The sequence below is a fragment of the Aulonocara sp. 'chitande type north' Nkhata Bay genome, linkage group LG16 (assembly GCF_057382095.1).
Source record: "Aulonocara sp. 'chitande type north' Nkhata Bay isolate Kocher_YH1m ecotype deep benthic linkage group LG16, A_spYH_male_GT1.1, whole genome shotgun sequence".
In the NCBI taxonomy this organism is placed as follows: domain Eukaryota; kingdom Metazoa; phylum Chordata; class Actinopteri; order Cichliformes; family Cichlidae; genus Aulonocara; species Aulonocara sp. 'chitande type north' Nkhata Bay.
In genome coordinates this window covers 30,324,435-30,396,523 of record NC_141359.1, presented here as the reverse complement: position 1 = coordinate 30,396,523, position 72,089 = coordinate 30,324,435, and the positions used below count along the sequence as shown (strand labels likewise).

At 39.5% G+C, this 72,089-nt stretch overlaps 1 protein-coding gene across 3 annotated transcripts; it reads left to right on the top strand.

The window, feature by feature from the left end:
- Positions 1 to 19,166: 19,166 nt before the first annotated feature.
- On the top strand, positions 19,167 to 52,622 carry LOC147311809 (alsin-like). Of its 3 annotated transcripts, none has more exons than XM_086265609.1 (41): positions 19,167 to 19,377; positions 21,207 to 21,383; positions 23,617 to 23,777; positions 23,861 to 24,085; positions 24,537 to 24,727; positions 25,039 to 25,071; positions 25,156 to 25,356; positions 26,471 to 26,571; positions 26,663 to 26,856; positions 27,028 to 27,115; positions 27,256 to 27,437; positions 30,425 to 30,593; positions 30,837 to 30,933; positions 31,307 to 31,384; positions 31,552 to 31,773; positions 31,950 to 32,121; positions 32,212 to 32,407; positions 33,060 to 33,125; positions 33,311 to 33,470; positions 33,696 to 33,827; positions 34,576 to 34,704; positions 34,972 to 34,995; positions 37,770 to 37,840; positions 38,510 to 38,576; positions 38,703 to 38,872; positions 39,939 to 40,004; positions 40,214 to 40,312; positions 40,598 to 40,762; positions 40,985 to 41,096; positions 42,911 to 42,988; positions 43,148 to 43,284; positions 43,449 to 43,601; positions 44,335 to 44,449; positions 45,459 to 45,616; positions 46,241 to 46,339; positions 46,472 to 46,654; positions 46,760 to 46,805; positions 46,923 to 46,984; positions 47,870 to 48,019; positions 48,668 to 48,764; positions 49,095 to 52,622. In XM_086265609.1, exons 2-41 carry the CDS (start codon positions 21,364 to 21,366, stop codon positions 49,131 to 49,133), a joined length of 4,908 nt encoding a protein of 1,635 aa, XP_086121735.1. In that variant the 5' UTR covers positions 19,167 to 19,377; positions 21,207 to 21,363; the 3' UTR covers positions 49,134 to 52,622. The 3 variants fall into 3 exon arrangements, with proteins under 3 accessions (XP_086121735.1, XP_086121734.1, XP_086121736.1); XM_086265608.1 differs by having other exon boundaries at positions 43,446 to 43,601; XM_086265610.1 differs by lacking the exon at positions 34,972 to 34,995 and having other exon boundaries at positions 43,446 to 43,601.
- Positions 52,623 to 72,089: the final 19,467 nt, after the last annotated feature.

Here is a 72,089-nt window from a genome sequence, read left to right as displayed (position 1 = left end):
CAGTAATTACATTACACCAGAGATTTTAACAAATATTACCCAATTAATCATTTTTTTCTGTATCATACCATTTCGCCAATAATTGTGTGTTTGTAACACTTGGAATTAATGGTCCAAGTTTGGGTTTAGTTCTGAAAAACAAAACAAGTATGTAGGTTAATCCTAAACATAAGAAATACCTCATATTCTCTTTTTGTAGATACACACACATACGTATTGTTTCTTTACTGGGCTGTAAAGCAGAATAAGAAAAATGAGATATGCATTTTTATTTGTCCCAAAAAAGTTGTAAAATTACTTTGTTTCAGCAGCCATAACTTTAAGCACATCAATAAAAAAGGTTAAAGAATTTAGATCAGCACAGTAAAATAAATGCATTAGCTCAATGCCGTAAAAAGGCAGGAGCACAAAAGTGAAGCAAAATACAAATGATTTGTATTAATAAAAATCTAGATATAATACAATAAGCAAAAATCTAAACAAAATAAACAGAAATGAAGTCCAGTTGCCCACTTTTGTGTATGACAACTCTTCAGCTCTAATTGTGTACTAAAGGACTTGATTTTTCTTTTTCATGTTTTATCAAACACACCTTTTAATGCAGTTTTCTCTGTTCAGTGTGCAGCTTTAAAACTGAGTTCTCCCCATCGCCCCACACAGTCGCTACACACAGCCACTCAATGTGTGCAGGACATGTAAACACTCTGCAGCACAGTGAGCAAACCATGAAAAAAAGAGAAAAAATTCACGAAAAAAACTAGTCTTAACCACTCAACCACAGAAAGTACCTGTTGCTGTTTAAGGGTTTTATGGCAAGCACTCAGATGCAGCTCTTGAGCTGATATTCAGTATTGTATGGAGGAACAACAGCCAAAGGAAGAGTAATTTGGACTGGCAGCATGATCGATCTGCTCAAAGGCAGTGTGGGAGGTGCAGGCGGTTCCTGGGGGCCTTGCTGCATTTGGTGTCTTTCTACCCTGAGTGGGATAAAAGAGGGTGGGGGTAGGCTTGCAGTGGGGGAAGGGACAGGAAGAAGAGAGAAGGTCGAAGAGGGCAGGGGGAGAAGGAAAAGGAGACAGAGAAGGAAGAGAAGCTGAACCAAAAGGAAAAGGTTTAGAGCTCTGTGCTGTAATCTGCAAAGAAAACTCAGTATAGATTTCTGACTGACCACACAGAGATTCAGCACCAAGTTCTCAAGCGTGCTTGTGCTTCATGTGATACAGTTGACCATAATACTACAAAAAAGACTGAAAAAGTGTTTTAGTCCTCAAGGGAAGGAGATACTTTTTCACATTTACCAACCAAGTTCTTTCCCAAAGGCTCAGCTCATTGCTTGCTAGACAGTTGTAATCTCCCCAAACAGTCATCCTCAGTTCGTCCAGAGCGCTACAGCTATTGTCATAACAAAGACGAAGAAAAATGAACCAGGTGGATGAGACCAGGTTCAGTCTTATGTGTTTTTGTTTTTAGTTTGTGCTGAATTCTCAGTTTTATCTACTTCTTTAAAGTTCTTTTATAACCCTTTCTATTTTTCACATGTTGTGCATTTTCAGTTGCCTTCTGTGCATGCATGTGCTGCAACCGTTACTCTGCATTTAACAATCAAAGCTGCCCACTGGCATGCCAAGGCAAGTTTATTTTTGCCTGAATCGTTATCTGTCTACCTAAAAGGCCCGTGATCAGGGTGTAGCCCACCTCTCTGGGACAGAATATATTTGGCTGGATTACACATTCCTTACAACGGGAAGTGAGAAAATGATTTACTCTTGAGTGTCCATATTTTTATTTTCACCACTGTCTACAGATTAAATCTGGCTGGTGATACGTCCCCACATGTCACCACCTTATGTTTCTGCATGTCGTTCCCATTTGCGTATTTGATTAAGTTACAAATAAAGGACAGCTCAAACAAAAACAACAAAAAAGCAATAAAATTCAGCAGCAGAACCTATTCAATCCTTCCCCAAAGTGGATTCAGTAACATCTTTAAAAAAAGTTGTAAAAGGCAGAGGAATGTTATGGTTTTGTTGATAAAAATCAGTTTAAAACCTTGTTGATAATGTGCTGCCTTTGTTTCTGATCTAATCAATACACACTGACCCTAATGTTATCTTACCAGGCAATACACTGATTACTGAAAAAGCAGGTTTTATTGATGGTACAAGAGGAGGAGGGGGAAAAACTAAACTGCAAAATTTACCAGGATACTCAAAAAAAGACATTAATATGATTTGGCAAGGGTCACTCATTGTTTGCATAATGTTAGAAATAAGCAATTAGATTAAAGTGTGAGATATTTAGGCTAATAGGGTTATTAAAGGACAGCCCAATCAGTGTTTCCAGCAGGAAAGCTAGTTTCACTAATGCAGAGGTGTAATAATCAAAAACTCCAGCTATTAAAGCTATTGATTTTGAAAGTAAACTTTGATTTCTCAGGAGTGTAGTTTGTCAGACAGCATCTGATTAGTGTTACAGACACGGTGATGTTATACACTAGAGTGAATGAATAAATGGACTGAAGCAATAAATCAATCCATCACGATCACACAATGGTCATCGGGGCATCTGGACTCTAATGAAATATAACAAAAACCATTTAACTACCAGTAGTTTAATCTGGCATATGTATATAATTCAAATTAAAACACACGTGAAAAAGTAACATAAAAGGCTTTTCCATTGCAAAAATTGTAATTTCAAATTCAATTACAATTATGAAAGAAAAAAGATCATGGAGATAAAACAATTAATTTGCTGCATTCCTTTTCGCTGCGGTGCTCTTGTTTTGTCTTTCCTTTACATCAGTGCACTTTCACCTCTCTCTGAAACTCCAACCTCACTCCCTGACATGTGAGAGGTTTAGTCCAGCTTGAGGCAAAATGATAGAAAGACAGACTTTAGTCAACAAAAACAGCAAAACCAATTCAGCTGAATCACTTTGGTTCCAAAGAGTCAAATGGGAAACACCAGTTAAAAAGATAATTGATAAACAAAGACACATTAAACAATGACCTTTTTTGACAAAGAAAGTCGAGTTCTTACATTAAATAACGGTGACTAAATTTGACATTGATGGGCAGCAGCATCTTAAAATGCAATTTATTTATGAAAGTGTCTCTTTCACATTTTTCCTTTGCATTTGAGTAAAGTAAACAAACGTAACTGGAACACCCCCACATATAAATCCCTGACAACAGTATCTTCCTCCCAGCTGGCAATGTGCCACACCACAAAAACTATCCAGGTGTACTCAAGGAAAACAAAAAAATACAAGGTTTTGACCCAGGCTCTAAACTGATCCCACTCTGATCTAGGCCTTGTGGGATCCATCAGTAGACACTTAATCCATGTAGGCCCTCCTACACAGCAAACCATAGGACACAAAGCATCTTCTCCCAATGTCCAAGTGCTAGACTCTACAGGATGCTCCCAGAGTTGCACATATGCGATATTAGTGGAAAAAAACAAAAAAACAGAAAACAAAATGTTATTAGTGGCAGGTCTGTGAGTATTAATGTCAGTGTGGTACTCCAAGAACATTACCTAACGCCAACATTGCAATTGGTCATAATTTTTACAAAGTTGTACCATGAACATCAACCATCAACTCTGTGGTCAAAAAAAATTAAAATAAAATTTATAGAACTACATGATAAATAAATAAGTCAAACCACCGAAGGCCATCATATTCATCATATTCACTGGAAAAAACAAAAAAGATAATGTTGACCATTTCCATAACCATGCTTTTAAACTGATTTATATTTGTACATTTTTTACAAATCCCCATCCATAATATTTTGCAGATTCACTCCACATACTAATATGTACATTCTCCTCATTCTTCTCATTATTTTATTTATTTATTTATTTATTTAGTTATTTTGATTTAGCTCAAAATGTATTTTTTGTAATGTAGCTATGGTGTTGCATTCTTATCAAATGTATCAACATTTTTATAGTTTAAATGTAATAATTACAATGTTGTTTTGTAATGTTGCTGGTCTTTACATTTATTTATACTACCAAGTATTGCATAAGGGAATAATATAGGATATTACTACACTGCCCTATCCAAGCTCTTTTTTTAAACACAAGGGGAGAAAAATCAAAAGGATAGCTGACTTTATTCAGGAATCTGATCATTTTGATTGACTTAAGACAGGCTTAAAGGACACAGATAACTTGCTTTAATTTAATGATAACAGCTCTTAGACTATACAGGCCATAGAACGTCTAAAATGCCATTCAAGTCTGCAGACAGATATAAACATGTAAAAACATAAGCTTTATATAAATTTGTACCCAGTAAGATGATAGTTGTATTTTAAATGAGTTCTTCCTGCCCCTCCCTCACACAGTGGCTCTGTCTGAGGTGTAAAACACAGCAGTTAGTAGCCACACCACACACTTCATAATGTCTAACTGTAGCTGTTTGTGTGTGTGCGTATGTTTGTGGATAGTGTCTGCAGTGGTCAAACAGATGTGGGCAGTCCAGCGGGTTTCCAGACAGCCAGTCACTGTTTAGACAGCGGTCTGCTGCAGCTGGACATTTCCTGGAGAAGAAAAAAAGAAGAAGAAAAAGAGAGAAGGGAGAAAAGCAAAACAGTGGTAGAAAAGTGGGCTAGACAAACAAAAAGTACATTTACAGTAGAGTAAGGTGAGAGTTAATGATCCAAAAATGATTTGGATGGTTTGCGCTGTGTTTGCTCCGTTCTAGTGGCTGTAATGCAAAGTATTTGTGCCACCACGTGAAACCCAACACTGAGCTACTATTTAGATGTTCAGCTGAGGTGCACAAACACAGTTAGGTTTGGTTTGAGGAGGTTTTCTAATCTGAGGACAACTTAAATGAAATGTTGGCTGACCAAATTGGTCTAACCAGCATGTTAAGTGTTTCTGAGGAGTCCATATATTAGACCATGGGCAATTACCGTGTGAGTCATTGTGAAATAGTTGTAAAAGTTGTATATTTAAGTGTTTTTTAAATTGTAGGTACACTCATTATAGTTGCCAAAAATCTTGAAATTATTCATTCCCATTCATGTTTTCTTTCAAACATTTACTGAAAGAATAAAAGAGGTCACACGTGGATGAACACGGTCAAAAAGTTTGATTTGCTCAGTTTTATTTCTATGTTTTCGTATGCAGTAACATATACAGAGAGAGAGAACAGAAAAGTTTTTGTTTGCTGATCCTACCATGTTTATGTCACCATGAAACTGCTAAGACTTAGCCTGCTTACTTTGACCGTTTTTCTTAACCTCTTGATAATGTGATTAAAATTAAAGTAATTATCATTAAAACTGCAATTAAAATTTAATTATAAGTGATTGCAACTACTTTTATGTGAAACGTGTTGCTCGCAATTATAAATGGAAAATTCTCATCTGACGGCAATTCAGCTTTTGCTTCTTGTTTTAATTTCACCAGTTTAACTTCATCTTTTTGATTCACGTTGTCTTTACTTGTAGTAGTTAGCTCTATTCGGTGAAACCCATGCGCTGAACAACAGTCGGTCAAAGTTCAGAGTATCCAGCTTGTGAACATAGTGAAGCATTTAGCAACCACAACCCAATACTTCCCTTAGGAATTAGTAGAGAGCAAGACAGAGCTAACAGGACAGCGTATGTTGGATTCACAGTCATCTGGTGGACAGAAACACAACTCCAAATGAATAATGACACTACTACATGACTGCTGGATGTGTAAATAGGCATCCATCTGTTGACAAATTTTCCCTCTTAACTTAAAGGGTGATAATGTATTAATGTGTTTACAGCTCTTGCAGTTTCCACAACACTAAAGAGGGGAAAAAATCTGTTAGTGAGGTTTTAACCTCAAAATAAACACACACACACAACCCCCAAGTAGAGTCTATACCAATGTTAACAACAACAGAGCAAAGCAGAATTAAACCAAACAAGTGAAGGCAAGTTTCTAAAGACATAGTGGAAAAAGATCTGATTGGCTGAGAAGGTGGAGCTATTGTACCTCAAACTCGAGAGATGAGGACGAGTTTAGAAAGCAGCTCTTAAGGTGTAAAAAGGAACAAATTATGTTCTGCTCTAGACGATTTATTTTACTTTTATCGTCCGAGGTGTCTCTTGCCTCGTTTCTATGTTATGGCTGAGTATATATAGCATGACAGAAGTATGTGTGGAGACTCATCTGAGCGGGGGGAGGGGAGATCAACCATAAGAAGTCAGCAGAGAGAGAGAGAGCGAGGGTGGGGGGCAGAGAGGAATGCGGGCAGCTGGTTTGTGTCTGTCAATGCAACACAGAGGGCCTACAGTACTGGACTACACACACGCACATACACACACATACACACACACTGTGATGAAAGAACGATTTATTTGGACCAACAGAGTGTGTGCTCGGACCGTGGTAGGCAGCAGGAAGCTCACTGGCTGACATCTCAACTACTACTCGGACAAAAACTACAGATTATGTGGCCATAAAAATCTGAGCCATTCACATGTATAGAAATAAGAGTGAAATTCGGTCAAATGAAATACAGTCAGTGCGAGAATGGTTCGGTGTAAAAATGTACTATAAGTTATAAACCCTGGGCAGGTCTTGTTTATATAGCGTCACTCTTGCCATTACTCTAAACGGCTGGGAACACAAACATACTGTACAGCGCAGTTAAAAAGCATTAAGACAGTGACAGCTTTCTTCTTCAGTGTTTGGGTTTGGAAATCTGAACTCTGATTTGAATGAAAACAATGGGGTTCGGCTTCAAATGTTTATTGTTCAACTTTAAACCATTATTAGTCACCTTTTTTTGTCCTATAAATCACAATGACACTCTCATTTACCAACTTGTAAATATGTGTCTTTATTTAAATATGCTGGGGACGTCATTAGTTTTGTAGGTATTTGGTGATACATTTAAATACTGGACAAACTACAGGGCGGGGTCACCAAAGTTATTCTTATTCATGTTGCAGGGGCTTAAATGTGTGTACAAAAATTCACGGTAATCCATCCAACAGTTGTTGAGACTTGGCTCTTAAAGCCACAAATGTCAGCTTCATGATGGTGCCAGAGGAAAATGTGGAGCTCCCCACAGTCAGCAGGATTCTTCATCTGTCAGTTAAGACTGTTTGTAAAATATTCACTCGTAATCCTTCTACTGCATGTTGGGATATTTTAGACTGGACCATAGTAATGGACCACCACACTAAACACATGTTGAAAACAAATCTGATGATTAAACATATAAGAGCACATTTAATCATCAATATTATGAATGATTTGGCTGATGAAGTCACAGGGGCACTTCAGTAATCAATGCCAGATGAGTCTAAGTGACCCAGTGCAAGTCTTCATGGAGCCTGGAGATAGGAAACTGTCACTGAGCCTGCAGGTTTGAGATATGACACTGACACCATCTGCCAGATGGCAGAGGGGTAAACAGTTTGTTCATTGGGTGGCATAGATCATCATATGGGCCTTCCACTCTGACAACGAATGTGGTGTCAAAAATGACAGGGTGCTCTCTGCCAGTGGTTTGCTCTACTGTTCTGGAGAGTCTTGTGGTTGTGAGCACAGTGTTGCCAAATCAGGAGTTAAAAGATTTTGGAGCATAGCTGGGTACATGCAACACTTTGTCTTTAAAAGAAGCATTTTAACCATGGCTGCGTGAACAGTCCCGTCAGGACACCAAAGATAGTCAGACTTCTAACCCTCCCAGCAGGGATGTGGTGTCTCCTGCAGCTTCCTGTAGTCCACTATCATCTCTTTGGTCTTGTTGATGTTGAGTTGGGGGGTTTTGTTGTCATTACACCTACTCACTGGCCCTTGGAAAACAGTCTTAAGTCCACATCACTCACTGTCAGTGGTGAGGAGGTGGGGTTGGGTTTTTTTCTCAGCACTCAAGCCCTTTTTCCTTCAGGAAGTCAAAGATCCAGGTGCACGGCGAGGTGCAAAGCCCGAAGCCTGTGACTTCAGAGCTGTTTTCACAAATGCACTAACGCCCTGAGCTTCCAATACAAAGACATGCATGTTAGGTTAACTGGTGATTTTAAGCTGGATGTAGGTGTGGACAGACAGATAAAGAGCTTAAAATGAATACAATAAAGTACTGTATGAATGTCTGTGAGGAAAAGCAAAACAAAAATAGACTCCTTACTTCATTGTTCAGTTTCAGTTTAGTTAGGTTTCGTTAACAAAGCTATGTGATTAGAAAGACCCACCGTTTAGCTTATAAAAGAAAGTCAAAATAGTTAACAGTGTAAAGGGTCGCGTTTAAACCCAAAGTCATATATTTTTCCTGAAGACAACAAAATAATTTTAATGATTAAACCTGGCAAGATGGTGACAGAAGAATAAATTAAAAATATATATATAATTTGCAAATCTTCACCCCATATTTTATTAACGGCAAAAATATATCAAATGTTTAAACTAAGAGATTTTACCAAAAACATTTATACTAGCTTATTTTGAATTTGATGACACAGAGACAACAAAAGCCTGGAAAAGAAAGTAGTACTAAAGAAAAACAGCTGGAGGAACATTTTGCAACTAATTAGATTAACTGGCTGCTGGTCAGTAACATGACTGACCAGCGAAAAAAGACCATCCTAGAGACAGATTTCCTGAGAAGTAAAAATGGGGAGAGGTTCACCAGTCTGCAAAATACAAATTTTGAAACTATTTCAGAATAATGTTCCTCAACATTAAATTGTGAAGACTTTAAATATCTTGTCATCTGCAGTACAAAAGCAGCGAGAATCCTCTATCAGACAAGAATGGGACAACATTCCTCTGCCAAAAGTCCAGCAGCTGATCTCATCAGCTCACAGACATTTATGGAGCGTTGTTAAAAGAAGGGACGCTACACAGGTGTTTTTTTTTCTTAAATTGGTGCATTTTCTCATTTTAACCAGATGTTAAGTTTTTGAATGTTGTAATCATTAAAATATGGATTTATGAGATTTGCAAATCATTGCATTCTGTTTGTATTTAGATTGTTGTTGGTGTTGAACATCCACCTACCAAAATAAGCATTCAGCTAGCCAACCTTACAGCTAAGCTGAGAGAGTATGCCATTAAGTTTTAAAACCTGTCACGCTGTCACTAAAATAATCCTCTCACCAGCGGTCATCATTTTTGGAAAGGATAATTCTGCAGAGTATTTCAAATGTACCACTCAAAACCACTACATTTGGGGTGAGCTTCCTCTTCCCCTGCTGTCTCTTTACAACGTCTGTGTGATGTCACATTGCACTCCTGCAGATAGGAGCATGTGCGATGAATTCACCCTGAGCCAGAATGCGTGCAGTGTGAGGCCTCCCGCTTACTCCGCTTAGACAGCACTCGTGTCTAAATCAAATATAGTATTTTCAGTGGTGTCTGAAGTGGGCTATTTCCTACTGTGTGCTAGATGTGAGAAAGAGCAGCTGTGGAAAATTATCCTTACTTTACTATCCTCACATTGTCTAGGGATCAGATGTGAACACAGCCCAAAACTGCATAAATCAGTTCATTGCAGTTAGCTGGGGATTCTACCCTAGAATAGAATCACTTTTACATTTTGCCATCACAAGATCTGACAAATCTGTCAATCTGTATGTCAAAACAGTGGCATCTGATAGTATGATCACTCCACCGACAGACATTTGAACTGGTTTAACTAGTTTGAACTGCAAAAATGGAGACACAATCAGCCCTTCAAAAGGCACAGTGGGAGAAACTTGCATAGCAGTGGTCCAGTGTGTGTTCACCTTGAATAGGTATGTTAAATACTGGCCCCGTTGAATTTGAAAGCTGCCTCAGCATGTGCATTCCCAAAGCACTGATACCATCACAGTCCATTATGTTAGCTCTTTCTGCTCGTGGTTGAATGTAAACTACAACAGAGCTGCACTTTAAGCAAGTGAAGTAAAGTAAAGCCTTGAGAACTTAGGATAAGAACCACGTCATGAGTTAAGCATGTAGCAGAGTTCTGTCGAAGCAGTCTAGGTGCAAAAACACCAGTTGAGCAAATCCAGGTTATGCAATGCTGCACTCACTTTTTCTAACTTGTTGTCAGTGCACTTAATACTGATCGCATTGTCGACAAAATACCACAAAGGTCAATAAATCCACACAAAAGCCATGAAACAACACTGAGAAAATATACCCAGACTACAGACAGATTTAAGTGAAGCATACATGGAAACAGACAGCAACATTAAATTAAGCGTCACAGCAACAGTACATGTCTCCCTGACAGCTGTTGTTATACTGGGTTGAGATTAAATTAAGTAGCCTGTTAGATCTCTGTTATTTAAGTGAGTATACACAATTGTCCTGGCTCTTTACTTACCCTCCCCCACAGAACACACACACACGCGCACACACACGCGCACACAAAAGTCTTGGAGGTGACGTGCTAATTGATGCAAAGTAATGGAGGAGGTGAATCACAATGGTTGCCCCACTAAGCTTCACACAGAGCTCTTTTCCAGCTTGTGTGGCTTGTATTACTGAAGTTCTCTGCTCTAAAAGTGTGTTTTTGGCTGATGAAGAGAAATAAACCAAAATGAGAGGAAAAGGGGGAAATTATAGGAGCTGAAAGAGGGAGACGGGTACTTGGTAGAGTAACAGGATTAAGACGGGGGAGGCCTCCTGTGGGTTTGAGGTCCTGACACCCAGCTGTGTTCATCACCTTGCTCTGCGAGGAACGCACACACACATGCACACACTGCTGCGGTCATCACTCAGTGGGAGTTTGACCTGAGCCAGATGGTCACCGCTCTCTCTTTTTATTGCTCTCTTTTTCTGTCATGTCCACACTAAACCAACGTTTTTCACACCAAAAAAAATGGGAGTGTTGTCAATACACGTTCCAGAGTGGAGGCTTTTTATACCACTAGTCTTGCATTATAGTGTGAAACAATTAAACAAGGCCAAATTAAGGATCTATAAATAACATGCTCATTGTGAAACCTAGGGATTTAACAGCCAGAGAATGCAAACTCTAACTGCAAGTAACAATATTATGTCTGGGTTCTGAAACAAAGTAAAATATTTTATTTTAGCATTTTGCTCAAAATTTCATAATTATACCATTTAATTTAATTATAATTATAAGTAATTGTATCGCAGTTTGGGGGCTTTTTTCACTCATGCACTCAAATATTTTCCACCATTGTGCTGCCAGTTGGAGCCAGTTTGGTGTCTTTTGAGAAGCAGCAGGTTTGAGAACTGATACTACGTAATGTTACGAGCAAAACTTCTTCTTCTATAGAAAGAAAAGTTATCTGCCAGGTGTCTATGACTTTCATGCATTAACCCTTTGGCAATTTTAACGTGACATGCTGATGACAGGTTTTTGGCCTTGGCATCAGTTTTTGTTTGGCTGGGCTCACACTGTGTCGGTCCATGCAGATGTATCCAGCGGCGAAAGAGTGCATGACAGATTAAAGGCATTCAAATTAATTCATATTATTATTTTTGTTGGCAACAAACACACTGAGGGATAATTAAATCTATTTACTTAAATTTGCTCAGCTTTAAAATTACATAATATATTTTTTACTGTGAAACTTTAAAAACTGATTCTTCAAATGCTTTTTCAAAACATTCTTTGTATAAAGCCTGTGATCACTGCAGTGGTTCATTTACTTTATTTTATGTTGTTTCTAAAAATGATTGTGTAAAATTTTAGCTCATGAGCTCTGATTATCACTTAATCTGACATCTCTTCAGGGTGAGATTGTATAGATCTGTATGGTGTTTGACGCTGTCTCCCTCTGCTGTCTCCTCGTTCCTCCCACTGACCTTACAGCTCTGGCTGCAAGAAAAAATGTTTCCATTCATATTTTCAAATCAAGTCAAACAATCATCATTTTGCATTTTTTATAAATAATTTTGTGTCCTTTATCCAAGGATTTTCAGTCAGACAGTAGGCAAAATGCATATTAATGGTGGATGCATAGGCTCCAGACTATTTTGGACAATTGCTTTACATTTTTAAGTCTAAGAGACTGCATAATCAACTCTCAATTGTAATGGAAATTGTAAAATCTGACATTTCGGCAGTTTCCTTCAATTAAATTTACAGTTTTATTTATCCAGCATCAAATCACAACAACAGTCAACTCAAGGTGCTTTATATTGTAAGGTAGACCCTATAATAATCCATACAGACAAAAAACCCAACAATCATATGACCTCCTATGAGCAAGCATTGTGGCAAAAGCGGGAAGGAAAAACTCCCTTTTAACAGGAAGTTCTAAAATCACATGTTAAGCCATCTGACAGATAAAGCTTGGTCATGCAACAGAACAATGATTCAAAAGCAGTATATCTACAACACGTGGCTGAAAAAGAAAGGAATCAAAGTGCTGACCCACTCAAAGTTCAGATCAACCACACTGCAATGGTGTGACCCTAAGAGAGCTGTGTGTATAAGAAGATCTGCAAACTCAATGAACCTAAATGACACTGCAAAGAAGAGTGGGCCAAAATTCTTCCACAATGATGTAAGAGACTTTTAAAGTCGTAGAGAAAATGATTACTCCAAGTTAATGCTGATAGAGGCGGCTCTATGAGCTACAGCTACTGAATCATGGTGTGTGCTTAGTTTTTCAAAGGACATTCACAAGGTGTAGCATTCAGATTACTCTAGGAATCAACTGATATTGATCTAAGGTAAACAAAGTACTCATCAAAACAGTTAATGTTACTATATTCTCACATTTTGATGCTTTTAGTACTCCAAATTAAGACAGAGAGGGAAACGGCTATATTATCTTCTTTTTAGATGTGTGAAGGTCTTTGTTTAGTTTTTATTTTCTTAATCATAAAGTTCACCAGGTTCCCACAGTTACAGTTAACATGAAGTCACAGTAACAGGTCTGTATTTTTCTATATGAGAACATGTTTAAATTGATCTAGTGCATGTTATACTGAAGATCTTCACAGCGTATCTGATGAAGATATTTTATATGTTATTTTTCATGAGGTCAAACTTCTTCCATCCAAGCCAGCCCGTCGGTAAACTTGTATGTGTGTGTGTGTGTGTGTGTGTGTGTGTGTGTGTGTGTGTGTGTGTGTGTGTGCGTGTGCACAGATCATGCCAAATTACCCACTGCCTAAAATATTCTTTATCAAGCTCCAGACATGTGTTTTCAATGTTCTTTAAATATACTGCCTACAAACACACACACGCACAGCACTTCCAGTGCCAGATAGTTAAAACGAAACCCCTCCCATGTTGTCTCGGAAACAAAGTTCAATTTATCCTTGAAAAAAACATTTACACAACTTAACTTTAGGAGATTCACCTGTTGAGGAAACACCAGAGCAGCAGTCAAATCATTTCAACCTAAAATCTGCATTTTAATACTAGATGTCAACTAGATTTACATTTTACTTTCTGAAAAAGATCCTCTAAAAAACAAACTACAGTGTTAAGATCATTTCAACCCGGGAGTTCCAAATGAAAAAATATTAGAAGAGCTATTTGATAATGATATTAATTTATCAAAGTATCAAAGAGAGAATAAACAGACAATAAATGTGAAAGAACGCTTTTTATAATGTTTAAAATTTACATTAAACATGACCGGTGTTACCTGATTTTCCCTAAGACTGCTGTGTGTGTGTGTGTGTGTGTGTGTGTGTGTGTGTGTGTGTGTGTGTGTGTGTGTGTGTGTGTATGTTACTTACTCCTCACGACATTGCGGTCAGTAAAACCCGCCTTTCTTGCTGTGTTTCTGTGGCCTGGCTGCAACCCTGCATGGTTCTACCCACATACACACACACACACGTGCACAAACACATACAAACACACACACATACAGCTTCTGCAGTCTTGTAAACCCAGGTTGTGTTGTTTCCAGCAGCAGTAATATTTTATGAGGGTTTGGTGAGGGAATTACAGGCTGCTCGGGTCACGAAATCAGGTTACCGACTGTTTGTCAGTGATGTGAACAGATTTTGTGTTTGAAATTACAGGTTACATAGATTTACATGAACTACAACCAGACATTTTATTAGGTACACCTTGCTAGGATGTGGGTGTAACCACTCTTCCCTTCACAACTGCCTTTATTCTTGATGGCACAGGTTCAAAAAGGTGCTGGAACCATTCCTCACAGATTTTGATCCATATTGACATGGCAGCATAAATAAGTTGTTAAGGTGGTTGTGTGCAAAGAAACCAGTGATACAAGCCAGGATGAATCCACGCTTTCATGTTTTTTACAACAAATTTTGAACCTACCATCTGAATGTTGTAGCAGAAGTTGAGGCTCATCAGATCAAGTAACATTTTCACAAACTTTTGCCCAATTCTGGTGAGCCTGTGCAAATTGAAGCCACAGTTTCCTGTTCTTAGCTGACAGGAGTGGCACCCAGTGTGGTCTTCTGCTGCTGTAGCCCATTAGCTTCAAGGTTCAGCATATTATGTGGTTTCTCTCAGGGAACTGCCGCTCAGTGGATACTTTCTCTTTTTCAGACCATTCTATGGTCACCCTGGAGATGGTTGTGTGGGTGAAACCCAGCAGATCAGCAGTTTCTGTAATAATAAGATCCAGCCTGCCTGGCATCAACGACCATGCCACATTCAAAGTGACTTAAATCTTCATTCTTACCAATTCGTCACCATGTCTGTGTTCCTAAATCTACTAAGCTGCTACCATTTGGTTGGCTGATTGCATATTTATGTCTGGTGACTGTACTTGCAAGCACCTTTGCCGTCCTCAGTATTTTCTTGTGTGATAAGTGCAGCCTCCATTTATACTAAAAGTACTGCATCCTTGCTTTCACGAGTTAGCTTGCCACGTTTCCCTTTTCTTCTGATCAACCAGAGATTCTTCTACTTTGTTCAGAGTTTGAGAATTACAACAATGTAAACTTGTTCAGGAAAAGATTGCAGTAATTTTGTCACACCGTTTTAGATTAACATTGGAAAAGACATTGATTTTAAAAGTTTGATGTCATGAAAAACAGCGATTTCCAAACAGAAGCCATTTTAATTTAACAAGATTTAAGATTTACCTTAATGGTAAGAGGCTCATTCATTAACTTTAAAGATGAATGTTAGCAAATTGTGTCCTTAAAGCACTTTTTTGCCATTTATTAAGCACTTAGCTTAGCTATGTGAAATCCAGACTTTTAAAAAATTATTTTTAGGCAAATATTGATGAGAAAAAGAGCTATACTATTATTCGGCTACGCATGAACTTGAAGTAATCCGGTCCCATGGTGATGACTTGACGAGCATATGAAATCATGAGAACAGCAGCGACTTGAGCAACGTGTCTCCTTAGATGAGCTAGATTTCACAGCAGTGAGACGTTTGTGTGATGGAAACTGAAAATTAGACTGCCAACAAAAAGCGCACATCAGAAGCTACTGCCAGCAGCTGTGATCCTTTAATGTCTCATGTTCAGCTCCAAGAAGGCAAAATATTAGATTTTCTCCCTCTGAATTCACTGCCCTTTCTTCCCCCTGTTTTATGAGAGGCTGTAAAAGTCTGAGCCAAAACCTGCTGGATGCTTTTATATAGAAAACACTAAAAAGGCAAACGAGAGCTGATCACGAACATGGCTGAAAGGAAAGGAAAGGAAGGAAGGAAAGGAAAGGGTGTTATGCTACTTAAATTGTTTATAAAAAAAAAAGTGTCTACAGCTAAAAATGATTGAGCACTGTTTTGAGTATTCGTGACAGACTTCTTATGACTCATCATGCTAGGATTTTAAAAAAAAACGTAGCTGTGAAGATCCCCGTGGAAAGGAAAGGAAAGCAAAGCAAAGGAAATGAAAGGAAGGAAAGGGAAGGGAAAAGCCACAATTAAGCGATTAGGTCACTCGTATGCGTCACAGTGTTTTAAAGTAACACGCTGGCAACACTGTTGCCTGTGAGTGTAAGTGAGAAAGGGAGGCATGCTGTTACATAGCCTACAAGTTGAAAGTTTTAAAATACAAACACAAAACACCACAGTTAAGTTAAGGATTTGTTACAGAATGACTCGTGAGGAACCACAGTTGTGAAGCAACATATTTGTCATAAATACTGTATGAGGGGTTTTAAATGAACTGAAGGAAAGGCTCAAAAAAAGCCTCCTCTGGAGGGCACTGCATCAAACAGGATTGAGGTACAATACAAACAGATACTGTGTAACAAATGACCACTTACCAAAACAAATGTGTAATTTTAATTTAGCTAAAGCATGGGGTTATTCCAGGTGATTGTAAATATGCAGCTTGCAGTAAAGTTGTACCTCCAGTTGAGAGGTTGATGTATTTGCAGCTCAAAGACCTCTGTTTTTTGAAAGCCCACATGAGGAGCAACACAGAGCATTGAGGCCTGCACTTACATCCATATGCATTAGTCTTGCTATTTAATTATATTAAATTCACCCGAGGAACAACTTATAGTTATCTTTTTTGATCAGTTTTTGGAATCGCGTCATCAGACCTGAACATTAATTGTTTTCCAACAGCCTCTTCATGCAGTTAGATGGCTAAAACTTATTCTGTTGTATGTTTAGGTGATGTGTCGCACCTAAATGTGCCTGATGTGTTTTATAATCAAATGTTGTATTTTTCTTTGATAAATATGCCACTTTAATCTAGACATCCTGTGTTTGCATTCTTTCAATAGTACCGCTTCCCCTTGCAAAACTGCTTTCATGGTTGGTGTTCATGTTTTTAACCTATAATGGCACTAATTGCCATCATATCCGTGTTCTATATTTTCCCAGTGTTTATTCCAGGAAACTATTTAAAAGGGACAAGAGCATTTCCAGGATTCTTTAATTTGGGATGGCATGGCAAAAACAAGGCAGGGGAAATCCACAGGAAACCAGAAAAATGTAACCAGACATTAAAAAGCAGAGTAGAAATACTACACAACACAAGAGTTTAAAAATTATATGGAATAGCTGTTTTACAAAGTGGTGAAAGAAATATTTACACTCTTGAGTAGCCTAATAATAGAAAAAAAAAACTAGCATCAAACTATTCCTAAAGTAAAATCATACGTTATCCAGAGTCATCTATATTATATATCATGAGACTATAAGTATTGATTCATTATTATGAATTATTTTGCACCTGATATGATTATAATTGTTTATACACTCCTGGTATCTATAATACATCAAATCCTTTTCTTATTCACTCACCCAGTTCAGGGTCTTAGGAAGCCTCGCACCTATCCAGTTGTTGTCTCAAGAGGAGAAGTACATCCTGGACAGATTTTCAGTCTACCAACAGGGACAACAATGAGAAACAGACATCTATTTAACCATTTACATCTAAAGGCAATTTTGAAATCACCAACTAAGCTAACATGCATGTCTTTGGACTGTGGGCAGAGAGAACCCATGCAAACACAGGGAGACTCCACACAGACTTCCCTGTGTAACCTAGCATTATATCATATACACATAATAGAGTTAGAGGTAGATTTACTAATGCACTGCACCAGAACAAACTGGATTTTAGTGCAAAAAAAGTACTATTTTTAAAGAGAGCGAAGTGACGAGATTGCGTGTAAGATCTGATCCTGTTGCAAGTTGAGTTTCACTGTCTCAAAGTGCAAAATATAAGAAGGAAAATATTTAAATCAAGAGTACAAACTGGTTTACTAATGTCAGTAACAAGCAACTTACTGCTAATTGTCCTAATATAAATGCTGAAAAAAGCATGTCCTACCTGAACTTGATATTATACCTGCGATGTCATGGTCCTGGGCCATGTTGGCCCAGTATTCTTAGTTTTCATGTATTTTTGTATTTTGTTCCTTATTTAGGCCATGTTTCCTGAGTTGCCCTGGTGTGTTGTTCCCCAAGTGTGTTCCCTTCGTGACTCTTACCCCCTGTGTGCCCCTCTGTGTATTCATGAGCCCTCGTCTCTCTTTGTGTTTATTCTGTTTTCCCCAGCCCGTTATGTCTGTGTTTTCCCCGTGCTCTCTCTCCTCCTGTCTGAACCTCTGTACTTCCTGTTTTACTTTGCCCATCTCCCGTCAGTGTGGTGTTCACTCCTGCCGTGTCTTGTTATGATTATCAGTGTCACCTGTGTTCCCCGTGTGCTCCCACTTCCCTCGTTAACCCTCCGTGTATTTATGTCTGCGTCTCCCTCAGTTCTGTGTCGCGTTCTCCCTCATGTTGTGTGTGTTCTTCCCTGTGTTTCTTGGCAAGCTTTGTATTTAGTTTTCCCAGTTTAGTTTTGTATTTCCTACGTTCTGCCTCTCCAGCATTAAAGCTGTAATTTTTGAGTTCATCCCCGTGTCTGTGAGTTTTGCATTTTGGGTCCTCCTCCTGCCTGCCACACAGCGATCCATGACATGCGATAAGAAAATAGTACAGCTTTTTGAAACACCCGTAAAACTAACCACACCTATTGGAACTATTTGGGGATCATGCTCACATGCTATTTTATTCTGTTTAGCAACTCTGGCCCTTATTCTATTATCTTAAAGCTTTAGTTACTTAGCATGTCATTTGATTATCAATCAAGTACACAGGAAGAAAAAAAAATGCTGTTTGATGGGAGCTTTTTCATTTCTATCCATCCAGCATGCAGATAACTGAAGACCTTTTTGTTAACACAAGTTATAACATAATTCTAATGTAATTACTGAATTTAGTGCATTAACGAATTACCGTCCATCCCTAGTCTGTTTGAAAATGTAAGCAGTAAAAGTAAAAGCTTGTCAGAAAAAACAAATACTCAAATAAAGTGCAAATACCTGAATATTCAATATAAATGCTTCCAGTTAAGAGAACTGGTTATACATCAGGTGGGACCAGTAGCAACCCAAGCCCAGATTCTAGACATGGCTAGGCAACTCAATAGTGGAGGGCCCAGAGTGCCAAAATGAATTAAAGAATTAAAGAATTAATTATATATTTAATAATTAATTAAATAGCTATTCATTTAATTTAAAAGATTTAATAAAATACTTGTTTACTTATTTAACATTTCAATGAATTGATGTCACGTTTAATTAATTATTTAATCTGTATTTCTATAATTCATTTTGGCACTCATGAGTCTCCACATAAAACAGATAACTGGATTTGAAAAAGATGATACGCCATTCAGACTGCATTCTGGAAACAGAGCTACAGTAGACCCTATTTTTCTTTCTGTATACTAGAGCTTCTTTCGCGTGCTGCAGCAACAGGTGAGTCGCCGCTGTAAAGTTTGTCCCTGCACGGATGCCATCGCAGAGTTTCCTCCCAACAACAACCACACCACTTCTGCTTTCACTGCGCTGCACTGATTTGAATAAATAACAATCTAAAAAGAAATGCCGTAGCTCGGTGCCCCTCCTGTGACACCTGGACACAGTTCCGGATTTATTCACAGTGACCGCAGCACAAATCTCCGCAGCCTTCCGCCGACTTCAAACGGGCGCTCGGTGAGTTTAGTTAGCTTCTTTAGCAGCTGTAGCATCGAGCTAGCCAACTTCTTTATTCGCTTTTCTCTCGTATTCTTAGATAGTGTAGGAAATTCTGTCAGGGGAATAAAAAAAAAAATGAAGATGATCACAGTTGTTTCTGTCTTTACTCTGTGACAGAAGAAGCATGGCTGTCAGTCTGTGAAAGTAAACAGCTTCCGAGATTAGATAGCTATTAGACAGATTAGATATGGGTTTTGTTGCCGCCACTGTTTTGTAAATAGAGCTAAAAAACAAACAAACAAACACGTAGTCATATTAAACTGACCTTTAATGTAAAAGCATCGATTTTAGTTAACGATGATCACATTACAACGTTGTAATGTGTTTGTATTTCGTATATAAGTGATTTAATCGCCGTGAAGAACCAAAGGTGAAATGTTTGGCAAATTTTGAGAAAGAAATTACTAAGAAGTCGAGCTAAAGTTAATGTTAAAAGCAGAGTTACTTATGTTCATAAGTCACCGTCACATTTTTTAAAATATAATATTAAGAGGCTCTCTCTTTTAATATAAAAGTGGGGGATTTCGCGCAGAATTTGGATGAAAATGTGTTTGTCCATAATAGGCATTAATAACTGTAATACCATTCACCTGATCTGGACTGTTTTAAAGAATATTATGTCCTCTGGATATCAGAAGCTGTAAATATAATATCATTGCTCTACCTGCCAAACTGTGCTTTTTACAGACCTCCACAAGTTCTGTCAGAGATCAGACATCCAACTATTTTAGGGACTCAAAGCATGGGTCATTGTATGTTAGCTTGAGCTTCACTCCCGAGAGTCCATAGTGATAGAGCCATATTACCAGATACCAGATATACCCATAAAAGTGCAAAGCAGCCAGCTCAGGTAGTTTTCTTTAGGACTTTATTATCTAGAAAATGGCAATGATGATAGAACATAATAAATAGGATGGATATAGGGCATGTTCTGTTTGCCCATCAATCTTTTTATGCTTATCCAGTTTGTGGCTGTGGGGGGGCTGGAGTCCCCATTGTCATAGGGGAACAACCTTCTCATGGCTACCACATAGACTCAGTCAGCAAATCTTGGCTGGCCTAATGAGGCCTAATGAAACAGGTGCCTTTCTCTTTACTCTGGATTCACTCAGTGGATTCAAACCAAGGACCTTCTTTCTGTGAGGCTACAATGATTAATATTTAAAAGTTAACTTTTAAAGACAAAGTGTCAAGGACAGGATACTTTAAGCATGTCAGTACTCTGAGACCACAGTAAAGGAACCTGGATAAACTGTGATTACATCAAAAACATCAAGTCTGTTAACAACCTGATCAATGGAAACTATGTTTACATCAAAGAGTATATCTCCTGTAAACTGAAGAACAGGATTTATGTGATACATGATCTTTGTAAATATCGCTTCCTTCACCATGTCACTTTTCATGTAATAAAGTGATGTATTAGGGTACAGGGTGCTGCACAAGAGGCTGAAAATCAGTGTTAATGTTTTCTAATATATTTTACCCTGTTCTGTGTTACAGATTTGGTTATTGTCCCTTTATGTGTAGCCACATAAAGGGCCATAAACAAAAAAGAAATTAAAAACTTACACCTGAATAGTGGACAATTGTAAATAAATGCCTTGGAAAACAGCTCTTGACCACATTTCAGTCATATGCAAACATTGGGACAAATGTTATTGCATGTTATTACATCTGAACCAGAGAAAACCAACTGACATAATGACTTAAGTGTTTTTGGTACATGCCAGAGTTGCATCAAGTGATAAACTGAATGTGTCTTTGTGGTTGTTGTACCAAATAAGCCCCTGGAGCCTGATAAACCAACGAGGCATTGCAGCAGGACAGAGGATTCACTTTGTTCCTATCAGCTGAGTCATTCAGAGGGAAAACAAAGAAGAGCTTTGAAGAAATGAACATACAAGTGTCATAAGTGTACTGAGGAATGGGGAGCCTGAAGTGATGGAGATTCCAGAGGCAAGGTAAGCACATAGGAGCGCTTTCAGCAGACCTTGGCTTTATAATCTCTGAGAAACTTGTTTTAAGTGGAAACATGTTGAACATAAAAGCAAGATCCTTTATACCTTTAGCCTTCATTTAATCTTGGACAATCTCTCAAGCAGTGTGTTAAGCTTTTATTTATGTACATTAAAACACAAAGTTCATACCATTAATCTAAGAGAAACTGCTTTGCAACTTACAAGTTTTTTTGTGTGTTTTATTAAGCTCTCATTAGCTCCGTATATTCACAAATGGGCATATATCGACATTCACAAATACAGAAATGTAAACAAGCATGCTCTTTTCATAGGGATATTGAAAGTCATAGAAGAGAACATAAGAAAAAAATCACTGTTGGTGGACATTTACTCAAAAACAATAACAATTAAAGTTTAATTAAACCTTACTTATTGAACCTTTTCTGTTCAGTAAATAAGTATTCCAGTAAACATTAGTTCTTCTATAATTTCATTTCCACTACAGCTCAAGCGAAACTTTTATGCTAATGGTTATAACTACAGCACTGTGCAAAAGTCTTGAGTCATTCCTCATTTCTTTATATTAATTAAATTAAATTTTATTGAGTGACTGTGTCTTCTTTTGAACTGAGAGAATTGCTCTTCAATTTTCTCATCTGATTCTGATATTTCTGATAATAGAGGAAAACAAGCTCTGAACAAGGTTTTACTGATGATTACAGGCATCAACATTCATAACTGTAAGTAAATGATGGGCATCCTTGTTTTCTGATGCTGTCTATTATTACAGACTACCTAAATTAAAATGTAGAAATGAAAAAATAAATTAACTTAACCTTGTAACTTTTTCAGAAGCTGCACACTATTGTTACAGACTAAACAATATTTTTTACCTGGGATGTTTTTAACCAGCTCCTCAAAGCCCTGCTCTTCCACCCTGTAAACCACACCAGTAATTTCCATCCATCATTTCCTCTTCCTGTCTCATGGAGTGTAGCTAGTGATTCCTCCAATGTTTTTGTAGAGTCAAATAAAGAAACTGGAACAAATGATGTGTTTTGTGCCAGGCTGCTTGTAATAGAGTATATAAAGATAGAAATTTAAGAATTGCTTCTTTGGCAAGTTTCACTGTTATGTGTTTACCCTAACCATGGTTCATCTCTTGAGTTAGGTGCCTTTTTAATACTTTAGTGATTCATAGGGTAAGTTTAACAACCAAACCAAATAAGCATTAATCTTAAAATGGCCGGATACAGGGACTGGAATGACCAAAGAAAAAGAATTCAGAGATCTCCAGAAAGCTTGAAGAACTATTGCTTAAGACTACTTTAAAAAATGTAGAAGTCTGACTTATTGAAAGCAAAATATGAAGAAATGAGGGGTTATTCAAAAGTTTCCCACAGTGGTGTGTGCATTTCATAATCACACAGAAAATACACAATACCAGAAGTACATTTTTTAATAATGTGAGAGTTTTGGTTTGGTTTTGTACTGTATAAAAAGAATAGACAGAGCTTCTAGGTCTGAAAAGTAATGCCAGTGCTGAAGTGCCTTAAAGCTGATGGTGAGCAGGGGGAGATACCTTTGTCTGTGCTCCCTTGACCGTGCCCTCAGTAAATACAATCTTGATTAATTTAGAGTTTCAGTCAGTAAATTCCACTGTTATTGAATACTACATGATGTCTATTTTGTGAATTATGTTCCCCATTAAAGTGCAGCGAAACAATAAATTCTATTGTAACATACTCAGAAATCCTGTATCTGTAACATTTTCAGCTTTGATTACATACAAACAGGAATATCAGAACCTTACTAGGTGTGCCTATACTCAGTTGTTTATTTATTGTTTATTGGTACAGGAACATGTGTATATATCATAAACATGTGCCACATGCCACAAGTTCTATACCCTAAGCTAATTTTTAGTCCCAATCCTGTCATATATTTGTGTCTAGTTCAGTATGAGGGCTGTGTAAGCTGCACAGACTTGTTCGTCTACTTCAAAACTAAATTGCGTGTCAGGGCCGGCAGACATTGAGCAAATAATTATTGTTTGACAGATGGATGTGATGGAATATAATCCATCTGTCACTCAAAGTTGTGTCACTAAACCACATCTAATCTCTGCAGTAGTGGTTTCCAGGTGCAGAATTTGGAGAATCTGTTCAGGTTGATCACATCTGAATGCACAGACTTATTAAGACTTGCTTATTTAATCTTTCACGCTTCATTGCAGCCTCGCAGATGAGCAGGCTCCCACATCTCCAGACCGAGGACTCCTCCATGTTTGGCATTCAGCGGGCCACAGCAGGCAGCTCTGTCCAGATAGGGTGCTGCTGTCCAGGCCCGTGCTGCAGGTCTCCCTGGGGGAACACCACGGCCTCCTGCTCGCACAGGGTAAGTTTGATTGTAGTAAAGAAGGCCCCACTTTCATTTATGCTTCATCACTGCATTTCTTCTCAGATGTTACTGTCTTTCAGGTGGTCAGGTGTATTCATTTGGAGAGCTTTTATGGAGGGATCTGAGCGTCCCCGTGTCTGCTCCGGTGCCAGAGGTCTCTCTGCTGGGAAAGACGGTGGTCCGTGTGGCTGCTGGCGGCTTCCACTGCGGTGCACTGAGCGAGCAGGGTAGCGTCTACATGTGGGGGGAGAATACTGCAGGACAGTGTGGGCAAACAGAGAAGGGTACAGTCACAAACATCACCGGTTAGTTAACACCTTTCTTCTGAATGTTCCTAACTTTTACCCTTGTGTTCAGCCTCTGCTCTCCATTGTAACTTCCCTCCTTCCTCACTACCTCCGTCAGCTTCTTTCTCGCTTATCTTTTACTTCTGTTCTTTGTCAGAGATTCAACACTTTCTTTTCTCATTACTTTTATCCATTGTTGTGAAACTTCCATTTTCTGTCAGTGCTTCCTCCCATTTTTTGCAACATGGTTTATTTTTTTATTTACGTTCTTTATAAATGCTGATATTAATTTACCAGCTACGTGTTTATGAGGCCTTAAAACTGATTTTTAAAGCACCAATGGTGATAGTAGATATGAGGTTGACAAATAAAAACTTGTTAAATTAGATGAAACAGTTAAAAAGAGGCATTTATTTACTTCTATGTCAGGCTTAATATGATTTAAATGAAACAGAAAATTACCCCACAGTTCCAGAGCCTTGTCCTGTCATCGTGGTGGACGGTGAGGTCGTTCCTCCAGTGGTGGTTCGAATTGTGGACCTTGCCTGTGGACGGGAACACAGCCTGGCTCTGTCAGCTCAGAACGAGCTGTGGGCGTGGGGTAGTGGCTGCCAACTCGGCCTGGTCACCAACACCTTCCCTGTGGGGAAACCACAGAAGGTAATACTACAACTCTTTTCCTGTTATAGATATGAATGAAGATTTAAAAAACCTTCCCTGTTAAATGTAGTTGTAAGTTGTTAATGAATTAAATGACATGAAGTACTGCTGTAGCAATAGTTAAACAAGTGTCACTACTAATTTATTTATACAGCTCATACAAATATCACAAAACAGGAAAATAGGTGCTCGAGTGTAAATGGTTAAACCGTTTTCTCAGTACATGTTAATAATATTAGACATTTTAAAGTATTAGTTAATTTATGAAATGGTTCATTTACTCTTGTGTTCTTTATCCTCTGTGTCCAAAGGTGGAACACTTGGCAGGCAGACATGTGATTCAGGTAAAATCTAATTTCATTGCCATGTTAAACCTCCAAAGCTGTGATGTTCTGTTTTAGCTTTACTGGCTGTATTTCTTCCTGCAGGTGGCCTGCGGTGCATACCACAGCCTGGCTCTTGTCCGCAGGTTACCTCCTCAGGACTATAATACCCAGCATGCCCCTAAGAAGAAGGAGCGAGGCCAGTCACCCCACTACTCGGTGACAGAAAGGGAGGAGCTCTCAGCAGTTGAGGATTCTCATTACTGCCCACTCGGAGTGGAGTTAACTGAAGTGATGAAAGGAGAGGTAAATAAAAATACAAACAGGAATAAGTAAAAGAACAATAATGAAAAGGGGACTACACAAATTGTAAAATAACTGCCAGTACTTACAACAGTAGAGCAAATTATTGTGAATACTCTAGAATAAGATGAATGCAGCTATTAATTCCATATAGGAGTTTTAAGTACAGGAGAAACGCATTTTGAAGTCTTTAAAAACAAATGTGAGCACTTTACAATTATCACAATCTCAAGCCAAAATATAATTTTTGTTCAGCTTTTTTCTATAACTGTCTTGGAGCATCAATATTAAAGGATACATCACAGTTTCTGTAGAAAAATGTAGAGAAAAAGAAACAAGCATCAGTGCCCTGTATGTTTAAATTCTGATAATACACGGGGTGAACTTTAAAGAGTCACACCATCATGTGGCATGGGTGGTCAAAACAAGTTCTAGCATATGAAAGCTCTTCTTTATAACTACATTTTAATTTGAGGCTCATCTTCTATCTGTGATTCTTTCTGTGTCCAAATCCGCTAATTTTGACCAGGTCAAGTGGGAAGCATGGAATAAAACTCTAAACAGTGAGAGTTATTCTGGCATACATTCCACAAGTATACTGATGTTCAGTTTTACTTGTGTAATGAGGCCAAAAAGGATATGGTTGTAGGTAATTTCTTGAATTTTATTTATTTATTTTTTGTAAAAAAATGTAAAAAAATAAAAAAATAAAAATGTAGCTTTAAAAAAAAAGGTACGGCACAGCTAATCAGAGCTGCCAGTCAGGAAGTGTGAAGGAAACTGACCGGTCATAAAAAGGCCACTTCCTCCCTCCCTCCCTTGCAGCAGAGTTATTTGAATGGGTCACTACTGAATGTGTCACCACCTAACACACTGTTGGTCGCTATTGGTGACATGTAAATGACCAACAGTGTGTTAGGCGGTGCAATCATGATGTTTTATCGCATTAGTGAGTGTATATAAAGCCTCAACATCCTGTTAATCTGAATAATGTCCAGTTCCAACATTTTACAGGTGTGTAATTGTTGAAAATTGACTAAAAACAAGTAATTTACATAATCAGGAACCATAGCTTTCTCAACAATGTGTGATACCCCTTGTCATTTTGTGTTCACAGACGTCTTTCCAAGTTCGAGGACCCAGACGAAGGCTCCGGGCTGGAGCAACATCAGCAAGCAGCAGTCCTGGTTCTGATGACAGCAAATCTAACACTAAACAGTACGTTACTACATAACTCACTTAATTTTAAAAATAATTCCTAACTCTCATAGTTGTCTTTCCTTGCCTTTCCTCCACTGGAAAACTTTAGCCCAACCCTTGAATCTCAGGGTCAAACTGACAGTGTAACAGAGACTGACGGCAGCCCAAAAGTGCACTTGCTGTCAGGCTGGAGAACCAACAAGAACTTCTCTGAAGACCTGGAGTTGCAAAATCTCCTTGAGGAACTCTCTGATCAGTCATTAGATAAACAAGACACTGACTCACTGAGCAGCCACACCTCAGGTTTGTGATATTCGTCTCTTCGATGTTTTGAAATTTATCATTTAATGTAACAATTAATATAATTGACTGTTTTTCTCTTCTTGATTCATCCTTCACTCATTCCTTTGTTTTCAATTGCTGTTTTTTGCTGCTTTCTGTAATGTTTTCTCTTCTCTTATCTGTTCTATCCAGACGACAGCTGCATTTCCTCAACTCCTTCCTCTGACCTGCTGACTTCCAGTTACAAAGATGACTTAAATACAAAGAGACAAATGCACAAGTAAGACTGTGTTTCAAAACCGTGTCCCAGAACTGCAAAGCATGAATAATAATCGTCGACTAATGCAGATACACGCCCTGCCAGGATGTCTGTTATCTTCAGGGTATTAGCAGCTTAACATTTGACCTTCTGTTCCACAGTAACAGTGGACTGTCTGGGTCACACTCCTCTTCCCCAGTGTGTCTGAATGAAGTTCGACTCTGTCTGGAGAAGGAAAAGCCGTCCCTGCAGGGACTGAAGAGCTCTAGTCTCACAAACATACACCAGAAGGGGAAAACGGCAACGAGCAGGAGAAGCTCGCTTCCTGGAACACCCACCCACGGTAGGAATGATAGGGTGTGAACAGCTTAACTGTACATTTGGGAAATGAGCTTATTTACTTTACTTTCAAGAGTGAGATGAGAAGATTCCCCAAACTCAAAATATGGAGCCAGGAGACTGTTAGCATAGCTTTTCATCAAGACACTGAGAAGCTATTAACAAAAAAACAGACACACCATTTGATTCTGTGTAAAACCACAGCTGTTAGTTTTTTGCATCTGTACTTGTATTTGAAATGAACAAACAAGAGGTAATTCCTGTAGTTCTAGCTTTGGAACTACAGGAACTGCTGTTAGGATTGTGTTTGATTATGAATTTTAACTTTTTACATTAGTAATTAGTGAAATATAGCAGTATGGACTGAACACGTTTATACGCTATCTGGCACTTTTGTCGATTACCTGCAACAGAACACACAGCGCAGTTCCTGCCTGTGTTTGCATTTCACTTTGACGCATTTAAGACCAACATATCTTTTAAAACTTGAGCTTATGTGTTCAATAAACTGATAAGTCAATCAAGGTTATTCTTGCTTTCTGAATATATCTTTTTTCATTATTAAAGCATTTCTCAATCTCTATAAAAAATGACATTCAAGTAGCCTGAAAATGTCATTTGGTCTCACCAATAAGTTGAGAAATCTCTCTGTACATCTACCTGTTTTGTGCTTATCTTGACAACTGCTTGTCCAGTCCAGTCAGTGTTGGCCCTTGCATTACTGGGGACATGTGTAAGTGCTTTGCAGAGTATGAGATTATTTGGGTTATCCGTTCTCATACTTTGGGTCACTTTCATTTACAAGTGGCCCTCTGCCTGATCCACTCTGTGTACGGGGAGGAGGGGCAAAGAAAGTTTTCACAGGACTGTTTGCAGCCATCTTAAAAATTAAGGGCACTTCATGATTCAGTAGCTTGTAAAACCTCCTTTAGGAGCAATAACTTGAAGTAACTATTTTCTGTATGACTGGATCAGTCTCTCACATCATTGTGGAGGAATTTTGGACCGCTCTTCATGAACGCAATATTTTAACATGCTAACTGAGGCCTAACTTATCTGAGCATTGCATGGTCTGACCTTTGGGTGAATTCCTTGGGACGTCCACTCATGGGAAGATTGTGGGATTGTGTTAACACACAACTGAATGCTCCAGACCAGAAAATTGCCAAAACTTCTGCATTTGTAGAGGTGGTGACAGCTGCTGATGATCAGTTTATCACATACATTCGATGAGCAGCACCCACACAATTTCTAATTTTGTTTGGCTGTCTTTGTGAAGATATAATAATGCATTACTAATCATCTTACTTTTAATATTACCTTTAAGTTTAATCATCACTAGTAAGTGCCACACTCTCGCGTAACCTAATTCAACCAAGTCTTTAGCCCTCAACTCTTGAAAGAACTTTGTGAGAATTTTATTGTAATAAGTCATGAAATGTTGTAAAGCTTGCTGGACATCTAATTTTACATTTGGTGTCCTGTAATAAATTACCTCCTTTGTTTTGTTTGGATCAGAGGATCTTAGGAAAGCTGTTTTGGAATATGATAAGAATATTTTAACAGGCATTTTATCAGATTTTAATTAAAACGTTACCTTCTAGCCTCTATTAAAACAACACAATCGAGATGAATGGATTATTGTGCCACATACTTTTGCTTCTCCAATTTCACTACCTGATAGAATAAGAAGTAAACCCGCAATGGGTTTATTTCAGTTCACTTTTTCATGTTGCATTTTCAGTGGAATTAGACCTAGAGTTCTTCATTTTTTTAGGATTCAAGTTTACACAGTTTTCCCATTTTAGCAAACACCTTATACTCTCTCTATATAACTCTATCCCAATACTAGTACTGGTAATTTCTGATGACTGTGCTAATGATTTCAAATAACTTTACTTAATAAGGGTTGTATGAAATACATTGATTGTGCCATACAAGGGCCGGCAGACTCTCAGTTTCTGGTTTTCCAGGAGTTTCAGGAGCGTAAAAATGAAAGTGTCTCGTCAGCCGACGCAGAAATGAAAACCACGTTGACATTTTAGGTTTTTGCTGAAAAGCCTTGTTTAAAAAAATAATAATATATTAGATATATTGAATAGCAGAATGTTTTTATTGATGTTGTGACTTTCTGCTCTGTGCCTGCTTATCCTGGTTCAACAGCTTGACTCAGCTCCCGGTTAGTTTAAGTATTTTGTAGGTACAAGGTGGCACATGTTGATTCCAGTGAAGTAGTGAAGCTCTGTGAGTCGTTAGGGTGTGTTCATGCAAACCCTTGTGGGTGCGGTTTGTTTGCGTTTGCTCATGTAGCATGGTCAATAACACTGCACTGAACTCTGATGCAGTTTGTTTGCAGAGAAGACATAAACACTGAATTTTCTGAATTAATGACATCTCTTAAAATCTCAGAAGAGCCACGAAAGTTTGTTTTCACAAGCAATAACGATCCCCTTCCTTAGTTTATGCTCAAAATATTGGGAGATACTGGCGTCTTTATCTGTTGAGTCGCCCCTTGGCCAGTCTGAATTCATTTTCAATGGATCATCCTGAAGCTATGTTGATTCAGCTGATTGTGGGAAACACTGCAGATTGTATTCTGTAGCAATAACATTCATATTACTCAAAGATTGCTCAAGTCCATCTAGGCTTTTTTAGGATTTCAAGATCATTCTGAAACATTGACAAAAAACATTTTGTACTAGAGTTATGTAATTTTAATGAAAAACTCAATTTACAATATAGATAAATGCTCAAATATGACAATTATGTGAGGATTCAGTTATTTGAATGTCCTCACCTAGTGTATTTTTTCTTTTATTCAGTCAATGCTTTCTTATTCTGTGATTTGCTGGTGTGGTAGTCTTAATGTAACGACAAACCATCATATTGAATCCCAAGCATCTTTTATACATGGACTACTCTCTGCAAAGCAGGTTCCCCCACAGGGACATTAAAGTTTTACTCTACTCTGCTCGTGTATTTTTCCGTTAGGGTCTCCTCGGAGGCGACACCCTTGTGCTTGCAGGCCGTCCTCAGCTGGTGGGGCTCCGGCTGGAGCACCAGAGGAGGCAGAAGATGGCCTGCCATTTCTGGAGACAGAGATTTGGAGCTGGGGCCGTGGCTCTGAGGGACAACTTGGTCATGGAGATCAGCTCGCCAGGTGGGGACCAAAAATAAAGTGTAACAGTGATATTTAAAATTAAAATGTCTATATTGTATTTACGATATGTCTATGATGATGTAATAAGCATAATTATTATTTAAAGGTGAATTGAACAGAATTACATTAAAAGACAATTAGATACAACCTTTTGGGATGAAATGCTCAATTGAATTAGTTGGAAATGTGTAAAGAAAGAAATTATAACCACAAGATTCGAGTGAACTGTGTTTGTGTGTCCAGACTCCAGCCTCTATGCATCAAGTCTTTAACAGGTGAAGAAGTGATCAAAGTTGCTGCAGGCTCGCACCATTCACTGGCTCTCACTGCTCAGTGCCAGGTAACAAAAACGGCACACACTTAGCATGATTAGACAAACAGGTGCCATTTCTAAGTACCCCCTTTGACATTAAATGCTCCCAAGCTCTGGAGACCTTACCCTACTAAATATTGCTACTTGTACTTGCATGCTGAGATGAGCTTAACATTTCTGTATGTTTTAATGAGAAGTCCAGAAAGATGAGTTATGCTTTAACAAAATGCTAATAGACATCCTAATTAAACATCAACATTTGTGACTCAGTCTTAAAAATAAGATGTAATTAACTGTCTTATGATACTTTAATCATGTTATTTTTCAAGGTCTCAAGTTTCAAGCATTACTTGTATGTAAGTGCATGCTCACCCCCTATTTCATCTCTTCTGTGCTGTAGGTGTACTCATGGGGCAGCAACATGTGTGGACAACTCGGCCACGTGAACAGCCCCGTCACTGTCCCTCAGCAGGCGAAGGTACAGAAATCTCATCCCATTTTTTAAAATTTAATTCACACATTTCACACTTCTAGCCAAAGATTTAGTCATTCACATAGATTATTATTTTCGCTAATGTAGGAAAACATAGCAACACCATCCATTTCCTAATATTACTCTGTTTCGTTGTGGGTGGACCACCATAGCTGTCTGATGGGCTTCGTGTTTGGGACTTGTCAGCCGGTCAGAGCCACACCCTGCTCCTGGCTGATGGAGACTGTGTGCAGCCAGTCCTGTTGTACTGCGGCCAACAGAAGGAGCCAGTGCAAACTGAGAGGCTAAACCAGAGTGAAAGCTCAAGCAAGAGGTCACCCAACAGAGTGGAGCGTTATACAGTCATGCCCACCCTGCTGCCCTTCTGCATTGAGGTTTGTAGGTCCAAAGCGCAACTTAACACAGACAGTAAGGAAAATGATGGGTGGAGCATTTTTTCCGCTACAGCACGAACATATTTATGAGATGGAAGTTCTTACTCACACCAGCCTAACTCTAACTGTAATTGTAACCTAAATGTTACCCTCTTGTTTTTGCTGTGTGTGTGTAGATGGGTTACGTTAGCAGTGTGTGCAGTGGAGGTCAGAGCTGTGCGGTGCTAGCAGACCACAATGTCATGGGTTTTATTTCGGCTATCCACGAGCTGGCCTCCAGAGAGAGGCACTTGTACTGTTGGTGCAGCAGCGTCAGGAAGATCCTCCTCACCCCTCTGCGTAAAAGAGGTCAGAGAGCATCTACTGCCTCGTTCTGCCTAATTAAAACATTTATTAAAATTAGTGTTTGTGTGTGTGTGTGTGTTTTCTCATCTGCAGAAAGTTTGTGTCCAGTGTTGGGTGAGCAGTGCTCTCATCTCTTCTTCTCTCTCTGTGAGAGTTTTGTTCAGCTGAGCACCCTGATTGGCCAACATGCCACAGCACTCACCTACTTCCTGCATAACGTGCAGGGCTGTGATGTCACTACCCTTCCCCTGCTGACACACACAGAGTATTTCATTGACACATACAAAAGGTGAGTTGGGTTTTTTTGTCTCACCAAACAAAAGTCCCATCATGTGATTCCCTCAAAGAAAACATGAACAGACATACTCATGTTTATGTCAGTAATCCCTGTGATGCCTTTTTATCCCCTTTTCTCCATTTTTTTTTTTTCAGTTTTTACACTCACTGGTGACTGTATTAGTTACCTTACTTGTAGCAGGTTGCCTTCAGAACTGCCTTAATTATTTGCGGCATAGATTCAACAAGATGCTGGAAAAATATCTCAGAGATTTTGATCCATGTTGTCATGATCGCATCACACAGTTGTTGCTGATTTGTCAGCTGCACATTCATGATGCTTTGTTTATTCATGCATTACAAAGCAGTTATAGTGCTGTGGCTAGAATTACTTTACATACAAGCAAACCCTCCTGAAATTCGGGATCACACATACTTACGCTGTGATCAGGTTAGGTTTCATCACATCTTGTTTAAGCTTATAGATAGTTAAAAGAAACAAGCCAGGAAGACAAACATATTTCAAATGATCTTTAATAGTACAAATGCCTCTAATTTGAGATGGAGGGTTTAAGCTCTTGCAAGTTCACTTGACTTTGTAAAGGTGTATCTTGTGTGTCACTGAGGGGTAAAATCTAAGTTAAAATCACTCTGTCTGACTCTAGGTTTTTTTCTTCACTTGGTGATTTCCAAGTAATGGGCGGATTCCAACCACTTCACAAACTCTCGCTGTAAGCACTTTTATTTTTCTTAAGTGCTCACTGTAGGAGTGCAGCTCTCTTCATTTGCAAATACATGTTCTTGTATGTTTTCTTCTTTTGTGACTAAACTAAAAGCATAAAACTTATCCCAGTCACTTGACAGACGTGTTATTCTAAGAGTGTATCTGTCTCTGCCTGTCTCTGTTCCTGCCCAGTGAGAGTTTAGGCTTTCGGCAGACTTTGCTCACTCAGCTGTCCGTATCAGATCAGTCAGCCAGTGGTGATGTTGATCTGGTTTCAATGTTGTACTGGCCTCTGCAGCAGCTCCACCAGTACAGCCGAGCCCTGCTCAAACTGGCGGCCTGCTATGATGTGGTGAGAAAATCTCTCTTCTCTCTTTTTGTCTCAAGCACTTTTTTGACCTTCCCCCTTCTTTTTCTTCTCTCTTTCCCTTGCTCCGTTCCCTCACTTTCTGTTTCGTTCCCATGACTGAGCAACATTAGAACAAGTGGTTGTTAATGTCACTATATTGACTTCAAGTCTTTTATATGTTCAGGTGTACAAAATTCTCTGTCGTGCTGTCTTTCCTTTTCTCCCCAGTTAACTGTGGAGTATAAGTCCCTTGATCAGGGTCATAAAGATTGCGAGTCCCTGTCTTCATCACTGCTAAGAAGGAAGAAGGAGGCTGAAACCACCTTCCTGTTCTGGAAGACCCACTCTGGCAAAACTACTGTGAGCACAACTCTGTTTTATGTGCCTGCATCCTGTAATTTTTTTCTAGTCTATACACATTAGTCACTATGCTTTCCTTTGAGGTTTTAACCCATGACAACAAGTGTGCTTCTAAATTTTATTTCACTCCCTAGAGCCACTAGCCTTCCTGGCAGCACTCTCTAAGTGCTCCTTTTCAAACTGAGCTGATTCCCAGAGTATTAACTTGCCCTGAACAGCCCTGCCCTGCATTTCATTGGCTAAAGTAATAGGGTAGTTCTCACTGATGGGTGTAGCATGCTGTTCAAAGACAAAACAAATAGGTACAGTTTTGAATACTTTCAGTTGGATGTCAGTCTCTTTTCTGCACCTCCTTTCTTCAGTTGTTAAAGAACTATAATAGATCTGTAGAGCAACTGGTGTGTAAAAACACACACCTGAGGTGTCTGCTTGCACAGAAACCTGTTTCCAAGGGTTTCCTCTTGTAAATTCATCAAATTCCCAGACAAATATAAATCACCGTATATTTAAATTTGTTGCACTTTGATCAAGGTGTCTGCAAGAGCATCTGAACTGCACGCTGCTCTGCAAAGCAGAAACCCATCATTGTGCAGTACAGTCTGTTGAAAGTAATGGTTTTCAGAGTGCAGCCTCTTCCACATCCTGTGTGAAAACACATTAAGTTATGAGACATGTGTTGCAGCTTATGAGCTACCAGAGTACTCCGGGTTTTATTAAGGAAATTTATGTGTGTGATTTTGTTCTTCAGGAGTGCCTGCGTCTTCCTAGGCGTCGTGTGGTCTGTGAAAGCAGCAACCGATCTCTGACTCCGCAGAACGCCGGGCGGTTCTCAAATCACTGGTTCATATTGTTCAATGACGCCCTGGTGCACACACAGGTACTCAGAATAAGTCAGTATGAAATCAGATATATTAAAGTGCTTTTCTTTTTTATGTTAGTAGCATAAATTCATGTTGGGGGAAGCAGTGTATAAAGGAGCCTTTAAGTCTTTTAAAATTGTCGTTATTTCATTTTTTTTGTTAACAACAACAACACTCACTGTACACCAGAGAAAACCCAAAGGATCTCTGCTGACAGTGATTTCTGGTCATCTGCATTGATTTACAGCTGAAGCTTACATATGAACATTGTGTCTTTTATTCAGGGTACAATTCCCTCTCAGAGCTTCGTGAGTATCCCTTCCACCAGTTTACCTCCAATAACAGACATAACTGTAACTGAGCTTGAGCTTGAGCTGCAGCAGCATACTGTAGGTGGGCCGGCATCTGTTCAGTGCTTCCACTCTGACAGGATCAACTAGGATTTGAATGCAGCTATATAAATGTTAATACAGGACAGGTATTACAGGTGCTTAAAGATCTGGGGCTTTATATACTTTCAGAAGCAAGTTCTTCTGTTAGTTCAAAGATCTGAGGTGATTTTTTTCCCCTGCAGAAATAGGAGCTCTGCAAATATCATATAGGCCGAATAATTAACTGGCTCACCAGTGAGTCTCTCATCCTGTGGACATGCTCCAGCTCCATCTTCTTGAGTAGCACTTGGCGACACTAGTCTATGCTCTGCTTTGCAGCCTTGTTGAGCTTGGGTTGGCAGCACACAAACCTATTCACCTCTAGTTGGAGTAGCCCTCCAGCTTGCACCAAATCTTCACAGCAGAATAAGATGGTGGAGTTGAAGTTGGTCTACCTGAGAGACAAGAGTCTCACTGGTGGGATCACATCTATGGCAACTGGTCAGTCCTTTGATAGTAAATGAAAAGACAGAACAAACTATCGACTGATCTACAACTAAACTAAGAATTCGTTGTCTGTTTGTATAATGATGAACGATGGCTTGCGTTGTTCATAAATTAATTTTTCCTTTGATGTCAGAATTGCTGGCCATTATGTTCCCTAATACTCTGTTTTTAATATTTTGTCCACTCAGTTAACATGAATGAGGCTAAAACAAACAGTGATCATTGGCCTTTGTAATATTCCAGCATTACAGATGTCCTGTGTTAACATTTATTCTGTGCATGTGGTCCTGATGGCTGATTCTGTCCAGCTGCTGCTCAGCAGGCTGCTGTGTGTGGATTCATTTGTGTTTAGAAGATTTTCCAACATTAGTTAGTGGTGAAAGTAGATGAGGTCATAGCTGCAGTAGTTCAGAGCTTGGAAGGGTGATGGTGAAAGGATGCATCTCTCACTGCTGTGGTCTAGCTTTAAACAAGGAGACTGTCACTGATTTCTTCCAGATGATGGCTTCTTTATTCTTACACTTACTGTCAGCTTGTCCTCTCTGGCTACTTTTTTTGGTTTTAGAGCAGTTTCTTCCTGAGACTCTGTTTCCTGTTTGATGTGGTGTGGTGTGTTGGGCTCATGTCACGTGTTGTGAGTTAAAACTTTGAGCAACCGTTGATGTATTAAAAGTCATTTTGTGCATCATAAATAAGTCTTATAATTGTAAAATGTGGTTGGTATGCAATGTGCACTAAGAAATGTTAATTCTTCCCATGACAATCAAAAATTAAAGCTGGTCAGTTCCCCTTCAAGGTCTTCACCTTATCCATCCATCTGTCTGTCCGTCTACCCATCCGGCCATCCACCAACTCAATTCTGCTTATCTGCCATCAGGTTATGCAGGATATTGTAGACATCTTTCTCCCCAGCATCTCTTTCCTGTTCCTCCTGAGTGATCATGAGGAATTCCCAGGCCCAATGAGATATAAAATCTCTCAGTGAGTTCTGGATCTTTCACTCTTAGATGTTAGATGTGCCCAAAAACCCTCCATTCATGAGTCATCCATGAGCAGATGCTTCACCATCTCTGCTAGCTTCTTTTTTCACACAAAGGCGCAAAGGCTTCAAATTCCTTCTGGATGTCTGAGTTTCCCTAAGAATTAGCCCAGAAGATCTTCAGGTGATTTTACTTGTTTGGTTTTTAGATCTCCTTACCATAGGTGAGAGTTGGAACTCTTGCTTTACTATCCAGTCATTCAAGAGAAAACGAATTTGTCATGACAATCCAGTCACACGCTGCACCACTCTGCTGGTCTACCTCTATCTTCTCAGTACTGGCAAAGAAGATGATGAGAGTTCTTCACTTGGGGCAGCGTCTCTTCCCAGATCCAGAGGGAGCACTCCACTGTTTTACAGCGCTCAGACTTTGAGCTGCTGATTGTCATCGCAGCCATTTCACACTTGGCTACAAAATCGAAGGTCACGCACCACTAAAGACAACAGAACTACATCTGCAAAAAGCAGAAATGCTATTCCGAGGGTCAAAAAATGGACCCCTGCTTATCCCTTAAAATCCTGTTCATGGATCAAAGACAAGGGTGAAACCCTGACAGGTCCAACACTCACTTCTGTGTGTCCACGTCCAGCATGGTTGTCATTTCTATGCTTCTGTTTTCAGCTCACATGTTCAAATGGTCAGAACAAGACTTCTACAGATAGACCTAAAAGCAGCAGAAGTCCTTGAAGGAGAAGTCATCCAAATTTAAATCAGGATTATATTGTAGGAGTCACACAACTTAATGGTTACATCTCATGTAGTTAAAAAAACAAGCTTTTATGGACCTTTAACTGTAATTGATATAAAAAGGAATTTAAAACAGTCAATTACTTTGAATATTAAAACACAAGTCATGTTGAAAACAACTGAAACATCATAAAAGGTCATAAGTTTATAGAGGAAACTGCCTTATTAATGTAGGGTAGTGTAGCTGAACTCAAAAGACGTTGGACTTCCCCAATTTACCAGCACACAGTCAGGAAACCACAGACAGTTATAAAGGCATATCTTTTGGTCATCTATCCTCTTCTCTCCCTCTCTAACATACACACACACACAGAGTAAGATTTGATCATTTCTAAAGTTTTGTAATCTCAGACAGCGCGTTGTTACCTAATATGTGAGAATTACAGAAAAAGTGCTGCTCTCCCTCTTTGTGTGCAGTTCTCCACTCATCACGTCTACCCTCTGACCTGTTTGTGGGTGAAACCGGTCACTGAAAACGGCAGCGGACTGTGAGTTTGTTGTTGTAGAAATCAATCTACATGCTGACTAATGCGAAGTAAAGGAATGTTAGTCGCTCTGATAAAAACATTTATGCAACACTATAGCCTCAACAGCAACATGGGAGCAGTGAGATCCATGCGGGGATCTTTTTTTAATCTTTTAATTTACTTTGTATTCATTGGATAGGCAACAAGCAGCAAAACATTAAGCCATGGTTATGGTTAACTTCCCATGAAACCTACTGCTCTTTAAATCATCTACTTTTAAAAGTACTGGTACATTTGTCACCTTTGTTTGCTAGCTGAGACCCCAGAATAGCCAGTAGAGTCCCGTTCAACCCCCAGACTAATAAGATGGTAATAAGCACTTCATGTACTTATAAGGATGTCATTTATGCTTTTTATTTATGAGTCAGATTTTAAAATCTGAGCAGCTGGGATCAGTGGAGTGAGCTCTGACTTATTCCAGCTTGCAGAGCATTGCATGACCTTATGAAAATCAGCAGGAGACAAGAGTGATCTAATTCTAGAAATATTTTTAAGTTGGACCTCCAGCCTACAAAGCGTTTAGGGAGTGGAAGTTGGATGTCATTTGTAATACAATATTTAAAAGATCCACCTCCTTGTTTTTTTTGTACCAATTAAGTTAATTATTGCTCTTGTGCTGCATATTTTCAGTCATGCCCTCAAAATAACATGTCCAGAGGAGAGTTTCACCCTGGTGGCCTCAACACCGCAGGAAAAGGTACATTTATGGTTTAAACCATTACTGTTGCTCAGTTTTTCAAAATCAGTTTGTAAAAAAAGTTTTTTTTGAGATCGAATTCCGTCTTAAAGCGTCACCTTCGGTTCTGTGCTTCTTTCTCTGCAGAACAAGTGGTTACGATCTCTTAACCAGACAGTGGATCAGATACTGGGCGGCGGAGGTCAGGGGTCGTCACCAGCAATGACTCGCACGGCCTCCTACACGTTCACGGCAGACGAACGGTTCAAAGATGCTCAGTACACCGGGAGCTGGTTGGCAGGACGGGTTCATGGCAGGTTAGAAAACATGTTTGTATGTTTTTGGCATTCTCTTTAAGGGCCCCTGAAGGCATCATTTAGGAGAACATTAAAAATGTTCCTCATTTAATACACCTGTAAAATCAAACAATAATAACAGGATTTAATGGAACTGTATTATTTTGTCACGCATAAATGCATAAAACAATGTGCCCAACTCAATAGGTTTCCAATACAACTTGAATACCAAAAAACAGCCAGTTAGCAATACAGTGGTCCCTCGTTTATCGCGGGAGTTATGTTCTAAAAATAACCCACGATAGGTGTAATCCGCGAAGTATCCAACTTTATTTTTTACAATTATTATAGATGTTTTAAGGCTGTAAAACCCCTTACTACTCTCTTGTTTAAAGACTCTCAAAGTTAAAAACTTCAAAGAAAAAAAAAAAGTCCAGTATTATAGAATGAAACCAAAAGCACCCGCTGTTGCCTTTGACAGTGCAAAACGCCTCGTCGACGTTGTTGTGTTTGTCGGGGAGAAAACTTACAAACATACAGTACAGCACTTCAGTGTCACACTGTTAGCGATTGAAGATTTGTGTAAATTTGTCAAGCTGAACGCATTCTTTAGTGTACAGGAGACACGGCACGAGATTGATTGACAGTGGTCTACAGCCAATCAGGGTGCAGAACACAATGCGTTGTAAGAAAAAAAAAAAACATGCAAAATTGGACATAAAAAATCAGCGAAACAGCGAGGCCGCGAACTGCGTTATAGCAAGGGACCACTGTACAAAACAAATAATCTAACTTTATGTCTTTGGAATCTCTTAGAAACAATGATTAATGTAAAATATGTTTATATATATTTAAAAAGCAGAGCCACTTCTTCAATACGCAGGTTTGAAGTCATTATGTTTTTAGGTCAAAGAGGAGCAATGTGCATGAATGAGGAATCAAATCACTAGAAACCAATAAGTGAAGTCAGCATGAATGAAGAAAAGACTGTTTCCAGCCTTCTTGTGTAAATTCCTTCTTTGTGTGGGGAGCCTAATTGATGACGCTGGCTAAATGGTTTAAGCAGAAGCTATATTTTCCTTCACAGAGGAACCATGAAGTGGCCGGATGGGCGACTGTACAAGGGGAACTTCAAGAATGGACTGGAGGATGGGTCAGTACAGTGACCTGGTCTTATACAGAGGTGGTTACTGGATATGTTGTTCATTTCCAGTAAGAAACCTCTGCTCTTCCTGCCTTTGGTCATGTGATAAAAAAGAAACAGAAATAGTGATGTAATTGCCCTACACTTCACCTCCGGCATGTTTTAAATATCCACGTCGCAGATTCTGATCTTTGCTAACTGTTACTTTTTTTTCCCAGCTATGGAGATTGTGTGATCCCTAATAAACTACTGAATAAAACCGACACCTACCAAGGACAGTGGAGAGAGGGCAAGATCCATGGTTTTGGCAAGTACAAGTCAGTACACATTTTCTACCAACTTTCTGGTGTGAGATAGCACAAATTGTACGTGTTGCCTTAGTCAGGTGTTAAGTAGCAGCGCTGGACGTCCATATACAGATATAAAAGCTTTTTAAGTTTTAAAGACATCGGCTCTTATTAACAAATGTCTTGGGTCAGCAAATGTGGAACTAAAATAAAACATCATGTCTCCACAGTGTTTTTTTTTTTTTTTTTGAAGTGGCCACAGCTGTGGGCTCTGCACACTAACACAGAAGGCTGCTGTATATGTGTCATACTCAGGTATGCAAGTGGCGAGGTGTACGAGGGCTGTTTCTGCGATGGGCAGCGGCACGGTTATGGCATGCTGAGCTCTGGGAAACTGGCGAGGAATTCCTCCAGTGTTTTCATCGGGCAGTGGGTCCACGACAAGAAGACAGGATATGGCGTCTACGATGACATCACAAGGTCTGAATAACCCCAAGAAAACTGCTATTTTAGAAATATGGAAACTCAGAAGTGTTAAATGTGGAACGCATCTCCTTAGGTAGGACGGAGCAAGGTTTCGTCTAATGGTCGGTTCACAGTAGTTGATATCGGTCCTGGTTTCTAGAGATGGCCTATCATTGAATGAATTTTGTATCAAAGACATGCTCCTGTCAGCAGTCCCTGATCTCATTTTCCCCCCAGAGGTGAGAAGTACATGGGCATGTGGCTGGATGACCAGCGGCATGGTAGTGCGGTCGTCATCACGCAGCACAGTGTGTACTTTGAAGGAACTTTCAGAGAGAACAAAATGAGCGTAAGTACACCCTGAAATATGTATCTGCTTACATATGTGCTTACAAATTTGTTAGCTGATGAGTGAGTTTGAGTACATTTTAATAAGTGGTTTTTTTCTGGTTTATTTAAATACATGTGCAGAAAAAAAAAAACTAGTTTGAACATTTACAAATGCATTTTTGTCTTTATTCATCCTATGTGTTAGTTCTAAAAAAGCTTTTAGTTTATAATAAGCATATACAAACCCCTGCACCTGAAATAACAGATAAGTTGGGAGACATGCGGTGTAACAAGGCTTGAATTGTTGGTGCTGACAGGTAGTAGCTGCAGGCCTGTGGTGTGTTGATAAAATACCAAATGCATTTTACACAATGCATCCTACATGCGGCAGGTAATAATTAAATAACTTATCCTGCTTATCATCAAAAAGGATTCTCTTTGATGTCACTGAAGCACATACCAGAAGGGGTCCTGGGATGGCGGAGAGGGGTGCAGAGCGCTCAGAGCTCATGCTTTTCCTTCTTCAAACAGCAGAATTTAAAATATGCTAACCCCACTGCTGCTCCCATTAGTAGACTCTAAACATGCCAGCAAAGGACATCAGGCTCATCTCAGCCAAACAACATATACAAACCCCAGTATTACCCAAGCATGCTTTTTTAAAATACATGGTCATTTTAATCCTTTTATGGTTATGTAGATGTAAATTCTGTCTCAGTTGTTGCGAGATGATCACACCTATCACTTCTCTGCCCTCCAGTATCAGCGTTACAGTGGTTAGCCCTGTTGCCTCACAGCAAGAGAGTCCTGGGTTTGAATCCACCAGCCAGTCAGAGGCCCTCTGTGTGCATGTTCTCCTTCTGTGGGTTTCCTCCGGGCACTCCATTCTTTCTCCACAGTCTAAAGCAGGGGTGGGCAACTCCAGGCCTCGAGGGCCGGTGTCCCTGCAGGTTTTAGATGTGTCCTTGAACCAACACAGCTGATTTAAATGGCTAAATTAGCTCCTGCAGTTCTCCAGAGGCCTGGTAACGAACTAATCATGTGATTCAGGTGTGTTGACCCAAGGTGAGATCTAAAACCTGCAGGATACAGGCCCTCGGGGCCTGGAATTGCCCGCCCCTGGTCTAAAGGAGTGCATGTTGGGTTAATTGGTGATTCTAAATTTCCCGTAGGTGTGAATTTCTCTGTGTTAGCCCTGCAGTCTGCCAACCTGTTGAGGCCATGTCCTGCCTTTTGCCTTTTAAGAGAAACAGATGGATGACACAGACACCTCAGTGTGTGAATCAGTTTGATAAAATGAGTTTATCATGCTCTAGTTGATAAGATAATATTGTAAATTAATTACTAAACACAAACATCCCCTTTCCAGAGAGTACAGGAAGAGCGTCCAGCAGACTCTTGTTAATTAGGTTGGGTTTGTCAAAAAACATCAAAATGATGTTTTTCAACTGCAAAATGTTTTCTGGGATGTTCTTAGCTTGAGTCAGACATTTTAACAAAAAAAACAACAACTTTGTATTTACTTAAATTTTAACTATAGATGTCTCTTGTTTTGCAACTGTTTATATTGCACAAAGCACATAAAAGACACAAGGGTTTCACTCAGGATCGATACATTTCTAATCTTATCCATGACATGTGACTGGACTGCAGTTTGTAGTGCATGTTGTAGAACTGGTGCACCTGTGCACCTCACGCCTTTGAATTCTGAACTAGTAAAATGTCCTGCCTGCCTTTAAATCTGACCTGATGATGAAATGTAAATAAATATAATGTGGTGATGAAATCTTAATCGTATTGGTGACACATTTGATGCTGTGTGCTTTCTGACAGGGTCCGGGTTTGCTGATGTCAGACGATGACACAGTTTTTCATGGGGAGTTCACTGACGACTGGACCATCAGTGGGAAGGTAGAAGTGATTTCTGCTCTTTGTTTAGGACTTGGTGTCTGCAAAGGTCTTATTTTGATAGTCTTCAAAACTTTAATCTACCTTTTTTTCCTTTTTACCACGGTTGTTACTAATAATACTCTAAAACAAGTTTCATTCTTCACTCCTCTTCTCCTTCAGGGGATTTTAACCATGCCTAATGGTGACAGTCTGGACGGCCAGTTCAGTGGAGAGTGGAGCTCAGGGCTGAAGGTGGTTGGAACGTACACAAAGCCAGGCATTGTTGAACCTCCAAACAAGGAGAAGAACGGCCTGAGGTGAGTATTTATTGCACTTTAGTGAGCTGGTTTTATAATAATGCATGTAAATGTGCTCCTGATTTGTGCAGGCTTTTATTTGTCAACTTCTTGTCTGTTACGAGGGTATAATCGTATAATGCCGTGTCATTTAAAACTTTGAAAATGTTGCACATGTGCAGCAGACTGGGTCAGTACGCCGTGCCGGCAGATCAGAGGTGGATCTGTGTGTTTGATGAATGTTGGAGTCGGCTTGGCTGCGACGCTGCTGGGAAAGGAGAGAGGACGACGGCCTGGGAGAACATCGCTGTTACAATAACAACTGCACGACGGCAGAGGTAGACACATAAAGGACGCAACATCAAAGCCTCAGATTTAATTTGTGTTAGTTTAGACTGCAGATTTCAAATAAAAGATTGATGTAGCCAAGTTGAGGTCACACATTGGTTGATGAAATCCAGTTTTAAAGGCTCACTTTCAACATTTTAATAGTCAGTAGCCTGATTTTTTTTTAATCAGGTTTCAATAATAAACTTCTTTATTGTACATTTTACCTCAAATAGCACCATAATTACGAAAATGAATATCATATTAAGACTTAAATCTAAAACTGAGAACATAAATTCATCAGAAAGGTGTTTACTGCCATCATAAATTCTGTGAGAAGTCGGGTCATTTTCCCCTAGACTTCTATAAAACTGACAGGAAACAGCTGATGACTTAAAGCACCACATCATCCATCCAACACAGCGGTGGTTCTGTCATGCTTCGGCACGTTTGGCTGACAGTGTAACTGCCACAGTGGCATTAATAAAACACTGTATCTGTTAAAGTGAAAGCTCTGCCACACAGTTTTTATAATGATGTAAACCTACACATTTTAAAGATGAGACATTAATGCAGTATTTATCATTTTACTTTAAACTAAATGTGCTGAAGCTCCTGCAGAAGAAATATGTAACTTTCCAAACTACTTAATGGGCCGCACAGTGTGATAATAATTCATCGTGTCTTACGTATACAGTTGTCAACTTAAATAAGTGGATGTGTCTGTGTGCTGTATGTTTGTAGCCCAGACCTCAGCAGGTCTCAGACCAAAGTCCTGGAGTGTCTGGAGTTTATTCCTCAGTATGAAGAACCTGTCACTGCAGCAAACTACAACAACATACGAAGATACCTCACCAAGGTATAGTGATCATACATTTAAATAAACAGATTTATCCTTCATTAAGGCGCAGACGCAAATGGTTTTGGAAAGACAGAGTTAATGATAGGACTGTGTGTACGGGGTGTGATCAAAAACTTGGATGTCCACCCAACTTGATCAGTGGAGATCCAGCGTGCATGGCAGAGGTAAAGGTGCAAAGTGGATGAATTAGCAGGGAGGCGGGCCTTGAGAGGAGGTTGTGTGTCTGCACACAGTTGCATGCTAGACAGATTAGCCTGTGATAGAATGGCCAACAACAGTTCAAGTCCATTTTAAAATCTCCAGTTAACCGAACAGGCATCTGTTTGGACTGTGGGGAGAAGCCAGAGTAAGTGCAGAAATCCCATAAATAAACAATAGAAAACATAAATTAAAATGTACATTTTAGGAGCTTTTCAGATTACATAGAATAAATAAATTAGAACTCACATTTTTGAAGAAGAAAAAAAGGAAAGCTACCTGAAACGCTAAAACGCAAATAATAAAAATATAGGTGGTTTCCTTATATTTTATCTGTCACGTTGGTCACACTTCGATACTTAATTGCCAAGATTACGTATCAGCTGCCTTTAAAAAGCGTTGCATTTGTATTTAGTACTCATTATGAACTTCTAAATCTCACTACTGACACATATTTTAGGAATTTAAGACTAAAGCTAATAACGAAACAGAAATGTGGAAATTCACTCTTTGAACAGCTGAAACTAATCTGAATTCAAAACAAAATAAAATAAACCAAAATAGAAACTGTAATAGCTGTGGCAACTGGAGACCCAGCCCCGATCAGCCGCGATGATCCATCACGTGATGTTTGAACGCATTGGAAGCCGTCCAGGCACAAAGAAGATCTTGAGGGGATATTACCAAGTTTAAGTTAGGTGCGGTTTGATTATCATGAGCTGTTTTCCTGCGTCAAAAAAGTCTTCTGGTTTTGGTTATTTGTAGTTTTGTTTTTGTTAATAGATGTTTGTGTATGTGTGTGCATCAGGCATGTGAGACCCCCCACCACCCTCTAGGCTGGCTGGTGGAGACGTTGGTGACAGCGTACAGAATGACGTACGTCGGTGTGGGATCAAACCGCAGGCTGCTCAGGCAGGCGGTCCAAGAGGTCCTGGCCTACCTCACGCATTTCTACGGCGTCATCAGGTAGATTCATCTGTTTGCTGGGCCCTCAGGAAAGAGTTTCTATACACGGGTCTGAGACTGGAGAAACTTCCAGGACTGTGCTCTGAAAATTAGGACATTTTGCTGTTTCCTTGTTTAAGGTCATCTTAGTGCAGCTTTCTGTGCCATTGCTACATTTCAGTCACTACCTTGAAATCCTGTTCTGACCACCTGCACTTGTGCATATGATTTCACCATGGACCTGTGCAGAGATTTTCCAGGTCAGATTTAACCGACTTTATGTCGAGGATCTGAAAATTTCATGTGGGTTTTTCGTGCACTTAAGTTGTAAGAGTTCCACAATTTTGGAAAAAAATAAGACAACCTCTCCCCTGTGACTCTGAGGGCTTTTAACTCTGAGAGTAAACATGACATGTCTTCATATTAAAGTTATTGTACCAAAAATAAATCAATCAGCTGATTGTGAGGGAGTCAGGACTGTGGTTTAAGATTTGGTTTACAGGGACTGAGCCCTTATTAGATTTAAAAACTGAAGGTGAAACCAACTTAAATAAAACTCTTGTATACAATAAATTTTACTATATATGTATATGTGGTATAATGTCTGTCACCTGACTAAATATGGGTGTAATATTCTGTCTGCAGGTTTTTATTCCCAGGATTACCGGACGATGGCAGCGTCCTCCCAGATGCCCCCACCTCTCCATCTAAGAGCAGACGCAACTCTTACACAACAGGGCATGGGTGAGTGACACACACACACACACACACACACACACACACACACACACACACACACACACACGACACATGAAGTTTTCCTGACTCTTCATCTGTGTTTTTCTCCTCTTCTTCCTCCACCACGTTATTCTCCAGCTGTGTTATGGTGGTGAGCTCCTCCTCTCTCCTCCTCCCTCTGCTGCTCCCTCGACTCTATCCTCCTCTCTTTACTCTGTACTCCCTGCAGGAGGAGCAGGAGGAAACTGAGTACTGGGAGCGCATCCTCCGACTCAACAAACAGCCTGACCAATCGCTGCTCAGCTTCCTGGAAGTGCAGGAGTGAGTACAAAACACACAAAATAAGTAAAAATATAAAAGGTTTTCTTCTTTAGAAAAAAACATTTTGTTTGTTTGTTTTGTGTCATTTGAATTTTTCCACTTTAGGAAGTTCTGGCCGCTGTGGATGTCAATTCTTGGGGAGAAAAAGCAGGTGAGGCAGTTTTTTTTTTTTTCTTTCTGTAATTTTCAGTCTAAATGTGCAGCTTTTATTTACAGCTGCAGCTCTCGTTTCATTGTCTGTAACTGGATCTCTTTGCATGCATTACAGATTGTGTCCAGCAGCAAAGACGCCTGTTTTGTTTCTGCTGTAGAAACACTCCAGCAGATCAGGTAGCTGCCCTGTGATCACGCACAATGTCATTAGTGATGACTAGACACTAAAAATGAAAAATGGAGCTCTTATTCATGGTTTAGAGTTTTGTGTATCTATAAGAGTGATTCATTTGCAACTGAATTTACAGATGTCCTGGTTACAAACACACAAGCTTTTCAAAATGTAAATGTTTCTTCACACAAGTAAAAAAACTCCTTAGAAGCAGATTTTATTAAAGCGGGATAAAGTTCATGGTTCACCTGTCGGCCATGAAGAAGAGCGTCACTACACTGAATGATGAGCTGTGCTCAGTTCAGAGTGACGGATGATGTTGTCGATCCTGACGTCCACCTTCACATCCTGAACCTGAGCGCACAGATGTTCAGCTCTTTGGTGGGCGGAGCTTCCTGACTGCGATGGAGGGTCTCCTCGAGGGTGCTCAGTATTTTGCACTCTCCTGCTGACCTCAGAGCCGCCAGCAGCTCTCTGTGTGAACTGAGTAAGCGGTTAAAAAGAAGGATAGTCGGATGGGTGATCACTTGAATGGGATGTCGCTATTGTCTCCTTTTCCTTCATCAAGGATGCTCAGCTATATCCTCTCCTAAAGGAAGCATTAAACACCTTTCCTAAGCATTTAGAGAATTTGCCCAGTTCTTGTGAAGACTGCCACACAGATACTTTCAGGTCATTTCACTCAGTTAGCAGCTGATTATTCAAGCACACACTGGGACTCCTTCACTCAGCTGGTTTTTTAATAGATGTTGTGATGCTTGATCACAAACTATTGAGACTTTGGTAAAGGGATACACACCCACGCACTAATAAAAATGTCACAATGTCATGAGTTTATAATGTAAATTCACGAGTTGAGTATTAAAATTCAACCCTTCATATTTACACAGCACCAGATTCACTCCGTCAGACAAGCTGATGGTGATCCAGAAGTCGTTTGAGGAGCTGACCCTGGAGGTGAAACCTCTGCTGCATGGTGACTTCCTCTGGTGCATGGATGATCTGTTCCCACTCTTCCTTTATGTGGTGCTCAGAGCCAGGTATCCTATCACACATTCATGCATTTGCATGTAGTAAGAGGTGTCTGTATTGCCTTATTGGTGGTATTTGAGGTCTGTGTTGGTTACCCTAACCTTATGCTTTTATTGAAGTCTTGACAATCAGGGAACAAAAACAGTCATCAGTCTACCTGATATTTTTCAAAAATACTTAGATTTTTCCCAAAAAAGTACTTTTAGCTTGTCTCCAAATACAAAGGAGTAGGATTCAGGGTTGATGTCAGCCTAGCCGGTGAGTTAGACCTCACAGTGTTAAATTTGTGTCCCCTCTTTAGAGATTCAGGTGTAGGAACTATAGCCTCAAAGTTTTTTAAACACGTGATATTTATAATGATTAAAAAAACGGAACATTTTATAAGTGATAGCTGGCAGAATTTATATCTGTAAGAGAATGAAGGGCATTTTCCATCCTGAGCTATTTTCTTGAGTATTTTATAAAGTACTGTGTTTTGTTGGAGGTTGTCTAAGTAGCTGTACAAGAAGTGAAAACCAAACTAAGCAAGTCAAAGAGGACCAAACCAGTCCTGATGGTTTTCAAGTTCGCAGTCTTGTTATTTTTACTATCCCACCTCTTTGAAAGTAGTTTTATAAACATCCAATTAATCCATTACACATTATTCTGCTGCTCAGGATCCGAAACCTGGGAGCTGAAATCAGCCTCATAGAAGATATGATGGATCCCAACATTCAGCACGGAGAGCTGGGACTGATGTTCACAACACTAAAGGTGAGAGCAGCCGACTCCCAGACACATTTACATAAAAGGTGTAAAAGTACCTGTTTCAACATAATTTTATGGACCCTTTGTGTTTTCTTCTGGATCTGAAGCAGCGTAATTAAAAAAACCTTTTCAACAAATTCCTAGTTTTGTGTCAGTTTACAATAAGAAAGGTCTATAAGCACTTTCCTGACTCCATAGTTCCTCAAAGGAAACAAAAAATCTTTGTAAAACTTCAGGAAATCTCCAAATTGCTGTTTTTGTTTCAGCTGTGACTCCAATCACAGTTATTCTTCGTCCATCATGCGTGCAGGATTTTAAACCATGTCTCTGCCACAGGCCTGTTACATCCAGATCCAGCGGGAGACGAACACGTAGGAGACAGGAGGATGCCACGCGCTGACAGGAAGTGCCATAACCAAACCGAAGCTGCATCGAGGCTGCAGACGTGCACAGCAAAGGGAATGTGGGAGCTAAACCTCTGAACAGGAGGAGGTCTGACCCCTCTCATTAACTCCACTTTTTTCTATCCAACAACCTCATCAGGCCTATAAACAGTGGGAGCGTAGCGCCCTCTTCTGGACAGGCTGCGACACTGCACCTTCATTTTCAAATGCACTTTGACATACGTGTCAGTTTAACTTCCATTTGAGTTTCAGAACTATTTAATGAAAATTTTATTTTACAGTGTTTCCCTGACTGCTGAATAGGGCTGCCACAAACGATTATTTTGATAGTCGACTAGTCACCGATTATTTTTGCGATTAGTCGACTAATCAGATCATCATCCATTGGACGTAAAACTACAGCTTATTGCACCAGCAGCATCTGCTCTTATATAACTATCATTAGCTTACAGCTTTAAGTGTTTAAGGTCTGTGCTAACTAAAAATAAAGACAAGATAGTTTATTAAATTTTAATGAAATTTGCAGATTGTTTCGGTGAAGTTTAATAAACTCCTTGCTATCTAAAATATAACAGGACACTGGAGTATATTCTGGAGCATCTCACACTTCTGATAATCAGCTGTCTGCTTGACGTTTATTCAGCTGTGTAAAAACTATAACTTTAATCTCAGACAAACTGATTTACTCAGGAACAAATAAAATACTAAAAAAAAGCCAAACAATAACATTTTAAGTTATCTAAGTGACTCATATATATTTAACCTGAGTAGCGAAAGATGGCGGTGGGTTTGAAAACGATTTGCGGGGAGTCCGGTGTTCTCATGGCGCTAGTGAGCCTAGCCCCCGGCTCGCTAACGAGCTAGTGGGTAACAGATGTCTCCGAAAACGTCGGAGCGCTTTTGAAAATATGTGGTGTCCTGATAAACTGAGCAGATATTTGAGGTTTACACAGCTACATTCTCGCCTGAAAATATGTTAAACGTTTATTTTGTGACCCAGAAAGAATAATAAGAGTAACATTAAAACTAACTAGCTGCCGCCATTGTTGGAAACTGCGCTGGGCCGCGCTATGAATTCTGGGACACAGCTGCTTCTTCTTCTTCTTCTTCTTCTTCGGGGTTTAACGGTAGCTGACATCCTTGTACATGCAATGCTGCCATCTTCTGTTTCAGTCCGTTATTACACTCTTAAATCCTGCCACTTATTCCTGCGTCTTTTGTGATCTTACAAAGCTTCAAACGACGCGTCGACTATTAAATCAGTCGTCGACGATTTTGATAGTCGACGTAATCGTGACTAGTCGACAAATCGTGGCAGCCCTACTGCTGAATATACAGTGTATATTATACCGATTTCATCTGCTCTTTGCATCAACTGGATGCAAAAAGCGCTAACTACATCATAGATGATAAACATAACTGTGTTTTAAAGGGAAAAGTCGGTGCTAATAACTGCAATAACGATGTAAATATTTTTCTAAGGGTGAAAGAGTTTTCAAAAGGGATCTTTAAGGCTGTTAATGCTACGATCGTTGTTTTTATTTAGCTGAATTTGAATGCAGTGGAAAACCAGGGAGAGAGATGACGAGTGTGTTCTTGGTAGCAGATTTTGGATGAATACACTGTTGAAGGCTAATGTGGGCTACAGTGCAGGTACTTACTGAACCTGCAGCATGTGTCAGCTGCAGTTAAAGTTAAAGTGTGGCTCTAAACCAGAATTAGGTGCTGCTGCTGCTTTGTGAGGCTGAACGATTTTTCTCCGTTTTAGCTCAATTTTATTTTGAGTGTGAGTGACGCGCTCACTTTTCACTGAGCAGCCGAATGAGACAGAGCTCGATCAAACTGGGCATCCCGCCGATGCCGATGCACATTAACAAACTAAAACTGTAACTCTGACACACAAACATAACTCTGATCTCCTACAGCTCTGATATTTTTAACCAGGATAAAGTGACCAGCAGGATTACTGATTTTGGTCCTTCGCTGAACAGGATGAACAAGCTCAGCATAAAGGAAACTTTCATTCTTTTAATCTGAGTGCTTCTTCTCTTATTCTGTGTTCTTGTTTAAGAATATCATCTTCAGATCCAGGAACGCCGAGTTTTCTGGGCTTTAGTTTACTTCCACGTTCAGCCGGCGAAAGTCTGCAAAAGGAATCTGCATCTGTCATCTGTCATGTTTTTGTATCAAGCTGCATGAAAGGAACATTTCTGGGTTTTTCTTTTGTTTTTGGGTTTCTGTTTGTGTGTTTTATTTTGTTTTATGTTATTAAGAAAAGCAACTTTGCAACATTTCCAAAAAGTTTGACAGCAAAGTTCATGAACATCTCAGTTCAGAGAAAATGGTGCGCACATTCACGTCATAATTGTTACTGTGTGTGTTTTAATGCAGATCCAGATTTTTTTTAAAACACATTTGTCCAGCTAGTTAATGAAACTTTTAGGTTGTTTTGATCCCTTGAAGCTGACTCAGAATAATATTTTTTTAAATGTTGTGTCCTTGTGTGTTCAAGGAAAAAAATAAGACATGAGGGAGTTTTGTCACTTTAAAATGATTTTCTTATTTATTTATGATTGGAATACAGTTTAAATTAATGATATTGATTATAAATTATGAAGACCTACCACAAACCTGCACAGGATCCATCTAAATTTGAGTGAGCTGAGGACTGTGATGCTTTTGTATCATCGAGACTGATGACGACTTGTAATTTCAGTGTTACTGAAAGCTGCACTGTATTCACTGCCACCTCCACCATGTTTTTATTTTTGGCAGAGTCACTTAAACCTGTGTTCTGATTTAGTTTTTTAAAAATACTACAAGCAATGGAGTGAGAGTTGCTGAGAGTTCATGGTGTAAAGCCTGAGCCGTGAAATAATTGACCCTTTTTGAAACTGGTGTGTTTATTGAATCTATTGCTTTAAAAAAATTAAATAGCAGTTTATAAATGATTTGTGTGATTGTCAGTCACACTGATTATGTACAGATCTCATGTATCTCATGTATGTATCAAATATGATACAGTCTGTGTTACAGGGTTAAATCTTTGGACCTATCAGGTTCAAGGAGAGAGAGCCTCAGCCAAATATCAACACTGTCTTCAGTTCTCAGACTGACTTTTGTTGATTTGAGATAAATGAAAAGTTTCTCTGAGAATCGTAATGCACTGTACAGCAGCTCTCCGGCTTCATGCATTTCATAAAGAGAAGCCAGTGTCTGCCTAGATGGAAGAAACCATTAGAGGAAAATAAAGTAATTAAAACTGATGAGCTAACATGTAAAACATGTTTCAGACTAGGAAGCATCTTTGAGGTGATTATTTTTTTCTAACTGGGTGTATATTTTTGTAACCTTGTAGAAAGAGTTGATTTGGGGGGAAATGATTGATGAATGTCGAGTAAAGACTGATTTCAGATGTTTATTTTTAAAAAAGGCAATAAATGTATTTTAACTCTGGAAAGGTCTCCTCGTTTTGTTAAAATCACGACTGTTTGAAAAATGATCAGCACTCCTTCGAAGCACAGAGTGTTTGCAAACGGACTGATTCTTATACAGGACCTTTCTACTCTCCCAGAGCTCTTTATACCCACACTTATTCATACAAGTGCTTTCTATCTAACATTCAAACTCCATCGGAGCGCAACTTGGGGTTAGTATCTTGCCCACAGATATTTGGCATGCAACCCAGGAGCAAACCAGGTTAGTAGATGACCTGCTCTAACTTCTGAGCTACAGACACCTGGAAACAGCTCCAAATATTTGAAGGAATAGGTGTGGTCTGAGGGTTATTTAGTTCTTTTGCACATGTAGGTGAAAGATTTAGACTCTGGATTTTGAGGTTTGTGAGGCTGACATAAGGGGGAAGCGATGTGTAGAGCTGAGCAGGATGATGGAGGGTTTTTCGGAGAGTTTGTTTATAAGTACCAGTCTCTGATGGAAGTGAGAAGACTTCATACGCACGCACGCGCACACACACACACATTGAAGACAATAAAAGGCGTTTAAAATTAATATACACCACGAGTTTAGTCTATAATTCAGCAGGCTCCAAGGGAGGAACTCACACATTACAGTCATTTGATTTATTGATAATATGAGAAATATTGACTAGTAAAGTGTTTTATGAGTCATGAAATACAAAATATCTGTTAGTTTTAACACACATGAAGAAACTACAGAGATGCGAAGCAGTCCTTTTTTTCCTGGGTCGACTGAGAGGCCAGCAGGCATTTTAACAATTATAAGGAATATATGAAGAATATCTGAGTGAAGTCCGTAACCTCTCACACTTTTCTTAACATAGGAGCAGACTGAGAGAATAGCCCTGTAAAAAGGTTTACCAGTGGTACAGAGCAGAAAGCTGACCAGGACTATTCAGGATTGTAATACATCTAAGGGCCCCATTATAAACAGTATATCCAGTACATGTAAGCACTGGAAAAAGACAGATTTCAGGACAAGCGTAGCTCATATTTCGTTTTTTTCCTTTCTTTTTTTAGCCTAGTTGTAGTTCAATTCTGGGGACAAACATTTATAAAATGTTGTGAGAGTGAAGTCTACACTGATTATAACTGTTTTACACATGCAGAGATATAAGAGGAAACCATACAAAGCAGGTATTTGCATTTTAAAAAACCCAATAGGAAACAGTGATGTGGTTTCCACAACCAGTAAAAAAAAAAACACAATAGATTCATTCAGCCTCTTTAGGATCATAAAGAGCAGATCAACATAATCCACTAAATGTAAAGGATCCAGAACTATAAACGGTATAAAAGATGGTCTTTTTAATGGCCACCAGGGGGCACCCTTGTTGTTAGAAAGTGAGTTCTGGTCAAATAGGAGTCAATGGGAAAAGCTCTTTTCAGCTCTTTTTCTCATGGACCTCAGCAAACACTTTCCTGTTGAATTTATTGTCTCAAGCACTATTTTACAGGAGAATAAAGGAGGTTTTCCCAGTTTGACAAGTCCGCTCTTCACTCTCCACAAATAATTGCAATCACAAAATTAATAAACTTGAGGTTTTCACTTACCAGTAGGTCACATCACATTGGCAGTGTCCATCTTTTAGGCCGCCTGTGGCGTGTGCACAAGCTTTAACCATGCCTAAACACTAACACGTTGTGACCATTTCATATTCAGGCCCAGGAGCGGCCGTGAGGGATCAGATGTTGACTCTCTGACATTCGATTCAACCTGATGTCGCAGCTACCTGTGGAGTGTGATCTTAGGTTAACACCTGTGTGTTGGAGCAGGCTCAGGTGTCCGTTTCATTAATGATGGATGATTGTTTCTTCCTGACATCACCTGGATTTCTAACTAAAAAAGAAAGTATTTGTACCTCATTCTCGTCTGCTCTGCTGAAGGTAATCCAGTCAGTGGCTTCAAGTTTTACATCAGGAGTTTGTCATTAGTTTGGTTTCTTTAAAAAGAAACAAAAAACATTTTTTTAAAAAGGAAACACAGAGTTAGACACCAACTCTGTAAAATCCTCATTGTTGTCTGAAAAGAAAAACTAATTATACCAGCTAAAACATTTTATTCAGGCAGCTGACTGTGAGTCACCCTGGGCTGCTCTCTCTTGTAAAGTACGTGCTCATGATTAAAAACATGTGATTTTATCTTCATGCAGCCAGTTGTCTTATTAAACTGTCAGCCAGCCTCCTTTAACTGTTTAGTTTTGACTGTTTTTAATGTTTGATCGTCCAGCTGAAACGTGCTGGCTGGTCCATTGATGAAACTTCACTGCATTACTTTTCAGTAAAGCGGTCGGATAACAGCTGATGAACAGCGACATAAAAAATATTCCTTCCTCCCAGCCTCGCTGACCTGTAACCAGGGGTCAGAAAAACAGGAACCGCAGAGTGTTTTAAAAATATCGGACACTGCTGGCTTTTGTTTTGGAAAGAGCTAAATGGACCTTGAAAATAAGCTCTTAAAGGTCAGGTATATAAAGGTATTTAAGAGCTGTTCTGCAGATCTCTCACACACACACGTACATATATGTACACAAGATGCCTGGAGGTTTAGAGGTTTCATCTGCATAAGCCAAGAGGATGCATACATGTCTTTAAAGTCAAGATTACAGGAATTGTAATTCCTACCATCCATCCATATTCATCCATTAACCCTTAGCAAACAATTTTATTTCCTAAAATAAAATAATTTCCAGTGTTAAATATAGAACTTCAATTATTTTATTTTAAAATAAAATGTAACTATATTGAGTTGCAAATACTTACAGGTAGGTAGACTAAGAATAGAATAAATGAGTAATAATCGGGTTTTCGCAAGAACAAAAAATAAATACACTGTCGGGAAATTTAAATAATGTGTAAGTAACTTTAGGTAGTGCGTGAGTAATTCAAAGTATTGCATAACTTCGGGTATGTTATAGGAACGGACACAGTCCTTTCCTGAAATTCCATTAAAGTACAAGTGAATTAACGTCTCAGATGTGGGCTGTATTATAAAGTGTTACCCAATTTTTAACCGATAGTCTGAGATTACAAATTGAATTACAGAATTACAAAACACCTGGTCATAAAAAAAAGACCTCCGAAATCTCATTGTGTGTTTAGTTAAAATGCAGAAATGATTGTGCGTATGTTTTACTGGATGCAAAATAATGTAGTGTAAGCCAGAGCCACTCTCCTTATCTTTCATCCCTGATTTCTCTGTTTTTACTGCAGCTAGTGTTCTTTTCACTGTGCTGTTGAAAGAAGGTTTGCCAATTCTCCCAGCATAGACTGTGGAGGAGATACCAGGAGATGGGTTACCGCAAAACGTGAGCAGGACAGGACCACTAGAAGGGCATCAGCCCCTGCAGCAGGACTGCTCCTTTGTGTGAGGAGCCGGAGGAGTGCGTCCAGAGCTGGATAAAGTGACCTCCAGCAGGAGAGTTTTGTGCATGTTTCTGTCCAAACTTTTAGCAGACTATTAGGGTTGCATAACGCCCTGACTTCATTTAGTGAGATCTGTGCTCACAGACCAGCATCATGCAGCGTAACTGGCATTATCCAGAGAACAAGGGAACCAGCAGATCCACCAGTGAGCTCCATTCTCTGTACGTGTGACACATGAGGAAGAGAACTTTACGCCTCCTGCAGCCTCCATCAGCACGACTGGACGGCTGACTGGCAGAACATCCGGAACGGTATACATCAGTGCATCCGATGCTGCCAAATAGCCCGACAGACCTTAAAGTCATTGATCTAGGTGTGGGAGGAGATCCATAGGACACCATCTACCGTCTCACCTAAAGCATCCCCCGTTGTCAGGAGGCATGTGGGGGCCAAAAATACGATTGATCCACATGTAACACCCGGATCAGGTTTTTTTCGAGTAGTTATTGTTTATCTTCAAAATAAATTCAAAATGTGGAGATTAAATGTTCAGTTTCAAGTCTTCCACGGCTGTTAAACTGTCTACGTTCCAATGCGATTGAAGAGACGCTGTATCTGGTCAGAAGTTAAAACCACACAAACTCATAAGAGTTGGCCAGGATGTTGATGGCTGCACCCTTGTGCAGTAAAGAGGGGATATGTTGTATTGCCAGACACAATGAGTCAGCTGGTCAAGTTATTTCACTTACCCATCTACACAAGGCATTATGCAGAGAGGTTATAGGAGCCATGGCAGAGATCCACATTTCAACTTTAATCTCAAAATAAACAATAAATGAAAAAAAAAAGTGCTATTTTTTGTCTTAATGTGCCCGTCATAAAAGAAATGGCACATTTATTCAATTATTTATTTACTGTTTTCCAGGGTGGTGTATTCCAAATGGGCTGCTATGTTTGCTTAAACATATTAACTTAAATTTCAGATCGACTTTGCCCTCAAAATTTAAGTCAGCAGACGATCCCGGGGCTGGTGTGACTCACGTGTCAGCAGATTTCCTGGAATGAATTCAGTACCTGCACTGAAAGCAGCACGCAAACACGATCGCTGAGACAGAATGTCATCACAAATAAAGAATATTTACGAATGCCTGCAGGTCATAATGAACAGGATCAAGCATCAACAATCACCCACAGCTTTTACATGAAGTTTGTTTACATTAATAGATATGCAGTAATCGTGTGCTTGAAATCTAGCATTTGTCTGCATGAGAGAGGGAGACAGAGACCGTTATTCTTTTCATCTTGACCCAGATGATGTAAAATGAGACACTTTTTTTGGATCAGCTGATTCAGATCAGTTCTGGTCTCATTCATAATTGTTCCTCCTGTAAGTGCTGACGTGCAGCCCATCTGCAGGGCGAGCGGTGAGCTGAGGCCCCGACAAAACTGCAGGTCAGACGGTTCGGATTGGCAGAGCTTCCACACACACACACACACACACACACACACACACACACACACACACACACACACACACACACACACAGACTTTGATTGTGTGCCTGCATCTCAGCTGTGTTTGTGTCTGCAAAGGATGAAAGAAAGTGAGGATAGAGAGCAAGCCAAGAGCTAGGAAAGAGCCTGGTCAGGTTAACCCTCTTAACCCTCAGGGCATCAAGACAGTCACATTAGGTGTTTATGTGACCTCTGACTTAAGACCTCCTCATTACTGTTATGAGAAATCATGCAAATGCCTAAGTCCCCTTTTAATGTTGAAAATCAAAAGTTCAAATAAGTTCAAATAAGTTCAAATAACGTCAACATTAAAGGATAAAAATTCCTTTCAGTGATTTCCTGAAGCCTCTGTTGCTTATTTGTGTCTCCTCTCTGATGATGGTGCAGCTTCATCACATAAACAACCTTCTAACAGACTGAAAAAGGTTGATTGCATTTAGTTTTTTACAGCCAGGAGAGGAAAAGTCTGACATGCACATCCACACAGCTGCTCCTCCGGTTAATATGCTGCAAAATGTTTCTGAATTCAAATTATACCCGCAAAGACTTCAAAGAAAAAAAATAGAGATGCTGAAAGCCATCTGATACACGAGAAGGGATAATTTGTCCCTGTGCTGTTTCTGTCCCTCGTCCTGTCCTACTGATCCAGTAAAAGGGAATAAATGAAGGAGCATTGAAGGAGGACACAGGAGGGATTATGGGCTCTTGACCCAGTTACCTGCCGTGACTAAATACTGGCATAGCCGGCACACTGGCCTGGACTGGCCTTCAGCGCATAAGGACAGCTAGAAGCAGCATTTATTCACTCACCCATAAACACACATGCGGACAAGCAAAGCTTTTCCTTTAAGCTAAACTTGCACGTATCAAAAAAGTACTGAGTAAATCTGTGTCTTTAAAGCATTGATCCTGAATATTTTGTGCACTAAAGCTGACAGCAAGGTCAGATATGCCCATATACAGTGTGTGCAGATTCTTTCTTGAATGCAGCAACTCTCTTTGATTAAAAGCTCATCATTTTGAAGTAGAATAAGTGGGACTGTGAATGAGGCTTTAGAGTAAAATAGTGCTGTTAAGTACCATGTGGTTTACCATACTGACCAGTTTTTCAAACTCTTCAGTATGAGTCTGAACTTTTTGTCAGATTTTCTTGGTCCTTTTTTCCATTCTTAAATATTGCACTGATTTTGTGTATTGTTGGCCAGGATGAAGTTATGTCAGCAGACCTGCTTTTGATTGTGGTACAGACACACTCCCAGACACACAGCAAATTAGGACACCAAGTCTTATGTGCAGACTGAGAATGCACACACCTGCCAAGGCTGAAAAATCCCTCCACATCCACGTGTGTAGAGCCCAGGAGGAAATAGAGATCCAGGTTAAAGTGTTTGAGACAGTGACAACCAAAGTTGAGATGTTTCCCTTCCTCTCAGTGGAACATAGTGCTTCCAGAAATTGGATCCAGATGTGAATCCAGAGATCATCAAGACGCTGGCTCCCAATTCTGCCTGTTTCATTTTCATGTATATTTCTATTACTAGATAAGATGCTAGACACAGAATGTCCAATTCTTCTCCCTGTTGCAACAGTAAATACTTCAAACCTAAAAGTCTAAGGTGGGTCGCTCCCACCTCTGGCAAAACTCACGCATATCCCTCTGGCAGCTGGGATTGGCTCCAGCCTCCTCAAGCCCGAGTGACCGACCAGATGGATGTTTCTAACCAGGCAGCTCTACACCCCTGCAAATTTTTAACAGAATTTATTCAAAACTTTGAGCCGTCACGTTTACAAAGAAAATAACACATACACACATTCACACACCCTAGCAATAACATAACCTCTTTGGTGTGGATTTTAAAAAAAGGCCAAAAGGCAAATTTATTTGTACAACCTTGCTTAGAAGAGCACAGTAAAAGTGAAAACTTGAAAAACTTACTAACCTCTTGTAGGTATAGTTTGTTCCAAGAAAAACCAAATATCTTGTAGCTTAAAAATTTTTGCATGGAAGATAACTGACAATAATGCAAAGCACAAACCAGTTGTTAAACTGCTAAAAGGAGAAATAATAACTGCTGAATTTATCCACCATCCCCGTGGTGCTGTGAAGGCACTGTCACCTTTATTTGAAGACACTGGACCTCTATCACCAAGTGTGAAAACGTTATTAACCTGCAACAAACAAAAAACCCATGTGCGCCAGTCAGTTCTGCAGCTCACTAACATGCATGTGTTAATGGATCCGACTCATCCCAGATAATAGGGTTCAGCTCATTGTTTGCAGAATGTCTGTTATATGCAAACGTTTAGCTCAAGGTGATGTGGAAAGAGCAGTGATTTAAAAGAAGCCTGCAAAAAAGCAGGAGACATGCATTTTTGCAGGAAAAACCTAAATAGTAAGGTCTGAGGTGGAAGCCAGAAAATGCACAGAAGACATGACCATTTGAAAAAATTAATAAATACTAGTTTTAAAAAAAAATCAAGAAAGCTGATAATAGAGGCAGTGTAGCTCAAGTTTAAAATAATAAATAAGATAAAGTTTCTAAGACAGCCAGACCCTCAAAATATTCATAAATCACTCATTTGTGCACTGTGTTTGCAAATGAGGCCAAATGTTTCAGAGTCCAAATATTTGGAAATACTTTCTTTAGGTTCACATTACTAAGGCAAGAAATAAATCAGTGATTTTGATTACTGGCCAGTTGCTGCAGTTGTTCCATATTTTCTTGATGTAAGGGTCAGTCACAGCCAACTAAGATAACACAGCTCTGCCAGAGTCAGATTTACTAAACCGACACATGTCAACGAAATTTCAGCTTTGTAATGATAAACATAAATACAGAACTTGTTTTGGTCACATAGATAGAAGGATTTCTGCTTTGAGGACTCCTCTTGCAACTTTCTCCATCTGGGTGGAAAACCTTTGTTGACTTTGGTTCCAGGCACAGTTTGAACAGCAAACACAGCCCTAAGGAAAAACTTCAAATTCACAGCCCTGCTTCTCACAAAATTACCCCAGCTCTGGTATTGCTGGGCATCCTCAAATGAACTGCTTGAGGTCCTTCCACAGTATTTAGTATCAGTATCTGACCTTCACTGTTTAAAAGTAAATCTTTGGCAGAGTTGCCGGTGCTCAAGGTGCAAAAAAAAAAAAAAAACATTTAAAAACTAGCGTTTGTAAAAAAATCTAACTGAAAAAAACATTATGTGGGAAAAATCTTCAGTTTTAGTCTTTGAATGTGGTCAAAGCTGTCAGCCCAACCAGTCTCAGCAGGCTTTGTTGCTTATTTCTATGACTGTGATGTCTGTTACTGTGTCAGGTGTCTGCTCCGAACCCATTAAATCTCAGTAATAACCAACCACAGTGTAAGATAAAACACAAAGACTGAGACTGAAGATTGTAATGAAAAATCCACATCCATGCACTCAAGTTATAGGCTTTAGTTAGCTATAAATTTCCAGTTATATTTCCTGGAACAATGTTTTATTCATCGTTCCATTGTTGATTGTTGGAAGTTCATGGTAGCCCTTATGAGCCCTTATAAATGCTGTGTTTCTCAATTTCAGGCAAAAAATTCTATTTTGATCTCACATCCATAAACACAGCCTCCCACCAACTTTCTGGTTTCTCTTTGGTGAATTTCTTAGATGGTGTTGGCCTCCTTGTTGCTTTACTGCCACGCAAGCCGTTCACCTTCAAATTTTTCTTTGAAAGCAAACTCATCAATATTAACCTTGGCATGTCCAAATGTTTCTGTTGCAGTACTCCTTTCATGCGCTGGCAGCTTAAAGAAAGGAGCCACACTGCAAAGGACATTTGTCAGCTGGTCCATGTGTTAATTAGGTGTTCCCATGCCATGTATTCATTGCTACTGGAGTCAGCGATCACTCGGGGTGTTGTGTTTCACTCCCCAAGGACTCGTGTACATCCAAGTGTGCACGCGATATTGGATAGTTGTGTTTGTGAGAACTGTCATCTACATGACAGTCTGCAGCCACAATAGCTCTTTGTCTGCCAAGAGAAACTGAAGCAGCTAAATATCTCACACAAGATAAACTCAGCATGAGCGTTGACACATTTTTTAGACTCTCGCTCAGCATTTTGAAAAGCGAACATGTGTTTTTAAATAGCTATTTGTGCTTTGCATTTCAGTTTGTTTAGTTTCTTGTTTTCGTGATAATGTCGGAGTGAAGTTTAGCACAATAATTCCATTTAACAATCCAGTTAGTCTGTCTCACACATATTGTTAGTTTTTTAAGTCCACAACATGGTCTCAGTTAATTTTATTTTGTCTTTAACACTAGTTTATTGTATCTAAGTTAACTTAAACTTTTGCACATCTGGTTTAATTAAGTTCACTATACCTTTAATGTGGAAAACAGGTAAACTACAGCATGTATTTTTCTTCAAATAAAAGCAGAAAGGTAAAATTGGTATTTATGAAGTGCTTTACTCTTGAGTACCTGATGCACTTTTCCACGGTAAAGTCACATTTGGAAGCATTCATACTGTGCACTTTAAATTGTTTTGATTCATTTTACAGACAGGGGCAATTTAGTACCTTGCTCAAGGACACCTTGGCGTGCAGACTGGAGGAGCTGCCAACCTTCCCACAGGTGAAAGCTCATTTACACAGAGCACAAAATAAACAGGACAATATGGAAAGGTTGGCAGCAGACTGACGTATCATGAATTTTACACCCACTTTTCCAAGTGCATGCATCTATTTATGAGAACACAGTAATGTCCTGTTGTGTATCTGACAGCCATACAGCTGCTTATTGTGAACTGTTACGGGAGTCACTAAAATGATTGTTGTACTTCTGTGTGCCACTTTCTATTTTTTATTTAGGCATGTTAAAACAGCATTTAATATCACTACAATGACTTTTGTGCAAACCATCAAAGAAAGAAAAAAATTCAGAGCAAGATATATTAAACCTAATCAATGAAATAAACTGTACAGAGCTCTTTGAATTTGGTCAAGTCAAGTGGCTTTATTGTCATTCCAACCATGTGCAGTGGTACAGTACATAGTGAAACGAGACAGCACTCCACCAAGACCATGATGCTACATATAACAGACGATCAACACAGGACTACATAAGTGCAATGCGCAAAGATTGCAAACAAAACAAAGACAGTGCAACACCAGGCAGAACAGAACAATACAGACACAAGACAGTGCAGACACAACAGTGCAATAGAAGCCATCAGCCATCTCAAGTGAACTTTTAAGTTTCCATGTTAAGTCCTCGTTCAGTACCTTGGAATTGTTAATCGTACCAACTTAATCTGTTGCTACATTAAACTGTGCCTGTATGCATATTCGTGCAACTTCTGACTTTCTTGTTCCATCTGAATGCATCACTTGAACTGCTCAAATGACAACTACCTGTACATTTAAGGATAACATGTTCATATGCTGCACATCTCTGTAAACAATGTCCTTGTAGTCATCAGTAATTTTTTCTTTTATTACTTTCTACCTCGTACATTTTCAAAACGAACTCGTTACTTTTGGTTTAGCCTGTGTGCATATTGTTGCACAGTTGCTGCTAGCTAAAGATCCAGCTGCTGTATTTCACAGGGAGAGAAAAGAAAGAGCTAACTTCACTCAGAGATGGAGAAAGACACGAAAGACAGGACACTAGAGGAAGAAGAGAAGTTATATTTAAAGGTAAGGACTGCTCAGTGACGCTTGATGAACTGCAAATTTAAAGCTTACATGTAATAATTTTAATCACATATTGGATTTGTATATGTTGGGTTTTAATAAATTAGGTATTTTCATTTTGTGAAACGTCTTGCAAAACAAACTAAGCTATTCTAGCTTTGTTATTCAAATGTTGCATGAAAGTATGGTTTGGGTTTTCCAGAATAAACAGGTTAGTTTGCAGTACTGTGGTGAATTCACAGTAAAGTTAGACTCATCAGTGACTGCGGTGCTGCTGATGGTCAGATTTAGGTTACATCAAGGTAGCAGATATGAATTTCAATTTAAGCTGAGGGTGCTTGGGTTTATTAATTGAATTCCAACTTTATACTGTCTAGTGTAAACAGTATAGTGTCAGTGTAGGAAATGGATCGATGGGGTGTGTTTGAGGTGTGGTCCTGCTCCTGAAATTCAGATAAATTATCTTGTGCTCTCATGTTTCCCTCCTCTTATCTTCCTTTGTTCTTAGCCAACAGTACCATAGCTTTCATTGGCACCCTATTGGCCAACAGCAGCGTTAACCTAGGCCACACTCTTTACATTACATGTAAGACCAAGACTTTAAAACAGCTAGCTGCAAAAATATGATCATAAACTAAAATTTTGGGGATGTAACATTTCAACGAAAGATTGTCAGCTGAAATGCAAGAGTGAGTCTACTAGGTAGACAGTTGTTTTGTCCACGTTTGTGCAATGAGTGCAGAGATGATGTGTGCCACAGTGCTCCCACTGAGAGCTAACTGCCTGATGAGTCACCCTCTTCTGAGAAATGGAGGCTCCAGTCCCTGGGGCACTGTTCTTAGAAATAATTAAATGTAGTGTTTTCCGAACTTCAGGCCCAGTTTCCATAGAAGCTGGCATGTTGTGTAAAAAAAAAAAAAAAAAAGGACAGAGTTTGATTTGCAAATCATTTAAACTCTAAATTTAGCTGAATCTAATATAAATAAAACATTACATGGAATCTGGGACATCTGCAGTGCACATTTTGAACACATTTAAAAGATGTCAAGACATAGGAAGTTTACTGGGGTATTGTATTACCCTCAGGATATATTGCTATAGTTTTTTGGGGAAAAAAAATATACCATCCCTTCTCATATGATTTTAGCTACTCAACAGTTTGAGGCTTTCTTAAGAGTATTTTTGTTGTTGTTGTTGTTTTATAATCCTAGAGCTGTTTTCACTGGGTGACAGGCCACTTTAACAACTTTGCTCGACTTTATATTTCAGTGGGTTAAAACTGCAGAAGGTGCACGCATTTTTCTTTCTTGCTGAGATTAGATGTTTCCTGAAAAAGATGTCCGCATGGAGGACACGTTATAAGCAATTACATTAAAATTAAAAAACAATTTAAAAAATTGTTCTATGTCAACTTTCTGCTATTTTAAATGAAATACAATGCATAAAGTTAATTACATTTTATACAGAGTCCTAACTTGCTTTAAAAAAAAGGTAAGTTTGAAGCCACTTAACTACAAACCTTAAACGAAACAGGCAACAAATGCCTGTGATAACCTTCTCATCTCCACCCAGTTTTATTGCCAAAACCAAATCAAAACTTTGGAAACAGGAAAAAGCATTGACTGCCGATGGAGATAAACAAGAAGCTCTCATCTTTAAACTCAAGTAGGAGGGTTAAAGAATATTGTAGAGATGAAATATTGACCCTGGGGGAAAAGGCTTTTTAAAAATCGACTGGACCTGAGATTATATACACAATCACAGGTTCAGTCAATAAATTTCTGCTTAGTAATACTGAGTTGATTTCAGTGAAAACGGACAGCTGAGTATTTCCAGGAAAGCGTAACACATCCGGAAAGCACTCGTGAATTAATTAAAAACATGAGTCGCCGTGTCGAGCTGAGGCCTGAGCCAGGCAAGAGGCAACAGGAGAAGTTTACATTCCTGTGCAGAGTCATCACCTCAACCAACACACAAGACAGCATACAGTTGCATCACTGGCGGAGGTCCGACACATCCCTATGAGGAATTCTTCACTTACCCATTGTAGATACAACGACACACACACACACAGATAGAAAAGCCAAATATTACGTCAGAGGTGCTGCTGTTACGAATGAGGCTGACGGTAAAGGAGCGCCGGCCAGCTGAATTACTCATTACACCATCACTCTTGAGAAGTGATAATTAAACCTTAGCTAACAAAGAACCGGGACAGAAAAGTAGTTTTCATCGCATTTCATTGCACGCTGCATCTGATTATGTAGGTACATACTGCATGGATATGCTGTTGAGTATTACAAGTACTGTTTTGAGCACATATAGTGAGGCTGCTCTTCAAAGGAAATGTCAGTTATATTAATTAATTTCAAGTGAGGTACGCTGCCACGCAGGGTACATTTGACAGAGAAAAGAGAACAGGCCGGTGAGTCCGTTTGAGATCACATGAAGGAGAGATTTCCACCATGTGATTCCATTTCAGTACTGTAACTGCAGACGCACATGTGTTATTTTACCTATGAGGCATGCAAGAGATGCAACACGTCACTGAAATATAAATAATGTCAGGAAGAACAGTCTGCAAAATAAATATTCCTTTGTTGTTGTTTTGGTTATTTTAAGCTGATCAACCTTTTTGCCCTTCCTTTCTGTTTGTGACTGTGATATGTCACATTTGACCATGTTGTGAATTTATTTAACCTTCAAGAGACCAAATGAAGTCAAACTACTTTTCTTTTTTTTTTTACTCTTCACATTTCCATTTTAAAAAAAAAAAAAAAAAAAAAGAAAGATTTGTCACATTTATTTGAACAATATGGACTTTCTGTTCATTGTGCTACTGAACTGATTTGTTTTGTAGAAGTAAAAGAAAAAATTTAAAATAAAAGTAATTTTGTTTGTATGATTTGTATTTTAACTCCTTTTTGCTTAAAAATTATTCAAAACCATATTTAATTATTTTAGAACCATTAGAATATTATTCATAGATAAAGCACTCTTGAACAACTTAACTGAAAGTTATGATTTGATGCAATTTGCAGCTTAATTAAAGGATTTCAAAGAAGCAAGAAATCTCCTCTCACAGCATGGCTTATAAATTTTTCATTTACTTAAAACATCAATTTTCTCAGAAGCAGTACACTCGGGCATAAAGTTTGCCTGAAGCAGAAGAACTTTTTACTAAATTTATATCCCCTGTGTCTCACTTTTATTTCAGTCTGTGAGATGACAAGCACTCATATCAACAGTTAATTTCATTACATTTGCGAGCTCCCTTGTCATGCTGAGGCATCACAGTGCAGAATTAATGAAAAGTCTGGGTCTGGTTACATAAAAGGAGCAGACTTTGTGATTTCTATCAAGTGTCGTGACTCACTTAGCGACCAATTCTGGGTCAAGTTGACCTGTTGCCACTTTATGAGAGATTTTTTTTCCTCTTTCCTCTCTGCAGCGGTTGTCTGCTCATCTGCAGGAGTGGCCACAGGTGTGTTAGTCAACCAGCTGCAGCCAGTTCCATAATCAAGACCTCTATATATACAGCAGACCTTTCACTTCCACCCTGCTGCTCAGTTGTGTAAGGTTGGGTGAGCAGCTGGTGGTTTATGTGAAATGTTTTTAATAACACCCCCCCCCCCCCCCAAAAAAAAAAGAAACCCTATCCTGTTTTTCTGTAATATGTAGCAGCTCAACTCCTCCTTAATCAACATGTTACTCCCAGGTATTAAGCCAACTAGCTCCCACTTGCCTAGCGGAAATTCCCTAAGCCCTACCTTTCCCCAGAACTCACAAATGTATGAGACGTGAACCTGGCAGCCTTAGTGTTGCCCGTGTGGTGTTTTTTGTTTGTTGTTTGGTTTTTTTTAATTATTTTTGGAAGCCTGATCCTTGCTCTACTCAAATTACCACTGTTTGGGGTTTTTGAGCCAGAAACTGCCACTTAGACAAGGTGAAGGTGGCTGGTGCTAAACTGACTATGCTAGACTTCCTCCCAGCAAAACTAAAGCACAGACCCAGCCCAGCTTAAATCTGGCTATGTCATGAAAATATGGGCTTTTAAAAAATGCCAGACTTGATTTCTCTTTATAAAAGGAGGGGAAACTTTCCATAAAAGCCAAGTGTCTTGAACAAGGTAAACACATTTCTGAAAGTTGGTCGTGTGTTTGGGGTTTTGTTTCATATTAATAAACAAGTCTTGAATCACTTGAAGCCAAATAAGTCATAAGAACTGCTGGATTTTAGATCTTGGACGCTGGATCAACTTTGCTGTGTTCCTCCATGGCATGGGAAACAGCAGAAGTCTTTCAGGCACTGACGCTATCAAGATGCACTGTTTCCTCTGGCTTCTCACTGACTACCCAACATCAACACACCCATGTCTGAGGTTCCTGACATGTCACCATCTAGGGGGAGGGGGAAAATGGAATAGCAGCCTCATCACTCCCAGTTCCATTTTCTACAGCAATGCTGTTGCTAGTGCTGACACATGGTGTTTCACTTATCCACAATTTCATTGTACAATCAAGGGCTATGCTATTTGACAGCAGGAAGACTAGCACTACAGTAAACTTCATAATTGTAGTACTTGGTGTTGAAACTAGTACACATATATTCCTGAATGAAGCACATAAGCCCTAAACTGATAAGAATGGCGTTTTGGACTTTCTCTCTCCCCTTTGTTATCTAAAAGGTTTTGAGGGTGCGGCATTTTAGTTTAAGGTTAACGTTCGGGTAAATGAAGTAGGCACTCTCAAAGGTCTAGATCTGCATGTGTGGGTTCATGTCCTTGGCCTGCCAGGTGCTGACCCAGTTTCCCCTACTGTGCGTTGGCATCACCGCCAAGCACCAGCCGGTTGCACAAGGAGTCATTCACCCACCTGCAAACACGCAAACAAAGAAGAAATGTGACTGCGTTTGAATCCATACATGGATGAGTGAGGTACCATAGAAACCTACTGGGAGCAGTGTTTGTTGACCTTGGCTCTCTGAATGTGAGGCTCTGCATTGAAACGGTTTTGGAGTTGCTGTGGCACTCACAGGCACAAGTCTACAGGAAGAGGACATTTTCCAGCATGTTTATCCAAAACATAAACTACTTTGGTTTCTCAAGACGAAAAGCATAAATGCAACTGCTGATTGACTCTTAAATAACCATATGCTAAGTCAGACTGAGACTTACTTCTGTAAGGAAGTTCAGCTCTTCTGTTTTAATCAAAATGCCAGTTGGACAAATATTTGGGGCTTGGCTCTAAACCTTCAGGGCAGGAAAACAGCCAAAATATCAGCACTTTAATAACAGCTTGGTGTGATCTGCACATGCTAATCCTGCAGTGATTGACACTGCACCCATTTAGCTAATCCCAAAAGTTCTAGACATTTGGAAACCTGTCCATAGTCTCTGAGATGGTGCAGTGCCTGCTTAATCTTAAATATGACATCAGCCAGTAATGTGTGGAAAACTGAGGTGGCACTCAGAGCCTCAATTTATGGAAGCAGTATGAAAGGTGCATAGTGATGCGTATCTTTCTACAAGATACAGGGTCATACTCTTAAAATGCTTAACCGAAGCCTTAAATTCTAATGTGCTTGATATAAAACAAAACCACACAACCTCAAAACAGGGAACCACTGAATTTGTCACTTAAGCATCCTGTGTGTGTGTGTGTGTGTGTGTGTGTGAGAGAGAGACAGGCCAGTCAGTCACTGAAAACAAGCAAAAACAGAACAACACTGTAGCAACAACACAATGGGGCCTGGGCCCTATCCGGATGAGGACAATTTTCTTGGCAATGCATAGGACAGTGAAAACAATGTGGGCTGTGTTCATTTCTGTAGTAACATCATCCAAGTTGCCCAACAAACACACTAAAGGGAGGCTAGAAATTTACATTTCAGACACTTTGGTTCTGTCCAGCAGTTAAAGAAGTTTTGGCGCAGGATATGTGAAGACTTATCAAAGAGTGTGGATGTAATTGTCTATTGTATTGCCTTGACAGTGTGAGCAATTGCTGTAAAGCTGGGCTTATGCCGGCCTTACACTGCAATATTATATTTTATTTTATTTATTTATTTTTTATTTTTTTGGCCCATTTTGAGACTATTTGAGTCGTGCGACCGTTTTGGTGATCGGCCCGATTTTGGCCTTCATCATGGCGTCGTGTACTATACGTGGGGTAACGAGAAGCGATTAACACCTCACGACCAGCTCCCGATCATCAATTGCTTGGTTGTGAGGGTGTCACCGCAGCCGCTCACGCTGCGCACACGCAAACCCATAAATGTTAGCGAAAAAGATGGAGCAGTGCAGCGTGTGATCTGGACACAAGCGCTGGAGGCACAACTTGTAGAACTTTGGAAAGCTCATCCAAGCCTTTTCGACGTGGCCTCACAAAATTATCACGACCACAACCGTGAAAATGGTTGGATTTACTTTGCTGCTCAATCACAGCTGCCTGATCAATGTTTTTCATTAGCAATTTATCAAAGGTGGTGTGAATGAAAGACTGTTAGGGAGAGTGAGCAACAGATTTTCTGTTATAACCTTCATTTTATGGACGCACAGTGTGAGCACTTAGATTGCATCTAACCCCTGCGAGTCAATTGTGCAGTTTGAGCAGAAGCTGAGTAACGCGACTGGAAGAAAAATCGCAGTGTATGCCCAGCATTAAAGGGTCATGCGCAGCAGGGTGCTCACTGCTTTGTGAAAGTGTATTTTGAGATTAATCAGTGATATTTGGCTTTAACGTAGCTAAAACCAGGTTTAGTGATAAACATGGGTCCCTTACATCCTGTCGTTCTCCATTATTCAGTCAGAAAAATGTAAAGCAAGAATGGGGCAGGACAAAAGCCAACATGTTCTTATTTCAACAATTCAATTTTATTTATATAGCGCCAAATCACAAGTCTCCTCAAGGCGCTTCATAGATACAGAGGAAAAACCCAACAATCATGACCCCCTATGAGCAAGCACTTTGGCGACAGTGGGAGGGAAAAACTCCCTTTTAACAGGAAAAAACCTCGGGCAGAACCAGGCTCAGGGAGGGGCGGGGCCATCTGCTGCAACCGGTTGGGGTGAGAGAAGGAAGACGGGATAGAAGACATGCTGTGGAAGAGAGGCAGAGGTTAATAACAGATATGATTCAATGCAGAGAGGTCTGTTAATACATAGTGAGTGAGAAAGGTGACTGGAAAGGAGAAACTCAATGCATCATGGGAATCCCCTGGCAGCCTATGTCTATTGCAGCATAACTAAGGGAGGATTCAGGGTCACCTGGTCCAGCCCTGACTATATGCTTTAGCAAAAAGGAAAGTTTTAAGCCTAATCTTAAAAGTAGAGATAGTGTCTGTCTCCCGAATCCAAACTGGAAGCTGGTTCCACAGAAGAGGGGCCTGAAAACTGAAGGCTCCCCCTCCCATTCTACTTTTAAATACTCTAGGAACAAGTAGGCCTGCAGAGCGAGAGCGAAGTGCTCTATTGGGTGATATGGTACTACAAGGTCATTAAGATAAGATGGGGCCTGATTATTTAAGACCTTGTATGTGAGGAGCAGGATTTTGAATTCAATTCTGGATTTAACAAATGGAGCCAATGAAGGGAAGCCAAAACAGGAGAAATATGCTCTTTCTAGTCCCTGTCAGTACTCTTGCTGCAGCACGTTGGATTAGCTGAAGGCTTTTCAGTGAGGTTTTTTTTTTTTTTTTTTTTTTGGACATCCTGATAGTAATGAATTACAGTAGTCCAGCCTGGAAGTAATAAATGCGTGAACTAGTTTTTCAGCGTCACTCTGAGACAGGATATTTCTAATTTTAGAGATGTTGTGCAAATGGAACAACGCAGTCTTACATATTTGTTTAATATGTGCATTGAAGGACATGTCTTTGTCAAAAATGACTCCAAGATTCCTCACAGCATTACTGGAGGCCAAGGCAATGCCATCCAGAGTAAGAATCTGGTTAGATACCATATTTCTAAGATTTTCAGGGCAGAGTAAAATAACCTCAGTTTTATCTGAATTAGATCATTTGTAACCTTCACTAAAGCGGTTTCTGTGCTGTGAGCTCTGAAACTCTTCAATAAGCTATTCCTCTGCAGATCTATTAGCTGTTTGACAAATACTCAAAGTGGGGCGATCGTGGCTCAAGAGTTGGGAGTTCGCCTTGTAATCGGAAGGTTGCCGGTTTGAGCCCCGGCTTGGACAGTCTCGGTCGTTGTGTCCTTGGGCAAGACACTTCACCCGTTGCCTACTGGTGGTGGTCAGAGGGCCCGGTGGCGCCAGTGTCCGGCAGCCTCGCCTCTGTCAGTGCGCCCCGGGGGGGGTGTGTGTGTGTGTGTGTGTGTGTGTGTGTGTGTGTGTGTGTGTGTGTGTGTGTAAAGCGCTTTGGGGTCGTTAGGGACTAGTAAAGCGCCATATAAATACAGGCCACTTACTCTTTCAAGGATTTTTGATATGAAAGGAAGGCTGGAGATTGGCCTGTAATTAGCTAAGACTGCTGGGTCTAGAGATGGCTTTTTGAGTAAAGGTTTAACTACAGCCAACTTGAAGGCCTGTGGTACATAGCCTATTATTAGAGATGAGTTGATCATATTTAAGATCAAAGAATTAATGGCAGGACTTCTTTGAGCAGTTTTGTAGGAATGGGGTCTAAAAGACACATTGATGGTTTGGAGGAAGTAATTATTGAAGTTAACTCAGAAAGATCAATTAGAGAAAAAGAGTCTAACTTAACATCAATGGTACTAAGAGTAGCTGTAGATAATATTACATCTGTGGGATGATGATGATTATTATTGGTAATTTTTTTTTCTCTAATGATAAAAATTTTATTTGTGAAGAAGTTCATGAAGTCATTACTAGTTAACGTTAAAGGGATGGTTGGCTCAACAGAGCTCTGACT

Coding starts and splice junctions, on each gene's coding strand:
- LOC147311809 (XM_086265608.1), top strand. CDS start 21,364: ATGGAGATTCCAGAGGCAAG. Junction 40,005..40,213: donor AAGAATGGACTGGAGGATGG/GTCAGTACAGTG, acceptor TTTTTTTCCCAG/CTATGGAGATTGTGTGATCC. Junction 40,313..40,597: donor CATGGTTTTGGCAAGTACAA/GTCAGTACACAT, acceptor TGTCATACTCAG/GTATGCAAGTGGCGAGGTGT.